Source organism: Ailuropoda melanoleuca, chromosome 11 (genome assembly GCF_002007445.2).
Source record: "Ailuropoda melanoleuca isolate Jingjing chromosome 11, ASM200744v2, whole genome shotgun sequence".
Lineage (NCBI taxonomy): Eukaryota > Metazoa > Chordata > Mammalia > Carnivora > Ursidae > Ailuropoda > Ailuropoda melanoleuca.
This window is the reverse complement of record NC_048228.1, coordinates 88,109,400-88,181,488: the sequence shown is the minus strand read 5'-3', so window position 1 is coordinate 88,181,488 and position 72,089 is coordinate 88,109,400.

Sequence of the window (72,089 nt, the reverse complement as noted above, 5' to 3'; positions counted from 1 at the left end):
TCGACCTGCTAAGTGTTGAAGCACCCAATGTAAGATCTGGAAAGGACAACCTGCTTCACAAGAAGCATGGCTTCCCAGAGACATTTGGAAGTTTATTGATTTCAAGAGAATTGAAATCTTGAACGTGTGTGCTGTTTTCTCGGAGGGGTTTATTAGAACACTATGACCTTTCTGGGCTCCGTGTGGCTGCTTTTGGTAATAAGAGAGAGTCATTGTCACAGTTTAAAGATTGTGCTAGGACAAAAAATATCACAGAGGAGTTTTAAGAAGATTGAAGGCTCAATACTTGGAATTCAGGGTAGCCAGAACCCTAGACTTGGGATATGCCTCGGGATAAAATTTGTTTGGTACTTAGTATGTCTTTACTTTGTTGCTGTTTTCTATGTGTCTGTGTGGATAGTCACTGGTTTGTTTTATTTTAATGATCCCGGGGCTGAAATTGCTAGAGCCTGTTGCTAGTTTACTGAGTGTGGGGGCAACTCTGTCCTTAAATTTAAAACAAACACACACCCAGTTTACTCCCAGACTCCAAAAGGTTGTTTTTGAAATTATTATGTGACCAGAAGTAGAGAGGCATGATTGCTGTTTTGAGGGCAGCTAAAGAATTTGATGCATATTAAGACAAAGTAATATAGATGCATTTTTTTTGCTTTTTTTTTTCATTTTTGTTGTCTAAATGTTTCTAATATTTTTCTTTTCTTTTTTTCCCTCCACTTTAGGTTATTATGATTTTACTATATATATATACATATATATATATGTGTATATATATATTATTTACATACACTCACACATATATACATAAACTCATACAACTGGAAAACACTGTTTTTTTTTAAGATTTTATTTATGTATTTGAGAGAGGGAGAGTGACAGCAGATTGAGGGGGAAAGGGAGAAGCACACTCCCTGCTGAGCAGGGAACAGAGTCCAGGGCTGGGCTTGATCCCAGGATGCCGAGAATGTGACCTGATCAGGAAGGCAGACACTTAACAGGCTGAGCCATCCAAGTGCCCCTGGAAAACACTATTTAATATCATATCCTCCCTATCTATTTAATATCATATCCTCCCTCCCTATCTATAGAAAGGAGGGGGAGACTCAGGAATATATAGAGTGATCTAGCTAGGCAGAAATATGTCAAATATTAAATTCCCGCAGAACACCACAAAGCTAATATTATATGTCATATAAAGAAGCCAGAACATAAAATAGGAGCTGGAATTTGTTTTGATCTCATTTGTTTTGCCACTGATTTGTAATACGTGGCATCTGACTGGCTCTCTCAGACCTTTGCACTTCCAGTCATTCATTAAAACCTATGATTTGAAATAGAACCTTTTTAGACAATATTTCAATTTTGAAAATGTAGATTTTTTTAAAGATACTTCCTAATGAAAAAGGAAATACATTGTGTAGATTTTGTTATTTTTTATTCAATCNACCTATGATTTGAAATAGAACCTTTTTAGACAATATTTCAATTTTGAAAATGTAGATTTTTTTAAAGATACTTCCTAATGAAAAAGGAAATACATTGTGTAGATTTTGTTATTTTTTATTCAATCTAATTTAGAGCTTCAAGTCATTCAGCTATTAGCTTGAAGAACATTTATAAGATTTCTTTTCTAAATGTTCAAGTGAATCAATCTGTGACTTTAATTTTCTCACTTTTTTTTCTTTTACAATGGATTTTGAATCTTTGGATCCCCATTTTTATATTATATATATGTGTGTGTTATGTGTGTGATAATTACATATAAATATATACTACATGTATATAATTTGGTTATATATAATACCAAAATGGGACTTAAAGATTGAATATACAATATATTTTATATATTTATTATACATATGTATCTATCTCTCTATATTGTATCTAACAAAATGCACACATATACATCCATTATTCAGCTGTTCAACTCTTTCAATAACTTCTTTCTTTTTGCTACTTATGGATTGTTGATGACAGGAAGATAGCTTTCTACTGATTTATCTAGAATATTGCTTCATCTTTTGAGAAAAAAAAAATGGCTCTATCAGAAGTATGTCTATTTCCATGCTGCTTTCTTGGCAACTCAACTAAGTTTTCAGCAGTTGCAAGGCATAGCTTTCTCTTAGTCTCCTGGGAGCTGGAGAATGAATTGTTTTTCTAAAACCCAACGAACAAATATATAAATGTCATTTGAGCTAATCAAAAATTAATTCATCCTTTCGGTTTTTTACTTGTTCCTTCATTTATTCTGTTTTACATCTTCATTTTTAATGGCTGTAAAATATCCTGCTATGTGGTGCAAATCATCTTTTATTTTCTACTTCTAGATATGGAGGGAAATGATCTATACAATAATCTTTGCTGATATCCACTAGTTCTTTATGATAATTTATAATATGTAAAATTGATTGATTTCACCTAAAACAAGAACATATTCTCTAAGATCATTCTTTGTTACTTGAGGCTATAATGCCTCTTTTTTTTAAAGTCACACTTTTACTTTTTATTACAACTTTCTTAGATTTGTTATATAAATTTTGGGTTTTTAAATTTTTTTTATTTTAATAGACTTTTAGTTTTAGTCACAGCAAAACTGAGGAGAAAATAAGGTTCCCATATGTACCTTGCCCTCCACGTCCACAGTCTCTCCCACTATCAGCATCTTGTGACAGAGCGATACATTTGTTACAATTGATGAACCTACATTCCCATATCATTATCACTCAAAGTTCAAATTTTCTATTTGGCTCATTGCTTGTGTTGTACATTCTGCAGATTTTGATAAATGTATAATGATATGTATGTAGTATCATAGCATCAGACAGAATAGAATCACTGTCCTAAAAATACTGTTTTCTGCTATTCATCGCCCCTCTCCCCAGTCCCTGGCAACCACTGATCCTTTAACTTTCTCAATAGTTTTGTCTTTTCCAGAAAGTCATAGAGTTGGAGTCATACAGTATGTACCCTTTCTAGACTGGCTTCTATCACTTAGTGGTATGCTTTCAAGTTTCTTCCATGTCTTTTCATGACTTAGCTTATTTCTTTTAAGTGATGAATAGTATTCCATCATCTGGATGTACCACACGTTATCCATTAACCTTCTGAAATACACCTTGGTAATTCTAAGTTCAGAAATTATGAATAAAGCTGGTATAAACATTTGTTGGCAGATTTTTGTGTAGACATAAATTTTCAGCTTATCTGAGTAAATATCAAAGAACACAATTGCTAAATTATATCGTAAGACTATAGAGTTTTATAAAAATGTGCCAAACCATCCTTCAAAGTGGCTGTACCAAGTTGTATTCCCACCAGCAACAAATGAGAGTTCCTGTTGCTCCACATCCTCACCAGCATTTGCAGTTGTCAGGTTACTGGATTTTTGTCATTATGATAGATGTGCAGTGGTTGATTTTCTTTTAAGAAAACTTTTAACACCTGATTTCTTGTTTTATTTTTGAAATCTCAATTATGTCTCTCTTATGTCAATGTTCCCATTATTAATAGTAGCAAATTCATGCTGGTAATTATCGCTTTTATCCCATTTTTTCTCTATTTCTTACAGCCCCTGAAAATATCTAATTCATACTTATATCCCTGTCCTAATAGAACCTGCGTATAGTAGGCTCTCAATAAGGAAAGAAAATTGTTCTCCCAAATCCACATAGTTCCTGAAGTATTACAATAAGAAGCACCAAATGCCAATTTAACAATTGACTTAAAATCAACTTTTGAAACTTTATTTTTTCATTTGTTTTTTTTTTAATTACTGTCAAGCCCATATGATGTGTCTAGAACTCTAGATTCCTTTCAGAAGCTTTCCTTAAAGAAACATTTTTACATTCAGTCTATCTTAAAACACTCCTGCCAGTCTTCTTTTTATTATTTTTAAAGTGCGGACATGAAGCGCCCAATACTTTTTTTTTTTTTTCACATTGACTAATAGAATTCAAACTGGGCAAACTGGAGACTAAGATTAGGGTTTTTCCCAAAGTACTGCATCTGCCTCATTTTTTTTTCAATTATTTAATCTTAAAGACCAATAAACAAACATACCAAAGCAAGAATTTCATTGCTTGGAAAATAAAAACAATAAAATTCTATATATTTAAAGTAAGAGAAAAGATTTGTATGGCTAAAACAAAAGATGGCAGAAACGAGGGACTTAACCTAGTTTGACACCAAGTTTTACAGAATTTTGCAATGTGTGACTCATTCTAAAACTGGACCAGGTAGATGGCAGAAAATGTAGTGCAAAATGGCCTCAAAGATTTGCTACCATAGGAAAATATTTTGTGTGCTCTTGTGTGCTAATACTAAGTTTAAAGGTATCAGGGCAAATTCTGATTTAGAGTAAGAAATAGGTGTTTGTTTATTTGCTTAGTTGAATCAAACTTTCTTGACCACCTTAACTTAGGAAGAGATGTTTCAAATATTTTAAATAAGAATGTCTCAAGTTTAAATTTCATATTTTATGAATTTTTGTTAATTTGAATCTGGTGAGTAATTGGTTACATTTTTAACATGCGTTTTTATAGGCATTTCTAGAAATCATAATAATATTTTGGCAAAACTTAATAACCCAAGTTACCACTTGCACAGTCTGGAGGGCTATTTATTAATATATTTACCAATTAAAAATTTCTTTTAGGTGTCAATATGACTGAAGTTAGAAAGCTGTGCTTTATTTTCACAGAGAGCATGCGGCTGCAATGTTTCTTCAACTGCTGTTTGTGGTACCCACTGAGTCAATCTTGGCAAAGTTTCTCTAAACTCTGCCCACAATAGGCAATGGGATAGAATGGAATAGGTTAAGATAGGATGGATTAAAATGATAGGATAGGATAAGATGATAAGATAGAGTAGGATAGGATAGGATAGAATATATAGGACAGGTAGACTAGAACAGGATAGGATGAAATAAAACAGAATAATGATATAGTAAAAGGTATCAGAGATAATGGAGATTAGTATTATTTTGTGAAACATTCTTATATGTTGTGTATCTATATCTTACACAGCAGGAGGAAATCCCCTGAAAGCAGAATCTGGAACGAGTTTAGTGTAAGGGAGGTTTGTAAGTGAATGCCCTTGCAGGGCATGAAGGAGACACGTCATAAGAGAGGAGAAGAGAAGGACAGGAGAAAGAAGAACTGCATTAGGCAGAGGGAGATGTCCACATGCAGTGCAATCTCGGTGGAAACGTGAACTGATCTGCATAGAGCAAGGAGGCATGATGTCCCTTGAGAACTATAATGAATGGGGGGACAGAAGGTTGTGTCTTTATCCCCTTCCCCCATCAATCAGTCATTGGATGCAAGCTGCTCAGAGAATCTTGGGCGAGGTAGCCCTTTTCAGCTGAGCTAATTCCCAAAAAGGATTATGGATGTTTGAGGGTATCCTGCCAAGCAGCACCCCCAGTGGGTTCTTCACTCAAGAAAGATCTTAGTGGGCTATCCCAGCATCCATCCAATCTTGTCACAACTCTAAAATGCTCATCTTTTGCAATAATGCATGTAATGTGTTTAGTAGTATCCCTCCAGAATTCATGTCTACCTGCAACCATAGAATATACTCTTATTTAGAGATAGGGTCCTTGCAGATATAAAAAGGGTAAGGATTGAGACAAAATCATACTGGCCTGGGGTGGGCCCTAAATCCAACGTAAATGAGCTTCTAAGAGAAAAGGATGCACAAGAGACACCAGGAGGAAGGTCATGTGAAGACAGAGCCAAAGATTGGTATTATGCTGACGCAAACCAAGGAGTGCCAGAGAAACTGAAAAAGGTAAGGGAGTTTTCTTATCTACAGCCTTTGGAAGGAGTGTGGCTCTGTTGAAAACTGGATCTCAGTCCTCTGGCTTCCTGACTTTTGCAAGCTAAACAAATATTCATCGTTTTAAACCACCAAGGTTTTGATAATTTGTTACTGAAGCCCTAGGAAATGAATATAATGCATTTATATTATTTTTTAGATTTCCCTGTCCTATACAAAGGGCACCAATTATCCCTAACCCCAAGGACAAAAACATTTGTGTAAAATGTTGAATCAGATCATAAAAAGTGAAATGAGTTTGTTTTTCATTTAAACTTATTGGGTTACATAAGTAATTATTATTAATTAACATATTTTAATATTTTAAAAGTATATTTTAGCAAGAAAATACAATCAAGCTGGCAGCTATAAATCAATATGTTGGTTCTTGACCTTGAGGCAAATGAATTAAATTTTGCACAAAGAAGAAAACCATTGAGTACAAATTCTTGGTGTAGATAAAACTTCATTGCTCATACTGTAAGTCATGAAAAACAAGAACAAAGGCATAATAAATAAGTTCTAGATTCTTTTGCATAAGCTGCTACATAAGTGTTTGAAGGAAAGAAGCAAGGGAGGGAGGAAGAAAAGAAGTTAAGAAAAGAAGGAAAGAAAAATAAAAGGGAAAAAGGAAGGAGATGTTTTATAATCTATAAAAATACCAGTATATCCCCCCACTGTAAGAAAACCTTGCTGACAGCTGGGTGTAGAAAGGATACAAAAGAAAAGTTATGGAAAGATTCTGCAGATCAACATAGCCCTTTTACTGATGCTTTACCTTTTTAATTCTTTGCATTTTCCTAGTGGGCCACAAGAAGATTTCAGGGAAAGTAATCAATCTTTTTGTTGTTGCTGTTCCTGGAGCCCCAATGACCATGGTAGAGGAGGATTTCTGAAAGAGAAAGAATATATATTTCAGATGGAAGTTCACATATAATAACATATGACATATGATGACGATGATGATGATACCTTTATACAGTGGTTTACAATATCCTTAATGCCTTCCTAGGCACACGCACATGTAATAACCTATAAAAAGAGTTAGCGAAATCTGTGTGCTCAGGTGGCCCCTACTCAGTCCCCTTCATTGTCTCCTTCATGTCAATTCATTTCTTCCTTTTGGAAGACGCTTCGGTGTGCTTTTCCGCCTTTGCACTGGACTGCACTGCACTAACAGACATGCCTTCCACGTGACAGAAGTCCCAGCAAGAAGAGCTCTGTCACTAACACAGATCTGTGTTTGCATGCAAGAAATTTGCTCCTCTGGGAAGAAATCACAGATGCACAAATGTTCAAAGTGCACCAACTTCTCCCAGGAGGGCTGGCTTACATTTCCAGAAGACATTCCCGGAGTTGAAGCACTTTTTAAAATAATGCTTTTAAGCTTTGCTTTTGTTCACAGCGCTGCTTTAAGCTCCAGCTTTTTTCTGCCAACTGTAGAGGCTACTGAACTGCCCACTGGCAGGTAAGCAATACTCCTATTGGTGGTAGTGTAATTCTAAATCTTATTTAGAAACAGAGGTAATAGTATAGATCAAACTATTGTTGTAATTGTGTAAATAGACTATTGTCTTGGGTGGGCAACTAGAAAATCAGTATTACCCAGTAGTCAGACGCCTACCCACTATATTATGTCATCCTTTTTTCCTGAGTTGGGGCCGCTACGTCAACTCCTTGCTTTAGCCGTGTGCTGACGTCGATAAAGAGTGTGTGATATGGGTGCCTGCATGAGGGACAATCACATGTAGGATATGGATGCTCTGTGTTTTTGCACAGAGAAAGAGGATGCAGAAACCACCAAATGCCTGTCATCAGAAACTGGAGAAAGGTGGTTGGGCTTTGTGTGTTAAACCATAACTATGATTGGAATACGAAAAATCCAGCACTGTGATCGCCAGTGGGACTAAAAGACATGCCAGCTTTCTCCTGCCAAGTGGGTCAGATACTTGGAACATTCCTCTGAAGTTGTTCCTAAATCACTTCACCAAGGCTAAGAATCTTCTCAGTTGACTAAGACACTTTGCTCCACACACCAGAGTAAGAACCTTGCATGGCTATGCCGCCATTTCGTCCCATCAGCTGTGGTAATATGTTTCCTTGTGTTACAGTTGAAGCTCTGGTGGTCCTCTGCAGAAAGCCACTGGAGTACTGCAAGGATATCATCTGCGTGAGGACATATAAGTGGTCTATTTTGTTTGCTGCTGCATTTCCAGAGCTGAGAACAACACTTGCCGTAAAATTGGAAGTTAATACATGTATGTTAAATGGATAACTTCTGTCAGGCCGGGTGTACTTACACAATGTCCGCCACACATTTTGGATCATTGATACTAATCCTAAAATATATACTTGATTTGCCCTTCAGAACAGATTCTAACATGGGGTGCCCGAGTGGCTCAGTTAATTAAGCATCTGACTTTTGATTCTGGCTCAGGTCATGATCTCAGGGCTGTGAGATCAAGCCCCACGTAGGGTGCTGCACTGGGCTTCGACCCTGCTTAAGACAAGATTCTCTCTCTTCCTATCCCTCTGTCCCTCCCCACCTCCTGCTCTTAAAAAAAAAAAAAAAAGAAAAGAAAAGAAAAGAAAAAAGAAAGGAAAAAAAGAAAAAAAAAGATGCTAACAACATTCACAATACAATTTGGATAAAGGAGGTGCTACAATTTGAATTATTTTATCTATAATTCAAAAAATAGGTACTTTCTTCATACTTTGTATTTGCTGCATACTCTGTATGGTGCTGTGATGACTACAACAGAAACTTTAAACTTGGTTCCTACAGTCTGTAGCTTATATTCTAACTAGGATTACAAGAATTAAATTTGTAATGTAATGGCAGAAATAAAGACTACTTTTTTAAAAAAGACTTTATTTGTCTATTTGAGAAAGACAGCAAGCACAAGCCAGGGGGAGCAGCAGAGGGAGAGGGAGAAGCAGGCTCTCCCCTGAGCAGGGAGTCCTAAGTGGGGCTCGATCCCAGGACCCTGGGATTACAACCTGGGCTGAAGGCAGACACTTAACGGACTGAGCCACCCAGGTGCCCCTAAAGACTATTTCTTAAATAAGTGCCTAACATAAGGTGGAAATCAGTGTGGTAGACTCAGGAAGGAGCCGTCCAGATTTTCCCTCCAGGAAGGACTTATCCCCACTGCCAGGAATGTGGTCAGCAGACAGCCCCCAGCAACTGGCCTCATCAGTGTGACCACAGGTTTGCCGAACTACGGAGGAGACACCTCATGGGGAGTTACTCCATTGCTTTGGCAGCCCATATCTGGTGCCTGGGTGAGTCAGCCATATAAATATCCTGCATTTTGGCCCAACGTGGGCCAACACTGATAGGCAATATTCACTCCAGATTCCCCCAGGCCATTGACCAAAACTTTGTTGGGCCTGTATTACAATTCAATTTCTTCTTCTCTCCCCTCCCTTCCACTAGTATTGATCCCAAATGAATATGCATCTCCATTTTAGTGTCTCATATTGGGAAACATAAACTGTAACCTTTAGAATAGCTAGAGGATACAATAAAAGGCCAATGGATTTGGCAATGAGGGCATTGCTGAAGAAGAGATTGTTAATAAAATAATGATAAAAGCCATACTTTGAACACCGACTCTGTACCTTGTCCTATGCTAAAAGATCTATACAGTTTATACATATCACTTCATTTAATATCCAAGCAGATATCCAACTTAATAAGTTAGCCATTAACATCCATGTTTTATGGATTAGGAAAGTTATGGGTAGAGAAGACAGATGGTTTTCCTCTGCTTGTTGAGTGGCAGAGTTTGTAAACCTAGTTTGATGAACCAAGACTCAATTCTTGTAACTAGTGTTAGCTTCAAGTTGGACCAGATAATTTACTGGGTAACAGTTATTTGTAGGATGTATAAGAAAAGAGATTTAATGAAACAGTCTCAGATATGGGCTTCTCATTTTTCATATCCTCATCTCTCATCTCCTTATAGTATAGGGTCATGGGTTAGTATTTTTCTGGATACTTTATTTCTGCTTCTAAATTGCATCCTGCAAAAACTTCTTGAAAATAACATCTCCTAGTTATATTGATTCCATCCCCTCCTTGCCCCATTTTACTCATACCTTCCACACCTGGATCATAGACAAGTTTCAACCTTTTGCTTTAATGCTTGGCAACATTAAGATCTTCAAAAAGAGACCATTTGAAGGCGTGGTTTTCCTTAGCCTTCCTGCTTCAACCACCTACTGTTCTTTTCTACTTAAACAATCTATTCTTAGCATAACATCCCAAACTATCTCACTGTCAGAGATGTAACATCTTTCATGTGTTAAAACCTGATTTTCCTCTGGCCAATTCTTAGTAACTACTCCTCCAAATTCTCCAAGCTTCTCCCACTGAAGTTGGTGTTCAGCTTAACATTACCAAAATGACTCTTTACTGTCCAGTTTTCCAACGTTCTAGAATTTCACCTGACTCATTTTCCTTCCAATTTAACCTCAAAAATTTGCTGAGTCATTTCAATGATATTCTCACTAACATCTTCCATTCTCATCTTCTTCGGATTGTGCCATGTACTATATTGACCAACCACATTTTTTGTTTTCTGTTATGCAAAGAGCAGGCCTCTTTGAAACTTTGTTGCTCACTGGAGGTTTACAGGAATAGNGGATTGTGCCATGTACTATATTGACCAACCACATTTTTGTTTTCTGTTATGCAAAGAGCAGGCCTCTTTGAAACTTTGTTGCTCACTGGAGGTTTACAGGAATAGTGAGCTATCAGGACTCCTGCAGGCAAAAGAGCTGCACCAGGCTAGAATTTCCATGGGGTCAGTGTCTTTCTCCCCACCATGGGTGAAAGGATCACAACTTCTCACAGANAGGATCACAACTTATCACAGACCCCTGACCCTACATGCTGGACGCTTGGCTCTCAGACAACTCCTGGAAATAGCTGCATTCAAAAGCAGATTGCTTGTCCTCACAATGATAATTTTATTTTCAAGCTTGAACTGCAAATAGAAAAGGCAATAGCATATGGGTACAATGTGATGAGTTTCTCAGATCTGTATTTATTCCTATTATTTTAAAAGTAGACCCAAGATTTCTGGGAGAGGCAGAGATTATTATTGTTATAGCAATAACCACATTGATTCATCTTAGGCCCAATTCTCCTCTCTTTCGGGGCAATGTGATGAGAGTCAGATGTTATCCTACACATACTTGGGGTCTGCATTATAGGACAGGAACCCCGAAAATATGAATCTGGTACCTACGCACCTTCTTGCCTTCACCTCTTGAGAGGAGAGAAATTTAATCTCTCTAACATAAACACATTTTCCTGGGGAAGAGAAGGGTAAAGGCTGTGCTCTTGCCCTCTGGAACACCAACCAATGTCTCCAGAAGGAAAATAATGTTAAGTATGCATGTTTATGACTCTTAGAATTTCCCTATGGTTCCTGGGGAGAGATTACTTTTATTATCTCTTGGATTGGAGTAGATGGTTCTAGATCTAACGTGCTTGAAAAGTGAAGAGCAAGTATGTCTGAGGTAAAGGAGACGTTCTCTAACATGTCAACTCACTTTGCTCAAGAAGCCAGAAATGCAAGAAAGCATTTTCAAAAGATCTCTAGCATTCCATGGTGTTTGGGAACAAAAGTACATTCTGAGGATCTGAGCGCACCTGGCCCCACTCCTTTCATCGTGGGGATGATGAGAGAAAAGCTGATTCATAACCTCTCTCGTTCATCTTAAATTTTCGAGAATCTCCAATAAAATGTGTTTCTTATCTCATTCCAGGTGATACAGTGGACGTTGTCCAGAGCCCATGCCCTCTATGTGGTGACTATGAAGAATCAATTTTGCACACCCTTCTTTTTCCTGGGCTTCCTAATGCTACATATCTGGTATTTTTCACCAGCTACTCTCTCAACATTGCTCAGCAAATATTTTGTCCAGCTTTATCAGCTACATTTCTGATTCTTCACAAGTTTAAAATTCTCTAAATTTCAGCACCATTTCGGGCTTAAATCCCTTACTGTTTATGTCTCTCTCTCTCTCTCTCTCTCTCTCTCTCTCACACACACACACACACACACACACACACACACATCAATTCTCTTCTTCATGCCTTCATCATTATTCAGCTTCAACACAAAGCCCTCCCCATCCCCTTGCTCCTAACAGCATCCACCTACTCCATGAGAATTGCAATAAAGTCCATGGTTTTTTGCTTTAACAAAATTGGATTTAAATATCCTTTCCACAAAGTATAAGCTATGTGAACTGGGCCATGTAATAATTGTTTCAGTTTCCTCTTTGGAAAACTGAAGGTATGAATAACTCCTCCAGAGGAAGATAGGAAGTAGAAAATGTAAACCACTTAACTTAGTACCTAGTACTCAAATTGTGGTTATTGCTGTTATTGTGTGACTATTTCAGAATTGTTCCATCTTTTGCTTTGGTACTTCAAGTATATGCCCTTTACCTGCCTTAACCTCAGCAAAAAAAGAAAGTCTTCTATTCTTAATAGATAATTCTCTGACCCACACTACTCTCCAATTATGCAATTCCTTCCTTTCTGTTTTTGTTGCTTTGCTAAACCCCTGAAACCTAGTATTTATTTGCTCACTGCCCTCACGGTGCTCATGGCCTCATCTCCAGTTGTCTCCTCACTTTCCCAATGTTTTGTGCTTAGTCCCAGGTTCCTAATGCTTGAATTCACAGGGCCGAGTTCCAGATCACATCCCACTTGGCCCTCCTGCAACAACTGCAAGCATTGGGCCTTAAAATCATCCTTTGCCAAGTTTCCTGAGAGTGTTTTCTAATTCTTCATTTACCTCTCTGAGCAATCTTTGTCATTCTTTTCTGTTGGATACTTGCCTTGTAGGTGCATGTCCCCTGGAAACATCATCTTCCTGGTTTTCCCTTGCTGCAGTCTCTGTGAGCCGATCGCTAAGGACAAGGCTTCCCTTTCTCTGACTTGAAAATGTCTTCCCACATACTTCTCGTATTTGCTTGTTTTGCCCATCTGGTAAGCCGCTGGCATCGCCATCGTTCTCAACCCTTAACTGGGCAACCCAAAATCATATGTATAACCTAAGAAGTAAAACTCTTTCATCAAAGGATTTCCTGTAGAACTCAATAGAATAAAGAAATATAAAAGGGAGAAAAAAAGAAAAAAAAAAAGCAGTAACGCAGACAACAAGCTTAAACGTATGGTCTGTGCTCTCAATGTTCTGAATTGCTGTGTGTGCGTGTTTGTTTGTAAAATTGCAGGAGAAAGAAGTGGTACTCTTCATGGTGTTCAGGATGTCCTAGACCTTGTATCTTCGCAAACTCTCCTGGAAGGCCTCTGTGAGTTCTTGAAGTGTTAAGATAAGACTCCACCATCCACTATAAGAGCAAAATAAGTATAAAGGGGAAAAAGTTCTTGATTTGACTGTCCTGAAAAAAATTCTCTAAGATGTCACAAGCACATAAATTCATCCCCCTGACTTTGTAGAGGTCTCATTCATAGTTCCCATGCTTTGCATCTGTTTTACTAGTTTTATGAATCCTTAATGAAGCCTTTGTTCACAGAAAAGCAACTTTTAGTGAATCTAGTTATTTATTGACTTGCTATGACTTAAGAAAAATGTTGCCTCTGTTTTCTTTCTCCTACTTTTCTTCATACCTGAGCTTCTGTCTTCGTGTAACACAGTCAATATGCCTAAAAGCTTCCTCTTCTCCTAGAGCTGCCTTTTCCCACATCGGTGCCTGGTGCCTCACTTTCGGCCGCTCTGCATTCATCCGGGGCTCTGCTCCCTGGCCCTTCTGCGGCGTTAGCCTGCCTCTACAACAGCTTCAGTTGAATTGCTCACAGCTTTTCTCCCTACTCCCACACACAGTTACCTTCTGGCACAATCTTCCTTCCAGTCCCCAGAGCTGCTGCTTAGAAACAGGAACTAATGCAAGTGAATGAAAACTACACTGCAAATTCTCTAGCCATGAGCTATAGGACAAATCAATATTCATATGCAATAGTATTCTGTTTTTTAAAGGTCTTCAGTGTCAGTTAGACTTGTATCTTTAGCTGGTGAAAATCAGATAAAGGGAGATATCACATAGGAGCCGGCTTTGCTACAGCTCTTTTCTCTGCCTGGGATGAGTTTTCCTGAGATTATCTATTTGGCTCATTGCTTCATCTCCCTCATATGTTTGCTCAGATCTAGCCTTCTCAATGAGGTCTATTCTGACAGCCCTGTTTCATCCTTCAACCTGTTCCAACTGTTCCCTCTGGCATTCTGGATCATCTCTACTTTACTCAACTTTTACTTACTTTCCCCATAGGACTTAAATCTGATAATATATTACAAAATCCATCTACTGCATTTTCTACTTTTATTTTTAATTCTTAATTACACAACCTAGCATCAGCAGGGCAGAGACTTTTGTTTTGCCAGATCCCAAACACCAAGATCCTGTCCATAATAAGCATATAAAAAATACTCTAAGAATGAAAAAAAAAAGGAAGAAAGGAAGGAAGGAAAGAAAGAGGAAGGAATGAAGGAAGAGAAAGATGGAAGCAAGGAATGAAGGAAGGAGAGCAATCATAAGCCAAATNTGTGCTTAGTCCCAGGTTCCTAATGCTTGAATTCACAGGGCCGAGTTCCAGATCACATCCCACTTGGCCCTCCTGCAACAACTGCAAGCATTGGGCCTTAAAATCATCCTTTGCCAAGTTTCCTGAGAGTGTTTTCTAATTCTTCATTTACCTCTCTGAGCAATCTTTGTCATTCTTTTCTGTTGGATACTTGCCTTGTAGGTGCATGTCCCCTGGAAACATCATCTTCCTGGTTTTCCCTTGCTGCAGTCTCTGTGAGCCGATCGCTAAGGACAAGGCTTCCCTTTCTCTGACTTGAAAATGTCTTCCCACATACTTCTCGTATTTGCTTGTTTTGCCCATCTGGTAAGCCGCTGGCATCGCCATCGTTCTCAACCCTTAACTGGGCAACCCAAAATCATATGTATAACCTAAGAAGTAAAACTCTTTCATCAAAGGATTTCCTGTAGAACTCAATAGAATAAAGAAATATAAAAGGGAGAAAAAAAGAAAAAAAAAAAGCAGTAACGCAGACAACAAGCTTAAACGTATGGTCTGTGCTCTCAATGTTCTGAATTGCTGTGTGTGCGTGTTTGTTTGTAAAATTGCAGGAGAAAGAAGTGGTACTCTTCATGGTGTTCAGGATGTCCTAGACCTTGTATCTTCGCAAACTCTCCTGGAAGGCCTCTGTGAGTTCTTAAAGTGTTAAGATAAGACTCCACCATCCACTATAAGAGCAAAATAAGTATAAAGGGGAAAAAGTTCTTGATTTGACTGTCCTGAAAAAAATTCTCTAAGATGTCACAAGCACATAAATTCATCCCCCTGACTTTGTAGAGGTCTCATTCATAGTTCCCATGCTTTGCATCTGTTTTACTAGTTTTATGAATCCTTAATGAAGCCTTTGTTCACAGAAAAGCAACTTTTAGTGAATCTAGTTATTTATTGACTTGCCATGACTTAAGAAAAATGTTGCCTCTGTTTTCTTTCTCCTACTTTTCTTCATACCTGAGCTTCTGTCTTCGTGTAACACAGTCAATATGCCTAAAAGCTTCCTCTTCTCCTAGAGCTGCCTTTTCCCACATCGGTGCCTGGTGCCTCACTTTCGGCCGCTCTGCATTCATCCGGGGCTCTGCTCCCTGGCCCTTCTGTGGCGTTAGCCTGCCTCTACAACAGCTTCAGTTGAATTGCTCACAGCTTTTCTCCCTACTCCCACACACAGTTACCTTCTGGCACAATCTTCCTTCCAGTCCCCAGAGCTGCTGCTTAGAAACAGGAACTAATGCAAGTGAATGAAAACTACACTGCAAATTCTCTAGCCATGAGCTATAGGACAAATCAATATTCATATGCAATAGTATTCTGTTTTTTAAAGGTCTTCAGTGTCAGTTAGACTTGTATCTTTAGCTGGTGAAAATCAGATAAAGGGAGATATCACATAGGAGCCGGCTTTGCTACAGCTCTTTTCTCTGCCTGGGATGAGTTTTCCTGAGATTATCTATTTGGCTCATTGCTTCATCTCCCTCATATGTTTGCTCAGATCTAGCCTTCTCAATGAGGTCTATTCTGACAGCCCTGTTTCATCCTTCAACCTGTTCCAACTGTTCCCTCTGGCATTCTGGATCATCTCTACTTTACTCAACTTTTACTTACTTTCCCCATAGGACTTAAATCTGATAATATATTACAAAATCCATCTACTGCATTTTCTACTTTTATTTTTAATTCTTAATTACACAACCTAGCAACAGCAGGGCAGAGACTTTTGTTTTGCCAGATCCCAAACACCAAGATCCTGTCCATAATAAGCATATAAAAAATACTCTAAGAATGAAAAAAAAAAGGAAGAAAGGAAGGAAGGAAAGAAAGAGGAAGGAATGAAGGAAGAGAAAGATGGAAGCAAGGAATGAAGGAAGGAGAGCAATCATAAGCCAATTAATTAATCTCTCTGCGAAGTTAATGCATATTTATTTCAGGTCAGTTCAACCACTGTTTTCTAAATAACACTATACTATAGATATTACTCAGTGTTACAATACATAGATAAAGATATTCACCCTTTGTTAAAGGAGACTGCAATAATTTGGGAATACAACCATCTCTTTCTGATGTAGTGAAGTATTGTAGATGTTGGAATACTGCGTAATGAAAGAGCTATGACAGATTTGCACCTTACCTCATCCTAATTGCTCCTAGGTAATACAGTGCCTGAGAGGGGGGTGCTGTGGGAAGGGCAACTGTAGAAACAGGGACACCAGTTAGGCGGCTCCTGTTCTTCAGATAAAACAACATGTGTACGTGTGTGACTGAGAGCAGTGGTCATAATAACAGGATGGCAGGGATGGATTTCTGAAGTACTTAGGAGATAATATCAGAGAAACAGGGTAAATGATCAAGCATGAGAGATTTGCTTGTAATTAAGGCATGGATTTAAAAATAAGCAAACCAAATCTACTCATCATTGTGGTGACCATTACATCATACTGTTCCAAGAGAGTCAAAGGGATAAATGCAATTCAGTGATCAGAGCAAAAGCATCAGGAGGACATGAGACAAAGAAATTCCAGTTTGGAATGTTTCTAGTGTTTCCAGCCATTGAAAGTGAACTGATACTACCAAACCCAGGCATTGGGAAGGAGGGGAGAGAAGTGTCACTTCAAACACCAGCAATTATTCATTTTTGTTTTTCATGGTTACTTATTAATTTATTCTAAGACAAATCAGTAATATTGTAAAAATTCCAAGAATGATAAGAAAAGAATATGCCAATTTAGCCCATTTTTCATGGTACCAAAGACCTAAGGAAATTAATTGGAAAAAAAATGCATATTAAGTGTTGTACTTATTTAAGACAAGAACATCATTAAGAAGTTCAATTATTATATGATTTAATAAATACCTATTAGTCACATGTTGCATAATTAATCACTCCATGAGGGTAGGCACATTCTCTTGTTTGCCTGTCTCCTGCAGCTCAGGACTTCATAAACCTTTTGACGGCTGAAGAAATTAATGAATAGGCCTATTATTAATCACATGGGATTTGGAATCAGAGAGAAATGTTTTAAATCCTAGATCTGCCACCTACTAGCTGAGAAAGCTGCTTTACTTTCTGAGCTTCCGTGTCTTCACATGCAAAATGAAAAGAACAACAGCTCTACCTCACAGCGTAGTGCCNTGCAAAATGAAAAGAACAATAGCTCTACCTCACAGCGTTGCTGTAGCATGTAGTGTGTGTTCAATAAATGTTAATAATTACTATAATATTCCAGTGTATGCCAGGTAGATCTTAAACCACAAGTAAATTTGAATATTTAAGGCAGCCGTACAAAACCAGTGACCACTGCGTACTTAGTAAGCCAGAGGGCAAATCCCTTTCAGGGAGTCTCAGTGAGAGACATATTTTCAACACTTTTTCCTATAAATCCTCGGTTCATTATTTCACCATGTTTTCTCTTTTCTTTGTTCTTCATCAGAGATAAGAAATGTGTCAAATAACCAAATGCTTAAAATGAAACTCTCTGCTTTATACTGGGAAGTACTGAGTAAAAACTAGTCATTTTTTGAAAAATATTTTATCCTTTTAGAGAATACTGTTGAATTATATTTATGCAAGAAGCATATTCAATGGCTTCTACAAACTTGTGAAGTAAGTGTCTCAGAAGAGTAACAAAAGTTTCACTATACTCCCTAGGAATTGAAGGGATCCTATAAAACAAATAGCTTTAATATTCTTTAAGAATATCCCAGAATCACAGTGGGCCTAGAACACGTTTTAACTGTTAATGAAATGGGTAAAAGCTGCTTGATTAAACTACGCTCCTTCCTCCCCCCAATCTTTTTTTTTTTTAATTGAAGTATAGTGGATACAAAATGTTACACTAGTTTCAGGTGTCCAACATAGAGATTAGACAACTCTATATTTGCTCACCACAAGCATAGCTACCCTCTGTCACCATATAATGTTATTATGATACCATGGAATATATTCCCAAAGATGAACCTTTTGTTCCTGTGACTTATTCATTCCACAACTGGAAACCTGTACCTCCCAATCCCCTTCACCCGCTTAACACATGCTCCCGTTCCCCTCCCCTCTGGCAAAAACAAATTCAGTTTCTGCATTATGGATTTGTTACTATTTTGTTAAGTGATAGTGGGGGTTGGTTGGTTGGCACGGTCTGTTTTCTTAGATTCTACATATAAGTGAAATCATATGTTATTTGCCTTTCTCTGTCTGACTTATTTTACTTAGCAAAATACCCTTCAGGTCCATCCAAGCTGTACAAATGATGAGAGTTCATTCTCTTTTAAGGCTGAGTAATATTCTATTTTATAAATATACCATATCTTCTTTACCCATTCTAATTTGAAAAGGTACATGCACCCTTGTGTTTATTGCTGCATTATTTACAATAGCCATGGTCTGGAAGAAATCTGTGCCCATCAATAGGTACCATCTTCCTTTTAGAAATCCGTATCATTTATTAACAAGCTACTCTAGAGGAAAGCGTAAGAGAAACTGTAGTGTTAGATTCACTGACCACATGAGAGCTCAAATATAAAATTTAGACTAAGAAATATAGAAAGCATTAAGGACCTCTGGTAAAGGAAATAAAACCTAGTAACTGAAATGGATTCATAAGGGCAACTTCTGTTTGTTTTATTCATTCCTCCATTCAGGCAATTACTTATTTGATTAGTTATGCATTCCACTAATTAAATGCTAAGTAAGTCCCAGAACTTTTCCTAGCTGCTCTTACTGATAGCTAATGGTGAAAAGGTCTTCCATCCAACTAACAAATTAATCAGTCATCTCCCTAACTTGACTCTTCTGTGAAATGATGAATAATATAGCTACCTGCCTGCTAGTGTTACCTCCATGACTAAATTCTGATGAGGAATCCTTACTTTTGTTTTTGGCAAAATCAAACCAAAAAAAATATATGATATGCTGGGAATGGATGCTCAAGATACATAAAGGATTCCCTCGGAAAGTTGTAGAGGATATTCTAAAAACAAACAAACAACCTAAATAGAGTTGGAAAATGATTTCTGTTTAGACAGTGTTGCCCAAAGGCAAGACAACTTTCCTGAAAGAAAAGGTTCCTTAGAATTCCTTTTGCTACTCTGAATTACTGATTTATAAAACTTGACATTAACACCATTTGTAGCATATTTTTTGTGGGGTGTTTTACCAAGAATTCTAAGCAAGATTACTAAGGCCACTCATGCATATGGAAATAGTTTGATAATTAATAATTCCACTCTGGCTCCCACTGCACATTGGAAAACATGTTCACCTCCCAGGTGGTTATCATACTCTGCCTTTCTGGACACCAGCTTCAGGATTACAATCTATCTCAAAAAGCAAATTTGATGTTGACTTGGAGTTCTTTATGTATTTTGGATAATAACCCCTAATGAAATATATCATTTGCAAATGTCTTCTTCCATTCAGTAGGTTGCCCTTTCATTTTGTTGATGGTTTCTTTTACTATGCAAAAGCTTTCTAGTTTGATGCAGTTCTAATTTTTTATTATCGCTTTTGTTGCCTTCCCTGAGGAGACAGATCCAAAAATATTGCTAAGACCAATGTCTAAGAGTTTAATGCCTGTTTTCTTTTAGGAGTTTTATGGATTCAGGTCTTTAATCAATTTTAAGTTTATTTTTGTATATGATGTAAGAAAGTGATCCAGTTTCATTCTTTTGCAATGCAAAATGTTTACAGTTTTTATGTAATCTGTGAGTCCATGATTATTTGAAGAAAATATGAAAGTGAGTCAGATAATATATACAAATTCTTTTGCCCTTCTTGATGTTTGATAGATATAATGTAAAGCTTGTAATTAACTCTTCTAAGCACTGTTTTCCACCTAACAAACCTTTTAATGTTAAAATGTATTTACTTCAATAAAATATGATTTTCCAAATGAAAATCAAATACCAATTTGATACCATAGATCAAATACCAATTTTCTGTGGTTAATATTCAGTATTTTCCAAGTTAAATTTTGATAAATTGAGTAGACAATAATCAGAAAACAAATGTATTGCATAACTTAATCTTGAAACCAAGGAAATTGTAGAAATTCAAGGGAAAAATATTTTTAAAGTCTAACTTAGAAGTGGTTACATTTCATAAAAAGGAGGGGAGGTGGCACACATGTAGTCCATTACCCACCCAGTCAATTGCATATTTGATATATATTCTGTCAGCGTTTGCCAGACTAGAGGCTAGAAATTGTCTTAATCAATTCCAACTTTGTAAAAATGCTGATTTCTAGTCTCCCATGGACTAAGCCAGCCTGAGTAGGTAGAGATTGGCAGTGTCCATGTAGATATTATTTACTGAAATAGGTCAGAGATTTAGTAGAAACCTACCAAATTAGACCATTTATTAAAGGTTAGAATTCTAGCCATCACTATAGCAATTCTGGCTGAATAAGTCTGAGATGAGGCCCTGAAATATGTATTTTTAACAAATATAACCAGAAACACTTGAGAAATATTCTAGCCTGTGAGCTCCAAAGTAGGGTAGATGAAAGCATTCATTGGAGAGTAACAAAAAAAAATCTGTTTTTATTCATTTTTCATCTCACCTTTTTAAAATGTCTTTTTGGGGTAGATGAACTCTCAACATCTATTTGAGTAACCTGGGAGAAGCTCCTTACGGGCCATGGTTCTCAGTTAATTTATCTATAAAATGAGGGTGTTGGATTAAAAATGATTTTCAAACATCTCTCAACACTTAGGTGGGTTTGAGAACAATTTTGCCACAAAACTGTTTAAAAATAAGGTAGAATAGAATAGAAGAGAAAATATCACAGGGCATCACACACATAAAAGGTAAATGCTACATTACAAAGTTTTATTTTGGTTGTGTGTATATAAATATACTGGGATGTGATGTAAAATATTGGTTTTTTACAATGAATTGTGGCCAAAAATTTGAAAAATACTTCACTAGATGACTTCTAAAATTCTTTTAATTTGAAAATGTTTAAAATGCAATATTTCTTCCCCAGGGCTAGAAACTTTAAGTGCCATATCATCAAAGTATTTAGAGAGTAAAATCGATCTGTATATCATTATTTCCATATGGGATATGAATTAAAATAAATCCAGTAGAAACCTACAAAAATTAGTATCATTTAATAAAACTGCCTGATTCAAGATCAATATATTTCTGTGTGCTAGAAATAACAAATAAGAAAAATCTAGGGAATATATAGTATATTTTAATGATAAAGGAAGTACAAAACACTCACAAGTATATGAGACATTATATATAATTATATATGTATAATAAAATAAATATGTATATTTAATGTATGAATGTATAATGTATAAGTATGTAAATTTAAATATTACATGTATACATATTACTACAAATATATAATTATGTATATCTATGTAATTTACATTAAAATAACTTTGGTGGTTTAAAAAGGCAAATAAATACAAGAATATAAAGATACTTAAGAAAAATTAAAATGTCTAGTTCTAAACTGCATTAGCAGATAAATAAATTAGCAATAATTCAAATGTTGTAATATCAGAAAACAAATCAGTGGAGCAGAATTCAAGAAATAAACACATAATACAGACCCAAATACCTGCATACTCACATATAGGATGTAACAAAAGCTGTGGTGATCAGCCTCAGCTGCACATCGCAATCACTTGGGGAGCTTTCCAAAGTGCTAATGTCTTGATGGATGTCAACCCCAGAGATTCAAATTTAATTGCTCTTGGGTGTGGCCTGGGTGCTGGGATTTTGAAAAGCTCTCGAACTAATTATAATATTCTACCAAAGTTGAGAATTATTGCTTAAGGGAATTAACTCCTTTATTTACAATCACACGCCAAAATTTAAATCTTAACAACCTACCTTCCAGTGCATAAAATGAACTGGATCCCATATTGATTCTTCTCGATTGCCATCTTCAGGAGTTTTTCTCTCCTCTGTTGCTATTGCAACTTCTATATAATCAGTTATGATTTCTAAGCATAGGTGAGATAGATCAGAGTTTAAAAACAGCACCAACAAAACAACAACATTTTGTAAGTTTGGTATATAATAAAAAGAACAAAGGAAACCATATGGTATACTTCAAAGGGAATGTTTTGAATTACCTGTTTATCTTGTACCAAAGCCTTGGGCTTCGTCCTGCTTGGTCTTATTTTATCCTCTATTCCCCATATTTCCTTGATACTTGACACCTTTAAATCAAAGCCAAGGGAATATACGTGTTTGCCCACTTTGAGTCTTTTCTTTCTTCTCTATTTTTTTTTAAGTTCTTCTAATACTCATGTTTCTTCTGAAGTGGATTAAACATATCAGTGGAGATACCCTTATACATAAAGTATATTCACTTTCATGATGGGATCAGTAATATAATACCACGTCCATAAAATTCTTACAAATATACACATATGAATTTGTTTTTTAAAAAAGCAGAAAAATAGTTTATAATGTTTTAATAAGGACAGAGGTTAAGGAAAACTATATTTCTATAAAAATCATAAAATATTTTAAGAAAATGAAGGGTAATAATCATTAGTATTGGTTATTGGTGATCAGTTGGGAGGAAAGCCAGGTATAATTTCTATTCTGCAACAAAATAAAATCCAGTGAAATTAAAATTCAATGAAAACATCAAGTAACTATAAATCAGAAAAATAAATGCCAAATATCTAACTTTTTTAAAGAGACTTAAGATAATCCTCAAGCAGAGTCCTCATTGAGCACAGAGCCCGACATGGGGCTCTATCCCAGGACCGAGATCACAACCTAAGTGGAAATCAAGAGTCGGCCACTTAACCACCTGAGCCACCCAGGCTCCCCTCTAACTTTAAGTTTTAAGGCATGTCTATTTAAAATTAGAACCAAACTAATTTTAGTAAAGTTTTGCTCATCAAACAAATATTTATTGAATACCTACCACATTGTAAACACTAGTCTAGGGATGGAAAACAGAGAAGTGAACTTTGTATAAGAAATTTTATTTTTTTTAAAGATATTGTCTCTCTAATAGATACCAACCTACAACTGATACAGTAGTCTTAAGAGTTAAATGAAAAAGCACATAAAAATCTTAGTACAGTGTCTGATATACAGTAAAAAGTAAGTAAATTCAAGTTGTGGTGGTGGTGTCTGTTATTAAGAATGCAATATTAGAAAAAAATATTGTGTAGCCAGAACAAACTTATCTCTGGAACAAGTCCTACCTGTAGACCCTCTGTTTTTATTTTTATATTTTTGCTTTTGTTGTTGTTTTGTTTTGTGTGTGGATATTTTAAACATTGAGATATAAGACTTGGTACTGTGAAATAAAGATCATTGAACACTTTACTTAAGATGCAATTTTGTTTTCCTAAGCAAACAAATGATATGGTAACTTCCAACCAAGATATGTCTAACTATTTCATAAGCACCTACCAAGTATTTCAATGAGAGTCTCTGTTTCCCTAATCTGGGGCCATTTCCCTAATCTCAGGCCACAGTGCCACCCAATCCACATTATTCATCAAGCAGCATCTTACTGTCTTTTCCTTGCTCTGTCTTGTTCTGAATTGAGTTCAACTTGATGGCATCAATTCTGATTTTGACTTCTAACTCCCAATTTTCAAAGGAAATTGAAACCTACCATGAAAACATTTCCTGACCTACCCAAGAGCTAAGAAGTTACCTGCATTCATCTGCATTTTTTTTTTCTGACCTACCACCACTAGAGTTAGAGAAGTCTTCCTCCTGATGTTCAGGTTAACAACACTTCCACCCAAACTCTGCACAGCTCTTCACAATTCTTAAGCTGTCAGGTGTGTGTGTGTGTGTGTGTGTGTGTGTGTGTGTGTGTGTGTGTGTGTGTATTTCTTTCCTTAGGCAATTTTATTCACTCCAAACTTTCAAATTATGTTTATATATTAATGAATTTTAAGTTGTGTCCCCAGAATGTGTCATTTGTCTTGACCAGTAAAGCCAAATATGCTCTCTCCACTTAAATATTTGCATTCACTTGATGTCTCATGGACTTTACAGACTCATTAAATTCCATGTGAAGGGCAGGTCTTTCTTCAAATTTTTTTCTGATGTGTTTGTTGTCTCAAAGAGTGCAACCACCATCCACACAGATTCCAAACCAGAACATGGCTTTATTTTTGATATCTCATGTCCAACTACTCTATTTCAGGTATCATGATATTTCCTTTATATCAATTTAGCAGTTTCAGCTGCTCTCCTTGCTTCATTTTGGTAGGCAGAATTCAAAAGATATCTGTACGTTGGTAACTTAATTAAATACTAAACTAAGGGACATTGCAGATGGATTAAAGTTTACTAATCACCTGATCTTAAGACAAGGAGAGTAAACTGGATTATACACACGAGCCAATGTAGTCACACGAGCCCTTAAAAGCAGAAGAGAATGGTAGCAGAGATGTGTAAGAGAGATGTGGCAGAAATCTAAGCATGAGGGGTAACTGACCAGCTGTTGCTGGCTTTGAAGGGGGCCATAAGCCAGGGGATATGAGCAGTGCTCTAGAAGCTGACAATAATCCCTAGAGGACAGTTAGAATGGAAACAGGAACCTCAGTCTTATCACATGGAACTGAATTTTGCCAAAAACTATAATGAGCCTGCAAATAGATGATCTCCTAGAACCTCAAGAAAGCCCTGCCAACACTTTGATTTCAGCTTTGTGAACTCAAAGGATAAAGCCAATGGAGCCACACTTTACACAGACTTCTGACCCCATAAACTGTGAGAAAATGCAGTGGTGTTGTTTTATGTTGCTAAGTTTGTATAATTTGCTAGGGCAGCAGTAGAAAAGTAATACAGAGACTCTACACCAAAGTTATCGGTAACTTAAGTACATTCGATGGCCATCTTCGGTACCCAGGAGGAAGACTAAGTCCCTTCAAATGGATTATAAAGTACTTTATGATCTGGTCCTTGCTTATCTCTTCAGTTTATTCTTGTTTAATCCCACCCACAAATTCCTAATATTTTTATACTCCATATGACTTATAATTCTTCTTCTATTTTGTTTTTTTTTTCCAAACCCCAACCTTCTGACTTTGGGTAGCCAACTCTACTAATCTTGTGCACATTAATTTATACATTTTGTGGAAACTTAGAGACTGGGTTAGGCTTAACATTTTTATTAGTGATTGTATAGCTTGCACTTATATCATCATAGTACTTTTATCACCCAAATTATAAATGTTTGTTTACTTATTTATAGTTTCAGTAGACCTATCCCTAATTCCTATAAACTAAAAACTTATGAATTTATTTTCCCATTTATACTGTGAAAGAAATAAACATGGTACTCCAGATGATAATATTCTGGGAAGTAAGGAGCTAGAAATGTGCAGTTACCTGAGATTATCTTTCTATGAAAATAATATTTGAGAGACCTAAAATACTAGAAAGGACCAGTCATTGGACTCACTGGACAAATGAGAACAGGCTCAAAGTATGCTACTTTATGTAGGTCGGGAGGCAAAAATACCTGCATTAAATCTCGTCTTTGTTGATCACTAGAACAGAGTTTACATTTTATTTTAATTTCTTGTAAGTGGGTTCAAAGCTGTGATAGGCTATATAGAGAATAGTTTGGAAAAGACATGAGAGGAGAGTTTGAATATATTTTCAAAGTCTCTGACAGGATATTGGTGGACCAATCTAAGACGTTGACCATGGACCAAATAATAATAATAATAATAATAATAATTTGTATTAAATCAAAGGAATTTACTGATAATCCAAATGAGCTCATTATGGAGAAGACTAAATCATTGAGGATTGATGCTCACCGTTATTTACCCAACAAATAATATAATATCCTTTACATAATAGACAACATTACATAATGTCCATTGAGTGAATGAATAAGGGAAAGGATAAAAAAATGCTTGCAAGACAAAAAGTGATTTCTCTGAGGAAAAGAAATGCATGTCATCCATAATGGCATAAATTATATAATGCAAATTCCCTGTCACATATTTGGTGCCCAATAAATGTCTATGACAGGAATGAGTGCATTTTCTGCAGAGTTAAATGATACCCCAATTCCAACTATTTCTTCTCACTTTCTATTTTTATGTTTATGTTTTGTATCAAACTTGATTCATAAAATGAAAATACATATATTAGCATACATTATCCAGTTTCTTTGACACAGTAGGTACTTAATAAAAAAAAAATCCAAAATAGAATAAGTTTGATGCAGTTCTATTTTCTTTTTGATATTGGTTATATTGATTAATTTTCTCAGTTGCTCAGACTTCTTTTAAAGTGTGAAAGCTGAAAACCAATGTACTTTGTAATCATAATTCTTACTCTGTTTCTAACTTTTGAGGTCAACAAGAATTCTAAATAAATACTTGAGAGACATTTGAATATTGCAATGACTCAAAAATATTTATAATTAAAGTCTAACCTATCTAATTTATTACTCTGAGAATAATAACATTTCCAAAGAGGTTGAGAAACATTTTTTCATTAATTTAATTAAAATAAAAATCTAGCTTTATACTTAAATGTCGGACTTAAATACTTCTTCTTTCTCTAAGCTTTAAACAAAGATTAAATTTTAAACAATGACTAATTTTGCTTTTCAGGTAAATGTTCACAATTTTTAGCAATCAGTAGGCTGTAAGTTCTCACTAGTCAATATAAAATATCTAGCAATGTTATCAATTTGATGCCTTTGGAATTATTTTATATGCCCTTTCTTTTTTATTACTTACTATATATATAAAACTGTTTTTGTCCTGACAGTATTAATATTATTTGATTTTGAGAAGCATATTCCATAATTTCCTTGGAGTCATATAAAAGATGTTTTGCATACAATATTAAAATATGAAGTGTCATATGAAATCAAGCATGTGAAGCTGATTTAGAAATAAGTCTTTCGTTACAGAATATTTTATGTTTTTGTTTAGGAAAAAACAAGAGACTAGATAAAGCTACATTTAGGTTAAGCTTTATTTCTGTGGCTAAATAGGTACACTTTCTTATCCTCAGTGTAAATCCTCAACTTCGAGCATTTATAAGGTAGAAGGATTAATCTGAGCCCTTCTCAGTACATTAACTTTACTAGGTTGTTCCAAGTTAGTCCTCAGACATGGTGGGAGTAGATCACATAATAATTATTTTAGAATGGGTCAATGAGATTCTCTCTCTATTGTTAAACCCCAAGCCCCAAATAGAGTTACTTATGGAAGAACAAATCACCAAACCGAGGCTTAATACCCAACCTAATTGCAGATTCAACGTCCCCCAGAAATGTAGTCTTAACTGGTCAGTTAGGCATTTTCTGGTCAGCACCAATGAAGCAATCTGTCACATGGGCCCTTTCCATTCCCCAAAGGAAGATGTAGTAATCTATCTAATAAGATCCCCTGCTCTTCCCCTAAAGGGAAAGTGAACTTGCCTGAAATAATCTTTTATTCTATTTTGCTAGTTGTCTCTCCTGTTTCTGCCTATGAAATTTTTCCATGTTGTAGAGCTTCCATAGAATCTCTCTGCTTGCTAGATGGGATGTTGCCCAATTCATGAACTGCTTAATAAAGCCAATTAAATCTTCAAATTTACTCAGTTGAAATTTTGTTTTTTAACACTACCCATTCCTTATTTCCATTTAATTTACTTGCTTAACATATTTATGGAGTGCCAGTGGTGTTCTAGACACTTGGGTTTATACTTCTGGAAATTGTATATATGGTATGTGTTCTCATGAACTTATTTATCATCTAGTCTGGAGCATAGACCAAAATATGTGAACACACATTATAATAGGAGCCACAAAAACTAAAGTTAATAAATTAATTTTTCAGCTTCAATTTCTTTACCTTTTATTTTATACCTACTACTAACATACAGTAAAAATTTAATAAATGATGTACCTAGGCATTAGGAAACCATCGAAGGGTTAAATAGTACCACTCCCACACCCCACTCCCAAAATAGGTCCACCAAGAACCTGTAATTGTGACTTTATTTAGAAAGGGGGTCTTTGTGAACATTATTAATTAAAGATCTCCAGTTAAGGACATTCTAGAATTAAAATGGTCCCTAAAGCTAACAGACGTCTTCATAAGAATGGGCAAAGGAGAAATTGAGACCAAATGCACAAAGGAGAACGCCAAGTGAAGGTGAAGACAGAGTTTGCAGGTACATGGCCACAAGTCAACTAAACTCTGGATTCAACCAGAAGCTGAGACAGGTGAGGGAATGTTCTCCCCTAGAATTTTCAAAGGGAGTGCAGCCCTGTCAACACCTTGATTTAGGGCTTCTGTCCACTAGAACTGTGAGAAAATAAATTTCTGTTTTAAGCTACCAATTTTGTAGTAATTTGTTATGAAAGCCCTAGGAAACTAATACAGAATGATGTGGCCTGACTTTTATTTGCATTTTTAAAAGATTATGGGAAGATAATTATGACAGTGCGAAGTCCACATGGTCGCTATTTCCATTACCTAGTTCAGGAGTGGTTATGGCCTAAACTAACACTTGAGTTGAGATGGAACCATTAGAGGCCAGGCAGCCAGAGTGCAAGGGAGGGACAAGATCCGTACGACTTTCAAAGTGTGTGTCGGAGCAGTTGAGTAGATGGTGATGCTGTTTGCTTAGGTGTCAAAGACAGAAGAGTAGAGGAGAGAGTAGTTTTTATTTCAATATAAAATGGATAGAAGATGAAAGGAGAAAATTTCCTACTGAATTTCAGTTAGAAACACACACACACACACACACACACACACACACACACACACACCTGTGTTCTGAGCCTCTATTTAACCTATATTATTGGTGTGGATTACAGTTCTAAATATTAGAAAACCCTTCCTTTAATGGATAAAAACCATTAAAGCAAAAAATTTCCTTCCTTAAAGGACTCCCCAATTGTTTGGGGAGGGAAGCAGCAATCAGCATATGGAAGAGATTCCACAGGGTGCTGATAATGCAGAGATGAGGGAGTTCTCATCTTCCATATGGTGGGGTGGTCAGTAGATCAGTAAGGTTCAAGATTTAAGTCATAAGTATGGATAGGAATAAGTCATGTCACCAAGGGAGTGGAGAATGCTTCCTAATAGAGCAGGCATCATATGCAAAACCAGTGATGTAGGAAAGAACATGCTTTGTTGAAAGTAATGAATACATACTAGCAGATGTCCAGAGGAGAGCATATGAAGAAAGCGGTGGCCTAGATGGAGACAAGATGGTCCTAATATGCCTTACAAAACATTCTGGCTTATATCTTTGAGATTTGGGAAGCTGCTGAAAAATTCTAAAAGGTGGGGTTCAGGATATGAACAGATTTTCAGAGATATTATCCTGATGATAAGAGATAGCTCAGAGAAGCTACTTTCCGTGTCTGCACAGACGGTGTTACTCCCAAGAAGAATCTATAAGTACGTAAATGTCAGTTTCAATTAGCACAAAGGGATTGTTATTGCTCTATTTGTTTGAGACAAATATATGTACGATAACGGAGGGTAATAGCAGTGCCCTATGACTCTCTTCCGAGGATAACAGCAGTGTTCTGTGATACTCTTCCATTTCCATACTCCAAAATAATGAACGTGGATAAAGGTAGAAGAACCAAAACATCTTTTAGGATTACATCAGGAGGAGGAGAGGGCTTTAAAACTTGAAAGAAACACCATCAGTAAGATCATCTAAATCCAAGCTTTAAAATCCAGGGTTCCACCCCCCACCTCTCTCTCTTTCTCTCCCTCTGTTAATTTGAATTGGTGAGTTGTGTCACAGGTATAGGAGGACAATCTTCTATAATGTTTTTAAAATGTTATTTTACCCTCAAATCAAAAAAAAAAACTGTTTTGTGCTGTTTGGGCTATACAGCATTATTTAATTAAATAAGGCTTCATTGAGTTCCTACTAGGTATAAATAGTCTTCTAAATTGTGAGTCCCAAAGATGATGAAGATTGTACTTAGTTTTCAGTAGTTCAAATCTAATGAGTGGAAAAAATACAGCTCTTAATTCTCAGACTATAATAGAGCATATGGAAGAAATTCAAATAATTAATACAATATATTGGCGGGGAAAAGATGGTGCTAATTATGACCAGTGGGATCTTGGGAGACTCCAAAGAGGAGGAAGAATTAGTGGGAAATCTTTGGGACTGTGTGGAATTGGGGGAGGGGACACAGCATCTTTTAGATCAAGGGATCTCTGAATGCCAAGGTGATTGTGCTGAGAATCCAAGAGATTTTTTTGAACATGCTAGTGGCATCAACATTTCTCTTTCCATAACATGTGCTCTTGGTAGTGCTTACACTATGTGCGAGTGGAGATGCTGGAATAAATCATATTGACTCACAATCCCCTTTACATTTGCTAGCCCTTCCCTTCACCTATTGTTTTCTTTTTTGCCTTTTTCTATGTCTTGTTTGTAATGCACTCATTTACCCTTCGTTGGATTGAAGGGTTTTGTTGCAAGTTATCAGTACTACATATTTAAATAACTTAAAGAGAATTTATTGGATTATAGTACTAAAACATTCAGAGGAATGGGAGGATTCAGGCTATGTTTTACCTTCTTATTCAAATTATACCAATTTCTTTTTATGTTTCTTAGCTCATCCTCCTTGATACGGTTGCTAATCCTCTATAACTTTCTCTTCATGGTCTAAAATTGTTCCCTTAGGTCTCAGCTCTAGACACTTCCACATTCAATGGATGCTTCCAGAGTTATATTTCACATTATGATAGAGCTTCATTTCTCCTGACATCAAAGAAAACTTCCAACCTTTTGTCTGAATAGATCAGTTTAGATGAGGTGCTCTTCCCTGAACCAATTCCTGGGGTTAGAAAGATGAGATTAGATAAGGGTTTTCAACATCTATGCTGTTGGCACTTTGGCCAGATAATTCTTTGATGGGGAGAGGGATGATTCTCTGGATTATAGATGTGTGGTAACATCTACATATTAGATGCCAGTAACGACCCACACTACCACCTGTCCCCTCACAAAAATGTCCTAGATGTTGCTGAATACCTGGGGCAAAATGTTCCTGGTCAAGAACCACTAGATTAGGCTGATAGGGTTGGGTCTGAACCCTAAATCAGGGGGAGAACAAGAGTGCCCTGAAGCCAGATCCTGGGAAGAAAATGGTATGGTTAGATTGTAATTTTTATTTGAGGATAAGTAAGAGAAAGAAACAAAGATACTAGTAGTCAAATAAATAATCAACTAACCTTTTTCTCATTTAGTCATTGAACATATATGAATTGCAAATCTATTATATGTGTGATAATATGATAGGAAGCGTGAAGAGTGGGATAAGTCTGGAGGCTATGCCTCGATGGCACATACCAGTCAAATCACATTCTACTACTCAAGTTATAACCCTTCTGGGATTTTAAAATAACACTTGTTCCTGTAGCTTCTGTGCATAATTCTGGCATAACTCAATATACTCTTTAATCATTGATTTACTTCTCTGTTTTACCCCTAAAGACATCATAATCTCTTTGAGAGCAGATATTATTTATCCCTGCTACATACCACCAGTTCCTAGCACAAACTAGACTCTCATTAAGTGTTTTATGAAAGAAGGGGGCTCTTTTTATTCAATAATTACCATTCTCATTAATGCCAAGCATTCTTGATATAGAATCTCTGTATCTTGATAATTATTGCTTTGTTGTAAAATCTGATGATTAATAGTAGCATACCCTATCTTATATTCTTGTTTACAATTTGGTTTTACATAAGCTGTGATAAAATATGGACAAGAAAGAATTATGAGCTCCCATACAGCTGCCATAACCTGATCTAATAGATACTATGCCAAAGCTTCATCTGACATGATCATAATTTATATTAGTCAACTATCATGGCTTTTATATTACTTGTGCATAATAAGACATTTGGGTGTGTGTGTGTGTATACACAAACACACACACACAGATATTTTCTTTCACTATAACTTAGTATCTAAAATAATGTATCATATAGATGATATAAAATTCCTCTTGGTAGATGTATGAATTGATAATAGCACATGGTAGATAAGAATGAACTAGTACTAGGGAATTTGGAAAAATAGGAAAGAGACAAAGAAAATTTCTAAGACAGGGAAGGCAGTAGTTTATTCCAAGAATAACAGGTAGAATCAGAGAGAAGTGGCATATCTTGGATGCAACTAAACTAGCAGTACAAAGCCTAGAAATCAATACCGATAATGCTGACCCTATTCCAATGTCTTAAAATTTGGACTAGCCCCTACCTAACAAGCTACTAGCATCCAATAAATACAGTCTGTAAGTTATAAATATTAAACTTGGTCCCCAACAACAAAATCTGAAAGCCTCATTGCACATATCAGTCTTGTTTCTTATCTAAGTTATTTGGCTCTGCGTGTCTGACTTTATTTCCTGATTTGGTCTCCATGCTTGTCCCTCCATGATGTCCCATCATTTTCGTTACCAAGCATCAAGAGTTATATGCTACCAAAGATGCTCAACTCATACTTAAGATTATTACCCTTAATCCTCACAACACTTTGAGCTTGTTACTCATTTCTCATGTGGTAGGCAGAATGCTAACATAGCCTTCACCATTTCCTGCTCCTTGTGTAAATGTCTTGCATAACACCTGGAACTGTGAAAATGATGCATTTTATTTCTGTGACCAGGTTGTATTATGTGGGCTTTCATGTAACTTTAAGAAAGGGAGATTATCCAAGTAAGCCTGATTTAATCTCATGATCACTTAAGAGCAAAGGGATTTCTCCTACTGGTCAAGAAGTCAGAAATAGCTGACTGATGGCCTGGAGGAAAGCAAATATCCATGTTGCAAACTCCCCGGGGAAGAGATAGTAGCTAAGAGTAGTGCCCGGATGAGAGTTCTGGGGAGAAATCAGGACTTCAGTCTTCTAATTGAAAGAAACTGATGTCTACCAACCATAAGAATGAGCTTGGAAGCAGATTTGTTTTTTGCTCTGAGCCTCTAAGTGAAAAACCAGCCCAGCTGACACCTTATTTTCATTCTTGAGCAGAAAAACCAGCCTGTTCAGGACTTCTGACCTACAAAACTATGAGCCAATAAATGGATGTTGTTTCCAGCCATTAAAATTAATGGTATTTTATTACACATAGTGGTCAACCAGTACTTTTCATATGAACTTCACATAGGTATCAACTAGGTGAGAAATACAGTGATTGCTAAAGCATAATCAGAAGGAGTGTGAGCTTCGGATTTGAAAGCCCTGGGTTTGAATTCTAACTCTGCCATTTGCTAGCAATGTGACTTTGGGAGAACTGTGTAATCACTCTAAAACTCCAATTCCTAAAGCTTCTAATTCCATTCCAGTCTTATTTACATGTTCAATATATATAGTAGGTGCCTCTTGTAGGGAGTAGGGGGAATATGTTGCAAGACCCCCAGTGTCCTAAAATTGTAGATAGTATCAAAATTTAATATATACTGTTTTTCCTATATATGTATACCTATGATAAAGTTGAATTTTATTTATTTTTTAAAGATTTATTTATTTATTTGTGAGAGAGAGTGTGCAAGTAGTAGGGAGGTGGGGCAGAGGAAGTGGGAAAGCAGACGCCCAGCTTNAGTGTGCGAGTAGTAGGGAGGTGGGGCAGAGGAAGTGGGAAAGCAGACGCTCAGCTGAGCATGGAGCCCAACTCAGGGCTTGATCTCAAGACTCTGAGATCATGACCTGAGCTGAAACCAAGAGTCAATGTTTAACTGACTGAGCTGCCCAGGCATCCAATAAAGTTTAATTTTAAATTAGGCACATTAAGTGATTTATTATTAACTAATAATAAAATGGAACAATTCTAACTAAAACTGTAATACAAGTTATGTCAATGTAATCTTTCTCTCTCTCAAAATATCTTTTTGTATTCACCCTTCTTGTTGGACTGTACTCACCCCTTCTTGCAATGATGTGAGATGATAAAATGCCTATGTGATGAGAAGTGTGGTGAATGACGTAGGATGATGAGGGTTAGGCTGCTACTGGCCTTTTTTTTTTTTTTAATTTATTTATTTATTTGACAGAGATAGAGACAGCCAGCAAGAGAGGGAACACAAGCAGGGGGAGTGGGAGAGGAAGAAGCTGGAGGAGCCTGATATGAGGCTCGATCCCATTACGTTGGGATCACGCCCTGAGCCGAAGGCAGACGCTTAACCGCTGTGCCACCCAGGCGCCCCATGCTACTGACCTTCTAACAATACTTCAGAGGGAGGATCATCTGCTTCCAGACAGGAAACTGAAACGCATGATGTCAAACTGATTAAGGGTGAGGGAGGAGCGGGGGGCTGCTGTACTAGCTAACCTTTTTACCACAATGTCATAAATCCAACATTCAGGGATTGGAGAAAAAAGACATTTAGCCAAAGTTGCAAACTTACTAAGTCATAAATCAGGTTTTCCACTCAAACCTTGTGATTCTCTAATCTCTGTACTTAGCCCTACCGAATTAGTCCACTGTCCTTCAACACTACCCTTGCAAGAGAGTCATGTCTGTCTGTCCTCAGGCTGTATTGGCTTCTCACTCCTGTAGAAACTAACCTTTCCAATAGTGGAGAGGACATCTCACAAATCTAGAGGAGACCTAGATCGAAAAACATTGTAAATCCAGGTCCTTTACATTATTCATCATGTTTTTAGAACCTTAGATCTCTAAGAGAACAAATATTGCTTTCAAACATCCTCTGAAAAATGCAATGGGAATCTCCTGTTTTCTACATTTTTTTGGCTAGGACTCTGGGGAAAAGTGTGGTTATGTGTTTCTGAACTTTTCTCCTTCCCTTACTTGCTAACCTTTATCTGCCTTCAGGAAGTATTAGCAATTAGAACCTCCCCCTCCCCCAACCAGGTATCAGCAGCTCCTTCCTGCAGCAGAATTCTGGGAGCCTAAGAGACCAGCTCTAGGTGAACAGATCACTAAGAAGTAGCTCAATCCTGTAACTTGCCCCCACCTGCAGTAATTCGGGGGAGGTTATATTTACTCATCTAAAACTCTTTAAAACCCTTCTCCATGGCTAATGAAGCCTGAGAAGGGTGGCGGAATCATTATTACACCTCACATTATTACTCATCATTGCACATCACTGATAATAACTGAATAAGAAAAGAATGAACATTACTAAAGAAGTCAGGTTTTCACAATTTCATAAACTAAAAAGTAACTCTACAATGGAAATTTGGCCACTACGAGGTCTCCAAACAGGCAGATTTCTCTCCCCAGCTTACAGACTGTGCAGTGAGGAAAATATGGACAAATCGATTGGGTTAGAAAGATAATCGTCTGGTACAAAAGTAATTGCTAAAAGTTAACAAATTTAGAGCGCTCTAGTGAAGGAGAAATAGCCACAGGCTATAACAACTGGCTTCTGCAAGTTCTATTTCACACCAATAATTATTTCAAGAAACAAATGAAGTCTTATTTATTGGCAGTAGGACATGGATCCTTGGTGATCACTGGTGAAAGGGAAACTGTGAAATTAATTTGTACTAAGCAAAACTGCACTCGGTCCAGCAAAACTGTCCTTTGAATTTCAGTTGGTGTTTTAGCAAGTGATGATCTCCTCAGGTCATTTGAACACTGAAGCTAGTGCTTGGTTAGTTTCCACAGCAGTCTACTAGTTGGGTATTTCATGTTTACCATGCATTGATCTATAACATATGACAAGCGTTATTATCTGTGATGTTTAATGACGAGACTATCAGCTAAGGGGAAAACGCTTAAAAATCACTTAACCTCCATCAAAATTATCACCTTAATAAAATTATCTGACATCTTAATAAGAAAACCATTCATTAGGAGCTTTGAATTATTTATTGCTTTTTTTTTTCCTGGAGATTCCTAGATACAAGTAAAGAAGACAATCACTCTGAAACTATCATCAGCATGCGAAACATGACTTCACAGATATGAGAAAAATATATAAAATGTTAAGCTGTCCTAGCCTAAAGACATAAAAATATTTTCCTTTTCTCTTCAACTACTTTATTTTAGAATGGTACACAGTAGTATAAAAACATCACCATATAAACATTTGAAAAAATGATTCTAGGTGTTGCGGTAAAGGAAAGTCTCTATTTGTGATATCTGTGTATTTCTTTGGTGTAAATGTCCCCACCATGGCCAATATCAAGTTATTAACATGCCATCGCTGAAAAAAAGAGTTGGAAAGAGATGCCCACAATCTGCAGGGCTGAGCTTCAGGGGTGGAAGCACACCACTGGTTTTATAGTTTTGTATCGCAAGATCTCAAGAGCAAATGCCCTGAGAAAAATGACTCCAACATTGCCTGTAGCACATTTGCATTACATTTCCTTTGATTTTCTGTATATTGGTATTATGATTACTTTCATTGACTTGTCTGCATTTTTCTTTGAATGAAAGATTTTTCTCTTGGTTTATTCATATCCATAGTAGCAGAATTCCTAGATAAAAGGGTTCAACAAACATTTTTAAAAGAATTTTCCTGAATTACCTCCTCTCACTGGACCCCAAGACTCCCAGACAGGAGCATAATGAAAACATATTTTCAAGTGCCCAGAGTTTGTCAATGCTTTAAGGAAAATCTCAACCTGCAGTAGATACCTCTCTCCTTTAATTGCCAAACTGCCCTTATATTTTCTTGGCTATTGAACACAAGACAGTTATTCTCAAGGATATGTAGGAGCATGCCAAAGCCCATAACCATATTTTCCATGTCTATTTGGAGATACTTTATCACTTTTCATCTAAAAGCAACTCAAAGAGTCACATATCCTTTCACAAACAAACAAAAAAGGAACTCTTTTCCCAAGGATACAGAGTTAGTCAACAGTGGACCTGGGAGTGAGATGCACAGTTTGGTGTATATTACACATTTCAAAGACATGAATTAAATTTAAAATCTGAATACTATCTTTATTTTTATTTTTATATATTTTTTTAATCTATCTCACTCCCTCTGTCCTCTCTCTATTCCTGTCTCTTCCTACATAAGCTATCTTCCTCCAAAAATGTGTTCCTCATTTTTTTTGCATTTATTATAACACATAAAAGAAAAAAAAAAGTTTTCAAAAGAGTTTAAAGACTGGGGGTCATCACACCCTCAGGACGGGAGCTGTTCCTTATGATCATCTGGCTGCCCAGTATTTGTTGTCTCTGCTTTTGGGGAACAGTCATCCTCCAATGTGTGGCTCTGTGATGGTCTGTAAGTCAGAGGGAAACACACGGGGTGGTCAGATTACCAAAGCATGACTGATCAGGCTTTGTCCCATGGGAACTATAGAGAAATAGGATTGGAAGCAGTAAGACACTCACAGCAAAACAGTATTTAGCTAAGCCATGAACAGCAGCCACAGCAGACACCATCTCAGACATCCGAACCTACTCATTTCTGATAATCCCTGTAAATCAAGGCAAGGCAACTGGCCCTACACTTCTGATTTCCTCCCATGCAACAGGAGACATCTGCCTTGATTAGTCTGCATCCCACATTATGCAAATATCCAACGGGCAGCTGCCCTTGAACCACATGTCTCCGTCCTTCTCACTCTACTTCTTGCTGGTGGGGAGTCCCTTGACCTGGAAGCTCTTGTCATTTAGAAACTTCCATATTCCTGAGCAATAAAACACTAAATTATTTGTGACCCTGTCACTGGTATGTTGTTTTCTGACATTGACACCTGTAAAGTGGGGCGAATGTCTCTGGTAAGCAGAGGTAGGACAGTAACGAGAACCTTGAATCTTGAGGGAAAGCATGAGAGGAGCAGTCGAAGTTTATTCAATTTGGCGGAAGAATCCAAAGGATACTCTTGAATAGTCTCTATTACCATGACTGCTGGGTTTCTCACTTCTCTGGGTCGGGTTCCTCACCCTTCCATTTGATCATCCTGTGCACTCCCCCAAACTTCTGATAAATTTTCATTATAGATAGTCAAAATTAGACTGTGTTGCAACCAAAGAATTATAAATGATATAAAAATTTAATGAATCTAGTCTTTTATTTGGAAAAGAAAAAGACAAAATGCAAAATGAAGCTCTCTGAACTCCCCTAACACACACACACAATACAGGTACACTCACTTAGGCTCACACACCTATACACCATCTTAACAGATGGCCCAAGCAAAAGATGTCTCTAGTAATGCATGAAGATCTATGCAGTTCACTCATTGCCTTTGCAGCACTTGTTTTTGTTTTTTTACCCTATGTTTATTCAAAGAGACATTTTCTCCCTCCCTAGCTCCCATGGTTCTGATCACAATTCTGTATTTGGACTCTGCTTTAAGGATAATGGTAAAAATAACTAGCATTTATCGAATGCTGACTGTGTGCCAGACACTGTTCTAAGAACTTCATGTTGATGCTCCTGTTTCTTCCCAGAGCAGGCATTACTTTCATCATTCCATTATGCAAACGAGACTACCAAGTTCAAAGTAAGTAAACTTGCTCAGGGTTTCACAGTTAGTATGGCAAAAACAGAACTTGAGTCAGTGTCACTCATTTTATCATTCCTTATATTTCTTAAACTTGTATCTTCATACTTTACTTATGGGATGATTGTTACCAGGTGGTAGAGTGTAAAACTCCTTGGTTCTTGTGTAAGAATTCAGTGGAAAGACTGGATAGAGAGTTAAAGCAGCAAAGGTAATATTTAGCAAAGCGAAAAGACACTCCAGTGCCATCGGAGCCGGTTGACTGGAGGCAACGTAGCAGCCTGTAGAGTTTTTCATTGTGTTTTTTTATGGAGGTCTATTTGGTCTCCTCCTTCCCATGTTTTCAGTATCCCATCATCCTCTGGATCTGCCCTGGTTTCTTACCCCCCAAACTTTTCCACTTGCTTGTATCCTCCATCTTCCCGTGAGCTCCTGCCTAAGCAAAACCCGTGGGCGGGGGCGGGGGTGAGTGCAATGCAAATGATGTTATAATAGGGGTTACTAGTGGACCGTGTTTTCCTTAAGTGCATACGCTTCAAAGCTGGGAAGGTCCCTGTGACCCTTATCTCTTGCTTATCAGACTGTGCTAAACTACAAAAGGGATTGGTCTAAGGGAGAAGGGGAGGTCTCTGGGTGGAGACTGGGTGATTCCCGGCAATCTCCCATCTGCCATCCTCCCTTCTCACCTCTTGCTTACCTAGCTGCCAACTCTAGCATTGTCCTCAAGCTGTCTGCCCTGGAACCAGGGAGTGGGTATTAGACATTAGTGCCTGCAGAGTGCTTATCATATTTAAATGTAAATGCCTGTTAAATAATTTCTTATAGAGTTCAAAAGAGTTAACTTGAATTTTTCACTTTTCAATAAACTATTTTGACATAATTTCAACATAGACTGTTTCATTCAATGCAGGCAAAAATCTTAATCATCAATTGCCAAGGAAGATTCTGGAAAAAAAAGCAGCAGCTCTGACAAGCACTCAGTGAATACATTACATAAACCTATAAATGAAGGAGCTTAAATATCCGCATGAAAGAGAAAACGGCAAAGGGATTTGAAGATTATCAGCTGATAATCAGAGACAGGAAAGCTCTAGAGAGGGTATTATTGAAAAATATCAATCACCAACAAAATATGCCCCAAAGTGCATGTATACGACAGAGTTAATGGTCACATTTCTATCAGCAACTAAGGAAATGTGATCTTGTATTTTCAATTCAACCCTCCAGACTTCATATACTTCTGGGAAAGTTAAAGTCCCATTGCCTAATATAGCATGACACTATGGAGATTTTTCTTAAAAAATAAATTGTATCTCAATGGTAGGGAAAAAATGTCGATGGTAAAATAGACCCGTTATCTAAGAAAAGCAAAATGTCCCTCTAGGTACAACACTGCACCATGTGCTCCAGGAGACAAGGTGATATAAACAGGCAGAGACTGGAAAATGCGATAGGCAGGGCTGGCTTTAGGCACTTGCATTGCTGAGAGAGCCCAGACCGCAGTGAACTCCCCGAGCATCATTTCAGCCACTCATTTAACGTAACCTGGGCTCCGAGTGTGATGGGTATCAATAAAATTCCAGCAATGTACCCATGGAAAAGTGCTCATTTCTCTCTCACCCGAAGCAGTTGAGCCCCATGAGCTCACACGGGGTCCTCCTAAAGCCAAAAAGAAGTAATGAAGTTAGTAATGGAGGTAATTAAGAAGTGATAATGTGACTTACATCTGTCACAGTCCAGATATCAGGAACTATTTATATTTAAATATCTAGACACAGATTTCAGTCCCTTACCTATGGATAATGAGACTTCATGCTCTCCAGCCATTTCCACTCTTCAGAATGATGTGCATTCCAGGCTTTTTGGTGTTGTGGTAGATTTACAATGCTAAATATACTGCAGGGTATGGAGGCCAGCTTATGACTGCAGAGTGAGAAAGGAAGTGTAATGCCCAGAGTAAGTAAAATTATTAAATCTGAAAATAAATCAATAAAAGTTAGATTCAGAGGAAATATGCTTCATGTACATAAATGTATAAGAAGTGAAAATATGCTAAATTAACCTCCCACCTATAACAAGTAGCTCATGGATATACAGATGGGTCTAAATGATCTTGATAGCCAGGCTATAACAGCACAGCAGTTCCCACTGCACCCCCCCCCCCCCCCCAAAAAAAAAAAAAAAAAAAAATCCTCTCCTTTTCTGATATCCAGGTCAGAGCTCTCTGTTCAGATTTGTCTTTTCTGTAATCAAATTCAAGTGACAGAGCAGATGCTGACCTTCATCCCACAGGCATTTAACAGGACAGATTCTGACTTGCTCATGAATATATTCTTATTCTTTGCAACTGGCACGTGGCCACTGAGTGGTGAGACAGGAGATACAACCTATGCAGATTAGTTTTTGTGGGGTTTAGGGTGTTCTTCGGTTGTGGGAGTACAGCAGACCCCCATAAGGACACCCCTATTGTTTCATTTCAGTTCCACCATAGGTGAGCAGTAGGGCTTCCATCTTCTCCCTCAATTCTTTTTTTTTTTAAGATTTTATTTATTTATTTGAGAGAGAGACAGTGATAGCAAGAGAGAGAGCATGAGCAGGGAGGAGAGGGAGAAGCAGGCTCCTGCTGAGCAGGGAGCCTGACATGGGGCTCCTTCCCAGGACCCTGGGATCATGATCTGAGCTGAAGGCAGATGCTTAACCAACTGAGCCACCCGGGTGCTCCCCATTCCTCAATCCTTAAACGTGCTTGCAGTAACCTAAGTAGAGCTACATGAGAGAAATACACTTGTGTATTCCGGTTTCTTTAGCTACCATCATTTTGAATCTCGGTCGCAGCATCTTCTGGGTCACCTTCGATAAAAACAGTGGTTAGTAGAAGCAGTGGTCAAGATAAATAAGTTACCATATTTTCAGAAATGGAAGACAAGATAGTCCCTTTATGTGGTCACTCCCTATCAGGGAATCTAGGTCTTCTAACTTTTCTTTTTTTTAATGTGTTTTTGTGTTTGTTTGGTGTGTGGGGTGAGGGTAGGGGTTACATGCAGGGCAGAGCAGGCAGGGGAGTCCTCGCTCTGAGGCAGATCATTCCCCGAGGACATTTGCTCTGTGTCTTGTTCTGCAACAGAGGGACCCAGCTCTCTCCTGATCCCAGATCATTCTCTCGCTTCATCTAATTTTAGTTAGCAATTGACCTTCTCAGTCCCCTTCTCTTTAAGACCCAGTTTTGTTATTCTCCCTAAAGGAAAAGCCAGGACTGCAATCAATTAATATATTGAAGAGAATAACTCTGTTTCCTGCCAGTTTGAAGTATCCCATCTTAATTATACATAGTGGAACTGTGGTGAACTGTGTGTGTGTGGGTGGGTGGGTGGGTGTGAAACTGCTCATTGTTTTGATGGCTAATGCTGTATAAAGAGCAGAGTTTACTTTGCATTTGCTTAATGAGTGAGCTGCCTGGTCTTGGGATTGGTAGCCTGGCTCTCCAGGATCAACTTGAAAGCTTGAAAGCATGCTTGAAATTCAAGTTGAGTCAAACACCAAAAAAACAGTGAAGAGAACTGTGAAACAGGAAGCACTACACAAAATCCAGGAAAAATAAATTAAGAATTCGGGAAGTTTTATATAAGAGGCTTAACACAGCAAAATTTATTTGAAGTGTAGATTATCAGCAATCTACAGAGAGTCAGAGATATCCATCCCATGGTGGATGAGTGTGGGCATTCTATTTTGTTCTGTTTTGTATGCTGTTGATACACATTCCATATCAGGTACAAATCTAGGCCACAATTTCAGACAAGCATAAGTGTGATTTTAACACTGTACAACAAAACCATTTCTATTTTAAACTTCACTCTGATGGATGGTGGGGGAAAAAAAATGTCAGCCACGTTGGAGTTTCTCTCTATCATTTGCTTGGTTTTCTCTGAAGTTGAGGGAGTGGTGATGGTGGTGTTGCATAAATATTGGCCCAGGATTGTGGAGGGGAACATCTGACATGGTATCGACTAAAGTATGCCTGGGCCCGCCTCATCCTTTGTCACATGGAGGTTTCAGCTGTGTTGTCTTTTCTTCCTAAACATGAGGCATCTCTGAATCCAGATCCAGCAAAGCTCTTTCGTGACTCCTTGGGAGCAACTCTGCTGTGTCTAGTAACTTCAGTGGGGCTCAGACATTTACTTTCTAAAGGCATCGGTTATGGGGCGCCTGGGTGGCACAGCGATTAAGCGTCTGCCTTCGGCTCAGGGCGTGATCCCGGCATTGTGGGATCGAGCCCCACATCAGGCTCCTCTGCTATGAGCCTGCTTCTTCCTCTCCCACTCCCCCTGTTTGTGTTCCCTCTCTCGCTGGCTGTCTCTATCTCTGTCAAATAAACAAAAAAATCTTTAAAAAAATAAAAATAAAAAAAAATAAAGGCATCGGTCTTAATTTCCAAAATTCCTTCTCTTCGCTTTCCTGGGCACAGAATTTTAATTTCCCAGAAAAACGCTATTAAAGTGAAGAATTAGAACCGTGTACTTTCATATTCCCCCAAAACTATCCAAAGTTTCTCTTATCCTTCTATTTTCTTGAGTTCGGATGAGATGGTGCGTTGCTTGTCAGAAGAACCCCAGCATATGGACCTTCTCCTTCCCCTTTCACTCCTGGCTCCAAGTGGGAACTGGATTTCCTACTCCAGGGAGTGGGGGAAACAACTTAGCTTCATCACGTATTTTTCTAAAACTTTATAATCTTATGTCTGGTCCTCAACTTTTAAAACCAAATGAACGTGTATCAATATAAAGGAAATATCAAGTAAAACATATGCCAAATAGTATATCAAACTAGTTTCCTGCTATATATTCCTTGTATTCACACTGCACATTGTTATTTTATGTTTAATTTTCTCTATATGGTCATGGGAAATATTAACTCAATTTTAGAAATAAGGTAATAATAATTATAATATTTAGATATATCAGGTTGTCACCCAAAATAAGAACCAGACTCAAACTCAAGTCTAGTGACAGGTCAGGACTACCACATGCATTGTAGAAAGAATATTTCAAATTATCTTTACATTTCCTCTACTTGACAACACTAACCAAAACTGTAAAAAACCCGATTTGTTCAATTGCTAACAAATGGTCAAAAACACCTATATTGGCATTAGAAAACATGTTATATGCTCAGCCCTTAAGATAAGCATCGTGTCACAGCATATGAAGAATACATAGGATCTGGAGGAAACCTCATATTTATCTGAAGTATCTTGAGGTCGGTGGGTCCTCCCACAATTATTTATTGTATCCATTCTTGATGCTGAGGCATGGGTGATATTTATTACCATAACATGCTTACAAATTCCAACTTTACAAATTCAAATAACATGATAGTCAACTCTATCAAAATACATCTGATTTTGGGGCACCTGGGTGGCACAGCGGTTGGGCGTCTGCCTTCGGCTCAGGGCGTGATCCCGGCATTATGGGATCGAGCCCCACATCAGGCTCCTCTGCTATGAGCCTGCTTCTTCCTCTCCCACTCCCCCTGCTTGTGTTCCCTCTCTCGCTGGCTGTCTCTATCTCTGTCGAATAAATAAAAATAAAAATCTTTAAAAAAAAATACATCTGATTTTACTCTCTATACTATACCCTTACACCAGTAGTTTTCCAACTTTTCCTTTATGTTAAAATTACCTATGGAGTTTTATATTTCCAGAAATTCTGATTTAATTGGTCTGGGTTGGGACCCAGGAATGGATTATTATAAATTAGCTGTTTTACATCATTCTAAAGTGCAGTCAGGGCTGAAAACCACTGCCTTAAAAAATTCTCTCTGTATTGTTCATAATCTGCCTATGCTGTCCATAAACTTTCACGGGGGCAGGAAAACCCAGATCATTGGCATTGAAGGGGCCTCCCTGATTCCTGATAAATCACTCTCTCTCCCCTACCCTCTGTGCTCTGTGACTGTGTGTGTATGTCTCTGTCTTTGTCTCTGCCTTTGTCTGTCTCTCCTCCTCCCTCCCTTCCTCTGTCAGTTTCTTCTAGTATGGAAGCAATGTGGGAAGGGTGACTTAACCCCACCAAGAATTAAAATATTCCCAGTGCTTGAGTCTTCATTCCCCTGCCACATGATGAGTATCGCTGTCATTCTGACCCCTTTTTCATAGGGGGCACCTGTAAGGAATGAGTAAGATGAAGGCTGTTGTAAAATAAAATAAACATCTTCCCAACTTTATTTTCCTTTAAGAATTCAGCATGTCCTGGGGATGTACTGTATGGTGACTAATATAACAAAATAAAAATCATTTAAAAAAAAAGAAAAGAATTCAGCATGTCCTGTCCATGCTACAAACCAGGGGACCTACACCTGAGTGACCAACACCCTGAGTGATGATATTTCCATGTTTGTTGGAAGTGGTCCAGGTGAACAGGTGGCAATATTGACTTTAGTGAGAGTGTATTTCTAAGCCTATGGTTTGAATCATTCTATAGAATCAGCTTTGCACTGGCTTCATTGTCAACCCTCCAAGAGCCCAGTAACTTGTGACAGCTGAGTTATTGTGCTCTCTGTGAAGGCTGCTTCCACCATAGGCCCTTATTGCTGTTTTTCTTTGCACCAGCTCTCCTCATAGTAATTTATCATCTTGTCTACTGAAACTGCTATACCTTTCGTATCATTTCATTTATATGTTCCTTATGCAGCAGCCTCTAATGACCATTTAATAATATTGAAGAAGAGGCAGACATGTACTCTGAGCAAAACTATTTTCTAAGGAATCATCGAACTTTGCATCAGAAACCAGGGATGTACTGTATGGTGACTAACATAATATAATAAAAAAATAAAATAAAATAAAAAAAAATAAAAGCCAGTGTCTTTGAGGGAAAAAAAAAAGCTATTTTCTAAATAATAAAAAAGCCTCTGTAAAATTAGAAAAGAATTGAACATTTTAGCTCTAGCAGTCAGAAAAGATCTCTTACTCAACTGAAGTGACCATGTGGCTCTTAGGATGTACATTCCTCTGCTGCAGGTACTCGTGTCTTGCTTTGCCTCCACAGTTAAATAATCCGCACGCATACAGCAGAAGTTTTGTCCTTATGCATTTGTTCTTTGTTGTAGCTACCTAGGCAGAGCTAAACCTTTCGTATACATAATCTCTGTTTTATATTTTAAACCACTGGCATATTAGGATTATACACAACAATACTCTAACAATACTGAGTATTGGCCTTAAAAAAAAATCATTACTTATCAAATATGCAAAGATGAAAGTGGTAAATCAAGTAACATGCTTATTTTAATTATTTGTGATTAATAAATTTTGCCNTCATTACTCATCTAATATGCAAAGATGAAAGTGGTAAATCAAGTAACATGCTTATTTTAATTATTTGTGATTAATAAATTTTGCCTTTTTGACTAATAACCCAAAGGCACATTACACAGTAAATGCTTATTGATCAAATCATTCAAGCAAATATGTGAGAATATGTTTATTTTCTCTCAGTTCTCGTTGTCATCAGGATGTAAATATCATCTCTCCCATGTCAAGAACACATTGAAGAAATGTACCTGATGTGCTTGGAAGACTGTGCATTTTTTTCTTTTGGACTTCTGAGGCTAAAAACTCAAAAATTTGGATATTAACCCCTTACCAGATATATGATTTGCAAATATCTTCTCCCATTCAGTAGCTTGCCTTTTTATTCTGCTCGTGATTTCCTTCACTGTCCAGAAGCTTTTTAGTTTGGGAGAGTCCCATTTGTTTATTTTTGCTTTCATTGCCATTGCTTTTAAGATAAATTGACACAGCCTCTATGGAAAACTGTTTGGAGGGTCCTCACATAATTAAAAATAGAATGACTGATGACCCAGCAATTGTATTTCTCAGTATTTAATTGAAGAAAACAAAAACACTAACTGGAAAAGATATAGGCACCCCTATGTTCTTTGCAGCGTTATTTACAATAGCCAAGATATGGAAGCAACCTAAGTGTCTGCTGATAGACGAATGCATAAAGATTCATACATACACATACAATGGAATACTACGTAGTTATAAAAAAAGAATGAAATCTTGCCATTTGTGATCATATAGGTAGACGTTGAAGGTATTATGCTAAGTGAAATAAGTCAAATAAAGAAAGACAAATGCCATGTGATTTCACTTATACATGGAATCTAAAAACCAAAACAGCTGAACAACAAAAAAAAACATAACTCGTAGATACAGAGAGTAGATTGGTGGTTGCTAGAGGGGAGGAAGGTTAGAGTGAAGAGGATCAAAGGGTACAAACTTCCAGTCATAAAGTGAATATGTCATATTCATTTGGTACAGCATGTGTCTATACTCACGGTGTCTATACAGCACGGTGTCAGGTACGGCATGGTGACTGGAGTCAATAAGACTATATTACAAATCTGAAAGTCATTAAGGAAATACATCTTAAAAGTTTTCATCACAAGGAAAACAAATTTGTAACTTTGTGTGGTGACAGATGGTGACGAGTTGTACTGTGATCCTTGCAAAGTGGGTGCAAATGCTGAATCATGAGGTTGTACACCTGAAACCAATAAAATACCGAATGTCGGTTATACTCCAATTAAAAAAGAACTCAGAATTTGCTTCTGTGAGAAAGTGCTTGAGATTTAACATCAAAGTGGAGGACAAATTCAAAAGACAAGAAGATCAGATGGCTCGTGGGTAGTGTTTAAGCTGGGCATGTTTTTAAATAATAGCATTTTGACTTTCTGTGAACTAGACAGACAAGGATGATGTCGACACTGTCTCTTGCCACATAGCCTTCAACAAATATGGTCTGAGTCTTAAAAAATAAACTCTCATTTCATGATTTTGAGTTCTGAGAACTGTTACATATGGAATGAATGGAAACAATTTAATTTTCTACTAACAAACTAAGTATACTTCTAACTAATATTGTTTATGTACACCTTTCTCCCTTCAAGCATATTCAAAAAGGAGCCATTTGTAGCTTCTGGATACCATAAAGTTACATCAACGTACTCTGGTTAACACACATACACACACACACACACACACACACATACATGCACACACACACACACAGTACTATGCCATATAAAAGGTAAAATAATTCTTCAATGACAACATATGATTATCTCTCACATGGTAATTTTTTGTTGTTTGCTATTATTTATCCATCCTCCATAAAAAGCATCTCAAAGTCCACAGGATTTGGCAAAATAGCCAAAAAGTATAAACACTTCATTAATATTGAGTGAGTACACATAGAATAGGCCTAATTATAGCTAAATGAATGGATAGATGAACAAATCAATTAATGACAAAAAATATGGTAACTTTGCAGCATCCCCAATTATAAAGAATAGACTTACTCAAATCATATTATCCACATGAGTTGGTGTTTGGTCAGTCTCCATGTCAAGATCTCTTCAATGGGTTCTCACTGTCTTATAATAGAAGTACTATCTGTTTTTTCTCAATTCGATTGTTCTCTCCTTAAAGGCTGTAGCTTTACATCTTTGCTCAGTTTTTTTTTTTCTTTTGTTGGTAAGAAATAGGTTTCACTTCTTGGCCTTTTTTATTTATAGAAACCCATATTTAACTCTACCAAGAAAAGTTCCTGAGACTTCTTCAAACTCCAGTGAATTTTTGCCAGGGTCTCAATGAAAGCATTCAGGGAATTCTAATAACATGTTGGTGGCAATTTTAGATTTCCCATCCACAATCTGCATGATCAGTGATGCTAAGAAATGTATTCAAGAATACACGTGGGGTATGTCTCATGTACATGATTCTGAAACCAGTCACTCTCTAAATGCTTCATTTGGTTTGCCATTTGAATGTTACTTTGTAGTTTGAATGGTTTGTTTTTTTTTTAAAGAGTTTATTTATTTATTTGACAGAGAGAGAGAGAGGCCAGTGAGAGAGGGAACACAAGCAGGGGGAGTGGGAGAGGAAGAAGCAGGCTCCCAGCGGAAGAGCCCAACGTGGGGCTCGATCCCAGAACACCGGGATCAGGCCCTGGGCCTAAGGCAGACACTTAACGACCGAGTCACCCAGGCGCCCCTGTCCTTTGAATGTTGCCTGCATGGCTCCAGCTGGATATGTAGGACTATTTATATGTTTATTTATTTTTAAAGTCCCTCCTTAACATTAATTACTTAATATTTTAAATTGAAGTATAATTGATATACAATATTATATTAGTTTCAGTTGTATAATATAGTGATTTGGCAATTATATACATTACAAAATGTTCACCACCGCAAGTGTAATTACCATCCATCACCATATTAAGTTATTACAAAATTATTGACTGTATTTCCTGTGTTGTACTTTTGATCCCCATGACTTATTTATTTTATACTGGAGGTTTGTATCTTTAAATCCCCTTCTCCTATTTTGCTTACCCCACAACCCTCTTTCTTCTGGCAACCACCAATTTGTTTTCTGTGTTGATGAGTTTATTTCTGTTTTTAGTAGTTGTCATTTGTTTTGGTTTTTACATGCCAAATGTAAGTGAAATCATGTGGAATTAGTCATTTTCTGTCTGGCTTATTTCACTTAGCTTAATACTTTGTAGGCCCATCCTGGTCATGAATGGCAAAATTTCATTATTTTTTATGTGTGAGTAATATTCCATTGTATGTATACACAACATATTTCTGGGTTTTTTTAATCCATTCATCTATCGACAGACACGTCAGTTGTTTTTATACCTTGGCTATTGTAAATGATTCAGCCACTGTGGAAAAACTATAGAGATTTCTTCAAAATATTAAAAATAGAAATACCATACTACCCAGTGATTTCACTTTTGGGTATTTACTTGAAAAGAAGCAAAAACACAAATTCAAAATATATATCAGCCCTGTTTATTGCAGCATTATACTGGACATTTAAAATCAACTCTTTATAATGGTCTATCATTGACTGGAGAGAAATCACACCAAAGTTCATACAGTCAGAATCACTAACTTAAACCACATCTGAAAACTCATGTAGGTATCTCTTCCCCTGTGTTCGTCACGTTTCCTCCGTGTAGAGCTGCTAAATCACATATCACCTAGTACCAAGCATTTTGTTCATATGGGTATTTTCTCTTGCTCAGAATAGGGGTTAGTTATACCCACCTCTACGTATATATGAAATACATGTGTATGTATATGTATTGCTGTGATTGCTGGTAAGTGAACTCATTATCTATTTGATTCATATATGGCTTTAGCTGCTGGGATGTTGAAAAGAAAGTTTAGAAAGAGAAACCAGGCGACTTTTAATATTTTACTTCCATGCAGAGTCACCATTGTCCCTAAATTCTATGTTACAGTTTACTGATGTAGAAAATTGCTTTAGTAAAGTCGCTTATCCATAAACCAGCTTTGATTGGTTGAGTCATGTTGATAAAATTCACAAAAGTCTGTATAAGTGAGTCAAGATGTAAATTTATTAATTTTGTATTGACTCTATGATGACCAATCTTTCTGTCCATCCAAGAACCTTCTTTTAGATAGTTCTTTTGGACACTTGCTCCTCATCTGTGAAGCCTCTCTGTCCTCCTCATGTAGAGCTAGAAATCACAGCAGGTGTTCGCATGTGACACCTAAAAGAGAACCAATCATACTAATTGGCATCTATCTGTCTCTTTGTTTTCTTTTGTTTTCTCCTCTTCTCGGGGCCTTTGAAACGAGGTCCTTGACTCAGCCTCTGCTGTATAAAATCATGTACAACAGAGTGGCTGACCTATTATAGACACTCTGTAGATGACATTAGTTTTAAAATCTATGTATTTTATTGTACGTAAGGAAATGAACCACCTCTTTCTCTGTGTGTTCTCCAGAGGTTATTGTTGTTGTACCTGACTCCAACAGTACCCCTGAGATGATGAGCTTTATCTTTACCTGGGGTTGTCTCTGACAATGGGCAATTCATGTATTGGAAAGCATAAGCCCTTCCAATTAAGATTTGATATATCTCTATTGGTTGATAAAGCAGATATTAGTCCAACTTCCTTAATTATAATCAGGTTCTGCAGCATCTATTGTTGTGATCATGAATATCAGGTTTAACAAAGGAGCTCTATAATTCTAACAAATTAAAGCATAAAGCAAAGAAAAAAGAAAATAGAGAAAATTAGATCTGAATATACACAGTGATTTCATATCTACCTGTCTCAGGTGATTGTATATATAAATATGTCACTTGCAGCATTTTTCCCTGCAAAGTTATGTCACGTGGTTCATTGGTATATGTTTGTCTAAGTATTTTTGCAGCAGTAGTTAAGGCACAAGTTTGCTCTTGCTTGAATACAGCTCTTATAAACCAAAGTCATCCTATCATCCACTGGTACCTTAATTGGTGAATGAGTGATTCACCATAGATGCTGGTGAAATATGTACTGAATCTGAAAATTAAATGTAATTTGGGCATCAAAACAGAAATGAAATCATTGCTAAATAGTTAGAAGTAAAACAAAATTATTGAATGGTGTCTCCAATTTGGAAGTATTTAAAGAGCCCCGTGACTGACAAATGATATATTTGTCATATATTTGATATATTGGTCAACATATCATGGTCACAGAATCCACACTTGCCAAATAAAATGAAAGGAATAGAAAACATTGTGTGCATGAACTTTTTATTAATGCATTAAATATTAATTTGAAGGCATAGTGCAAAGAGGTTTTTGTTTTTGTTTTTTTTTTCATACAGAAACACTTTTTTATTTACCTAATAACCTTGAGTGCATGTGTTCCCAGGAAGGATGGTTAGCGCTTCTCAGAGAGCATTCAATCCACCTGGCTATCCAAGCAATAGCAAATTGAGGGTACAGATCATAGAATCTTAGTCCTGGATGGGAGCTCAGAAATAATTTAGTCTGCATAGATGAGGGCCCTTAGGTCCAGAGCTATTGAATGATTCACATAAATTCACATAATTGCCTAGTGACAGAGCTGGGATTAGAACTCTTGTCAGCTGACAAGGAATGCAGGGCCCTTTCTATGCTACCCTTCCCCACGGCAGCTAGAAAATGACTAGTAACATATCAGCATGACCTTGGTGGCTTAAAAATTCACTTCTCCAAGTATAACATGATTATTGAAATAGTAATCCAGAGGGTGCTTTAAAGTTTATTTTTGCATTGCTAGCCTTAAGGAATTTGGGGATATTTGGGGTTGCTTTTATGAACAGGAAATGCGAAGAGGCATTTGCGACTTTTGCCAAAGCCCGTAGGTGCCTGGGAAAGGAATTCTTGGGATAGACTGATGGCTTTTATGCTATAACATCCTATCCTACCATCAGCGGGAAGTATGAGAGCCACGATGAACACAGCTCAGCTGGGTGGTATCTGCTTCACAAAACAGCATGAGATATTGAGGGAACTACTGATGTATGATGCTCTCTGGTCTCCAGACCTGCTTTCTTAAGGTAACCCCAGAAGTTTGAACCTTTAAAAGATCAGTTCCTTTAAATGGTTTATAACACCAATGTTCCCCTAGAAAGCTCAGTGGGGCTACCTCATCAAGCTGTCTTCTCCAGATGTTGCTAAGAGTAAAGCTGCACTGAGTCACTGGCTGAAAGACTCAGGAGATTTATAGACTAATCAAGAGGTATGCTCAGTTGCTAAGGGGAACAACGACTGGGTTTGCCACATTGGAATCAATGCCAGCACACCAACAGGAATTTCAGATTCATCTCAGATTTTTTTCTGAAGTTTTACTTTTTATTTGCCTGGTACTCCACATTGCATTGCAGCTGTCATTGTCTACTCTGTCTGGTTAACTACTGAAAGGGAGGGGAGACTGTGATTCTGTCCATTTGCTACATTTTTTTGTAGTTCAGCTAACTTTATGCTCGGAAACTTATATATGCAATCTCATTAAATCATGTCAATGATCTTAAGAAGTGTCTATCAATCTCTCTGTTGTGAAAATGGGGAAACAGATACTCAGACACAGAAGTGACTAGCCTCAATTCTTTCTGGTAGGATACGCAGGACTGAGATTCAAAACAGGCCAGTCTCACTTTAAAGTTCAAGCTCTTTCTATTGTACTGTGTGTTCTCTCTCACTGTTGTTCTTTTATTCTGTGTCTATCTGAGAAGATAGAATTGCAATTTCACAAAATCTGTGGGGACACCAGCTCCAGTCTCTCAGACAGTATTCTCAGTTATAAGAACAAAGACACAATATTCAAGATGGGGAAATTTAAACCAAAGTACAGCTGATAATCTCCATAGCTCTCATTGTGTTTTCAAAAGCAGGAAGAATAATTAAGACTTTGAAAATAAGAACATGACATGTTTTATTTGCTGCTGGAGGTATAAATCATGGAATATCAAGTATTAGACAGGACACTTGGACAAGCCAGAATCAGGGGCATCTCGTCCTGCTCCTTTATACATGTGAGTTGCTATGGTTACAAGAGGTGCTGAGTTGATAGGGGAATGAAGAAACTACTCTAATATTTTAGTTTGTGAGATGTTAGTGAATGTTTCTCTCCCTGACAGCAGGTAGAAAAGCAAAACTTTCCAATGGCCTGGTAAACACAATTTGACTAATGAAATACCTCAAGGTCTCAAGATTAATTTTTTGGTGAAATGTCTTTTTTTTTTCTTTATTTTTTCCTTGATGTTACCCAATAATATGAAAGAGCTACAGCTGTGAATGAGGAGGAAAGGTCCTGGCATCTGTGACAGTGCTACTCTCAAGGTCGCAGAGGGTAGAGTAGAGGTCAGTGCCCTGATTACATCCATAAAGCACTTTCTCTACAGTTTGCTTCCTCTTCTCTCCCTAAATAGAACCCATAATTAACACTATATTATGTTCACTGAGGTCCACTAATTAGGTCGGAAGCTGGACTCTAGAAGTAAGCTTTTCTTGTTAAAATATGTGTATGTGAGTGTGTGTGTGTATCAATGTAGAAATATATATATGTCTACATTTATTTTTATTGTTACATTTCTATATCCCATTTGTGGTTAGACATCAGGGAGCTTTCTTTTTTTCTTCTTCCCTATACTGAAATCCTACTTCAAAGTTTTATATATAGGCAGAAAATAGCAGCTGTATCAGAGTAATTTCATTTCCTTTTAAAAATTAAAAAAAAAAATCTAGGGGTGCCTGGTTAGCACAGCAGTTAAGCGTCTGCCTTCAGCTCAGGGCGTGATCCCAGCGTTATGGGATCGAGGCCCATATCAGGCTTCTCCGCTATGAGCCTGCTTTTTCCTCTCCCACTCCCCCTGCTTGTGTTCCCTCTCTCGCTGGCTGTCTCTATCTCTGTCGAATAAATAAATAAAATCTTTAAAAAAATTTAAAAAAAATCTAATCACTTAGAATGCTGATTATGGTAGTGGAATCACAGTAACATTTGACTTATCCTTATTAACATCCTATCCAATTAAGAAGACTGATATATTTCTTGTAGACATTTAAGCATATGCCTATAAGTAGCAACATATTTATTGTTTTGAAAATGAAAGGGCTAGAAGACATATTTTCAAGAGATAAAGTCTGTTTATGAACAGTAGAGATAGGTTCGCTTCACTTAAACATTACCCTAATTTGTATTTCAAAGTAGACAAGAAGACCTTTTTGAAGAAAACATCGAACATGGTTGTAGCAAGGAAAAAAAAAAAACATTTGGGGAGAAATCTAAAATTAAGCTACTTCTGAAAAGCAAATGGGTAATTTGATGCAATCTGAAATTACCATTTTATGTATCTGTATACATTGTATCATACAATAGATGCCTACTGGGTTTTATACATGAATTTTTTTAAAAATGATAATGGAAGGAGAAGTTGATCCTTCTAACCCCTAAGAGCCCTAATAATCCCTCCTCACCCCCTTTTTAACCAAGTTAATTTGCTAGCCCTATTAAAACTGATTTCTATCGTGTGTAATCTGGGTGGACAAAATTGGATCATGTTGGGTGTAAAACACTCCTGCTGGAGAGCAAGCACATGTACTCAGAAACCCAGTGTGTCCCTCCCACTAGAGTCCCAGCACCCAGGGCATGGGCTTTTGTTTTATCTGCCTAACACCCTGTCATCTTTATTCTCCTTTAAAAGCTCTTTCTTGGTTACACAGAATGAGAAAATTAATCTAACTCATATCTCCTTGCTCCAAGGGATGGTCATATGACTTAAGCCAGACCAGCTTGACTTCTTCCCTATGATTTTAAATTCTGGAACAGGAAGAATAGGAGATGATCCTTGTAGGTAAGAAGCTGTTTGAGTAAAAGAATGAGATACCTACTGCTCTATTTTTGATGTTCAGAAAAAGTCCACATACATAAAGAGAGCATGAAGCTGATACATGAAGCAGAGAGAAGAGCTGAGTTCAAGCATGTGATCCCAGTCAACCCATCAGTACAGCTCAACCTCTTCTCATTTCATAATTTGCTTATATGATTTAAGGCTTTTCAATTATAATAGAAAGATTTCTTAACTAACTCCAATAGGAAGGTGCCTACTTCTTCCTCTATTGAGGAGATAGAAGATCCAAGAGAAATCAGCTTCCCCATGCCTCGTTTTCCTTATCTGTAAAATGTGGTCATGGCTCTAGATAATTTTCTAGTACTCAACTCATAGTCTGATTCCCTGCGGCTGTCATCAGTGTGATTGATACTGGCTAGGATGTAAGAAAATATTTCCTCTTAGTATTACCCAATTTTTTTTCAGTCAACTTTTATTCTGGTGCCTCTGTTTCTCAACTGCTTCTTTTAACATTGAGGAAGTCATTACTAAAAATTTACTTAAACACAGAGTTCAAAGCTAACCTCTGCTTTCTCCATTCTGGGACTAAGGTGGATAGTGATACATGGATGGTGATAGACTGTGAAACATCATCCAATAAGGCTAATTCCCAATATTTTTTAGGCAGCTATTCTCAAATTCTTCTACAGAAATATCCATGGTAGCAGACAAGTTAAATACATTTTCTGTGGGGCTCTGTAGAGAGGGTTCTAGAGATAAACGAATCTGAAATAGCCTACCAAGGACAAGATTTATTTGAAACTGGAGACTTGGCTTTAACACTTCTCACACAAATTGTATGTTCTATTTAATAATACAAAAGCAGTGCTGTAACTTACTTCAAATCAATTAAATCTGAATGAAGTAAGATGCATGCTTCAGACAGACATAGCATGTTTAACGTTTGATATCCTGGATTTACTAGTCCACAGGTATTTGAGAAGCACAAGATTTTAGTATCGATGGCTCCTGAGTTAAAATAAAAACATGTTTTCTGAAAGTGGAATCATATAAAGCCAGGAGTACACATTAACAGAGAGCTCAGATAACATCAGGCTTTCTTCATTCAGTTGCGAGCATGGTGGAAAACACAACAGAGAAATTGAGGAGACAGAAGAGCTCAGGAAAAGTTCAAAACATGAAGCAAATTCGAAAGGACACCTCTATCTCTAGGGAGCCACTTCAAAGCACCGAGTACCTACAGATGAAGCAGCAGGAGTGAGGAGAAGACGCTGGTGTGGTGTAGGGTTGAGCTGCACCCAACACGTGTCTGCTCCCTCCGAAGAGAAGTGCAGACAGTAGCTATGGTATAAACGTGCAGTAGCATCAGGAAAGATAGAAACTTGGAGAAACAGATAGCAGGAGGCCGAGGCAAGATGGAAGTTCCCAGGCCTATTTCAGAAAAGCCTGACTGTAGAGAAGGAGGCCTATTGCTTTCTTTCAGCGACTTGCTCGTTTTCATTTTGTGCATGGAATTAGCAGATTGTTGCCTAACTTTGGACATTTTTAACAGGAAAGGAACTTTTCTGTCAGCTCTGATATGATAATTATAAAAAAAAACCCCACATATCTTTTGATTGAACATTCATTAAATCACTTGGCCAGGAATCCAACAACAAAATGTCTATTATGCTATTCTGTGTGTAATAGAAGTTATGCAACATGTTTCTTCTCAGAGGAGAGAATAAAAAGTAAAACCACCCCCAGATGACCACTTTTAGCACTTTTATTTTACAGGGAGAGGTGAGGAACATGAATAAAATACATGTTCTTGAATTTATCTCCCTTGGGTGCAGAGAGAAAAGAGCTCATTATTCTTCTAACGGGTGAAATTTGATTTTATTGACACCCTAGCAGTATGTCAATTGCTCAGTATATCTCCCTAGGCTGTAGTTTTACAGGCTTCATTTCCTTCCTTCCTTCCTTCTTTCCTTCCTTCCTTCCTTCCTTCCCTTCTTTCTTTCCTTCCTTCCTTCTTTCTTTCTTTTTCTTTCTCAGCAATTCTATGCTATATCCCCATATATGATTCTTTACACTATGTTGCAATCCACTGCTGAAAGAATGACTATAATTTCAATGAAAACAACATATAACATGTTCTGTCAACTACATGAGTACATGAGTATGTCTACTTACTTGTAAGTAGACCACACCTTGCACATATTAGGTAATAAACATATGGATTCAGTTTAAGAACTATATTGAGGGATACATTTCTTTTTAATCTATTTTGTGTCTCCATGGACTAGCCTTGTGACTCACATCCAATAGATATAAAACAAATACTTGTTGAATAATGAATGAATATACATAAATTAATGATTGGATGAATGACTAAATAAGTAAATAGTTATATGTACTAATAAAAATGTTCGTGAACACAGAATTATAGGATTTAATTGCTTAGTGAGATCATCTATTTCTACCAACACTTGATGTAGTAGGCAGAATAATGACCCAAGGATGTTGGAAGTCCTAATTCTCCAAGCCTGTGAATATGTTACCTTACATATCAAAAGGGACTGTGTAGATGTGAGTAAGTGAAGAAGTTTGAGACAAAAAGATTATCCTAGATTATCCAGGTGGAACTAATCACAACAGCCCTTAAAAGAGGGAAACAAGAGGTCAGAATCAAAACAAGCAATATGACTAAGGAAGTTGAAAGTGAGAGAGAGATTTGAAGATGCTACCCTACCTACTAGCTTTGAAGATGGAGGAAAAGGTTAAGATTTAAGGACTGCTGAGCCTTTAGATGCTGGAGAAGACAAGAAGACACATTATTCTTCGAGCTTCCAGAAGGAACCAGCCCTGCTGACATCTTGACATTAGCCCGGCGAGACCTATTTTTGGAATCTGACTTCCAGAACTATGAGAGAGTAACTGTATGTTGTTTTAAGCTACAAAGTTTGTCATAATTTGTAACAGTAGCAAAAGGTATTGGGTAGTTCTACTCAATTCATCTGGAATAAATTCTGGAATCTGAAATTTACTAAGGACTCTCAGAATGCCTGAGGCAATAATTATCTAGCAAACCCTGACATACTGCATCACACCCACTTTGTACTTGAAAAAAGCAGTGTTAAGATCTCAAGATTTGTATAGACATAAGTATGATTTACCATGTGGGGAAAAAATGTTTGGAAAACAAGTCTGAAAAAAAAAACAACCTGAAGTATTAACACTATATTCTGTAACTATATATTGATTTTCTCCTCTTGCTTTTACAAAAAGAGCAACGGCTTTCACAGAGGGTGATTTGGATAATACCTTGCATGCATTGTTTCAAGCAGAATTCTCCATCTATCATTTCTGCTTGTATTATTTCACATCTCTCAAAGACATTCACATTTCGTTGCAGGGAGCAAAGTCACCTGCCTGTGTTACATCTCTGGCCGTGTACACAGAGCTTACTTTCCTTTCTTTTAAACAGATTATTGGTGGTTTTCTTTATCTTCTTCTGTAAAGAGTATGATAAATATGTGGTACCAGCTCTGTTTTTCTGTTTTATTCTATTAAATTATACTAGTGGCTTTATTAAATACACATAACACATTCAGAATTTCTAACAATGTTAGAGATATTCAAATAGGTAGAGTATGTTTGTACTGCTTATTTTCTGAAGATATCAAAATTAAGGATAGCATTCTAGTAGTACATTAGGAACTTAGTTCAAATTTAGGTCCCTAATAGAAAAGGGAAAAATCGTAAGCGCAAAGAAATCCTTGGAAACGAGTTCTTCCAAAATAACAGCATCTTAAAACAGGTATTGGGTAACCACAGTCTCTTTCAGATCAGCAATTGGAATTTACATCCTATGTCCCCATATCCACTCCTTTAGTACAATCAGGGCAATCATTGTAATTATTACTGCACAATCATTTTCAGTTTGACATGATTCCTATAGGTGTTCTCATATGAACATTTTTTCCAGTATATCAGCTCATGTTATGTATCTCTTTTTCTTTAAAAATAAGGTGTCTCTGTAGGGACAAATCTCAGTATGGATGCCTGACTTCCTCCTTTCAGAGTGATTATCCAAAAAGGTCAGATCTAAGATCTGTGTTTATTATTTTCATCTTGTATACAGGAAAATAAGGGAACAAGAGACTCACACTGTTGTAAGGGGCCATGACTGTCATCTCCGATACTTCCCACCGAAAGCTTGAAGCTTTTATTTTACTGAATATACTAAATATGTTGAAAATTGCAATGCCATTAATAGGATTCCAAAGGCTCTTCCTACTAGACCTGTAGTCTTATTGCTGGTATGCCATGTCACTGAGACATTAAGCCACTAGCCCTCTGGTGGGGACCAACTATACCTGTTTCACAACCTGATATAATGGATTAATAATGAAGAGAGGAAAGTTGCCTTGTTTGTGCCGGTGAGGCTCATGAACACCTGTATCTTCTCCTCACACCTGCTTTAGTGACTGCAGACAGCATCTTTCTTGGCTAATGAGCTGCAAAATGTAAAAGTTTGGGGCAGTCACTATGGAAACTTTTGAATATGGTGACCTATCAGTGTTAAATGTGTATGAGGTGACAATTCCTCCTAGAAGGCAGATTGTCACAAATGGGAGATGGTGGGACTTTATGAGAGTCACTAAAATTATCTCTGCCTCAGTTTCCATCACTGTAAAAGCATAACCATTTAATTCACAGTTACATTATCAGGATTAACGAGTAACCTAAATTACATTAAATTCTTCAGAAATAGGCATTATATAAATAGGAAGCGATCTATTAACTGGGTAAAAGTTCAAGAGACAGAAGCTAAACTTGGTATATAAAATGTGGTCTGAAATGTAAGTAATTGACCCCAAATCAGGACTTTGGGCCAATTACTGGACATCCAATCTTTGTCATTTGAGAAAAATTATACAGAATATCCTTTCTTCATTTCCAACATTTGCTTATTACATAAAGTAGATAATTTAGCACTAAATAAAGACATAGCTACATTGTCTCCATGTATCACTGCAGACTGCTAAAAAAAGAATTATTTTAAATTGGTAGCCAGAATCTGTCCCCAAATGATGATAATTGGATCTCAGATTCAAAGGACATCATTCAATCGAGGGAAAAAAAAATGGCCAGAGGAAATATAAAGGCTCTGTCCTCAGTATACAGCACTTTATATTTTTTTAAGTATTACATCAAGTTCACACCACAAAGAAATATTGACCCAAATTATATATCTGACATTTATCTTAAAAATTCCATGTGTTAATTGTTTTTATTTCTGTTACTTATGCTGTAACATCTCCTTGTGGGTGATAAGAATCCTCATTAAATTTTATTGATTGCCTGCTGAGTATACAGTGCTCTGCTGAGATATTATGATGGACTTGGGGTAGAGAAACATAGACGAAAGCTATCTGAACCCTCCAGCATAATCAGTGTGCATATTGTTAGCCTTATTTAACAATGTTTCTGTGGTTAATCACTTGTGTTTTTAACAAGTACCCCTGGGAATTTTAGAAGATGCACACATGCTATGATCCACGCAAACCTAGTATTTAAGATGGAAAAGAAGTGGACTTACACAGAATGTCTTGAAACTTTGTCACTGATGATTTTGGTAGCAAAGTTAAAGTGGATATTTGTTTTTAATATGACAAGTTGCTTAATCAGGGCATTCTTCAATGAGCTGAGAGATATAACCTGTGAAGATTGTTTTGCTAGACAAATATCAACAGGGGCTATTTGCATTTTATAAGCAAAAAGAAAGAACGTGAACATTACTTTTCTGGAGGACAGGTTGAAGATGAGTTATAACATAGTGGGATATACATAAGGCACTAAAAACAAACCAAAACATATGATCTCCAAATGAATTGAACACTCTTTGGATAGATACGATTCCAAAAAATCCTTGTCTAAATGATTCATACTGGATTTGTATGATTTCCCCAGTTCCCCTTTCATGACTACTGAGAAATCTTGGAGACAAAGGGGCATATAAATAGAGTTAAGAGGGTTCACAAATTCTATAAAGACCTACATGTTGCCCAAGATGGTTTATATTTCAACCCAGAGCAGTGCTTGGTACAGATAATTGAAGGTGAAAGAAGGAATTGAGTTAACATATTATTCAATAAAACTCCCTCATGTCTTACTGGGTAAATAAAATCTTTGGGAATATATTTATAACTAAATATTTTATAAATTCTTTTATTTGGAAATAATGTCTCTATATCAACTCTGTATATGTCCCTACACACACACACACACACACACACACACACACTGAATATTGTATGAAAATTTTTACATTATATATGTTATATATGCCGGAATTGTGTTAGCTATTTTACACATATATATTCATTTCAATTTTATACCTAGAAAGGTGTCTTAGTCTGTTTAGGCTGCCATAACAAAATACCACATGCTGGGTAGCTTATAAGCCACAGTTTCTTTCTTATAATACTGGAGGCTGGAAACTCCAAGATTATGATGCCAGCAGGGTCACATCCTGGTAAGGGCCTTCTCCTGAGCTGTAGACTAATTATTTCTTACTGGGTTCTTAACATGGAGAATGGACAGGGAAACTCTGTGGGCCTCTTTGAGCAGAACATTATATCCATTCATGAGGGCTCCACACATCACACATCATCCCCCAAAGGCCCCACCTCCTACTATCCTACTACCATCACCTTTGGTGCTTAGGATTCCCCATATGAATTCGGGGGGGGGGAGTGACACATTCAGACAATATCAAAAAGTAGGATATTGATATTCAATTTTAATAGCATTGATGAAATGTCTCTTCTTAAGTTCAGTGACAAATAATTAAGAGTCCAAGGAGGAAGAGACTAAGATAAAGAGTGTTTAGCAAAATGTTTACGTACAAAATGCTTTGAAACCCATTAACGATAAGGCAAATATCATAACTAGAAGATCTGTGAGCAATTGCACCCCACAATGGAAGCTACTAAATGATGTACATATCAAACTGCTCATTCTGTTAAATATCAAAACTGCATTTGGACCTTGGAAGTATAACTCTTCCATTTAAATGGAAACATATTATTGATTTTATTTATTGCCTCTTGAGTGAAAAAGATGTTCGATTCATCAGTGAACCATGAATTTCTAAATTCATTCTTCCATTGGCCATTTTCAGGATGCCCCTCTGTTCCACCTCATTATAGAGAAACATTTTGTTTCCTTCTGCAATGCAATGTCTTGATACAGAGAGGTCATATGTCATTCAGGTGACCTAGTGGCCGTGATATTTTGAAAACTATAGTTTTCTGACCTAATGACTATACTGTAGATTTCAGAAATAATGAAGTTAACATCTTGTATTGTGGAAATTTTGTAGATTATGTGGTAACTAAAACCAAAAGATGGAAAGGTTATAAAAATTGTTATATATGTCTAAATTTGTACATCAGCATATCAAAAATTCTATGTCCAAAATTATTAATCTTCACATTGGTTATATATAACCAAATAAACTAAGTTTTGGTGAAAAGTCCCTTTTGTTTGCCGCAGCAGCCTTATTCTTTTCTCTGGGAACTAGTGTTTTAAGAAGAATAAAAATTTTTGATTAATATCCATCTGTTTGAAAAATTACTTAAGTATATAGACATATATACTCTATTAAGTATGCAGGTATATATATCAAGTATATTTAATATATATATTTGTATGTGTATTATATTTGTGTATTTCCAAATATATTTCTAAAAACCACAAAAATGTGAAACATAACATTCCAGATGATATAATAACTCAAGAGTAATTACTTTTCACTCCAATGCCTGTCTCTTTACTTCTGATATCAAGAGGGCATAGAGAAAGCAGCTTTCGTAAACATAATCCTCTTTGACTCACAGTTTTTTGGTTATCAGCTATTTGTAGTGAAGAAAAATGTAGATTTCTTTATTTAGAATATTGACCCTTGGGGGAGGTATATTTCAGGGCAAACATTTTAAAGGCTTGGATGGTTCAACTTTTAAATATATAATTTCAAAGATCATTTCTTCCTAATTTTTTTTTCAGTTAGCGAGAATTACAGTGCAATTTCAAATTCAATTCAAGTCTTTGACCCTCATCTGCTAGAACATAAATACACACAATCCAATTACATCGGTGACCAAAGAACACTTTCTACTTCCTTGCAGATGCTTCTTTTCATTGTTCCCTGAGGATAAGGCAGACTTAGCAAGTGGAAGACCAGTTATATGGAAGAGTAACAGCTTATAGGACAGGTTTTCACCCAATTTCCATAAGAAGACATCACACTTTGATGATGATATGAAATGTGCATTTCAGGCCAGCTGTTTAATTCACTGTTCTTTTTAAATAAATTAACCTTCTAATGTAATGGGAACGCCTAGAAGTTAATAATATTTCATTATTTCTCAGGTAAATCTGTTCCAAAGTAAAGCAACTACCAGGACAGTAGTATTTCACATATTTTAATTATCTGCCAAGTGCTGAAACCCAGAGAGTTATCTTGTCACAGCAAATAAAAACATATTGAAGTTATTTTTAAAATCTTCAGTGCCCAAACTGTGGAATAGATCAGTTAAGAGAAATGGATCAGGAGGGAAATTGATAGGATTCATGGGTTTTTATTTTGTTTTGTTTTTGCATTTTCAAAATATTGACATGTGGAGATTACTTTTAAATATGATGCATTCTAGCTTACATTTCAGAGTACAGTTCCTGCAAACAGTAACGCACAATGGTAAGTGAAGTTACTAATGCAAAATGGCCATTGAATTCCAAATGAGGATTCCAGGGGAGTGAGCCCTTTGAAGAGTCTCTCCTTATGATTGAATCAAGATAATCAAAGGCATGGCAAGTTATATGTTCTGAGAAAAGATGCTCCATGCGTCCAAATGTTTTGACACACAGGGTGATTTCTTTTCCAGAAATAACAAGAGCAGCACATTCTTCTGTCATTTACTACTTATTTGACCTTGATCCAATCACCAAGCCTTATTGTGCTATAATTCTCGCCTCCAAAAAATAAAATACTAACCTATTAATAAAAAACCAGAGAGAACAAAAATAAATATTAGCAAATTAAAGTGTGTCTCATGTGCATAGCTAAATTATGAATTATCTGTTTATATATGGATATTAGGACCCTTGAACACCATTTCTAAACATATCTACAATTTCTTTTAAAAGGCATAGATTAGTGTTTTTCTCCTTGACACTGTAATCAAATAACATACAAATCATACGAGAAAATAAGTTTTCTCTGAGAATATGTATATTTTCCTCTTTATAGAGTTCTGGACTAGGTAGAAATTCCAGCTATAATTGAGCAGATTACTTATCTGGTACCTACTATACCTATTCGTTTGGAAGACAAAATCAGTAGGCTCTTGAAGTCCAACCAGATCAGTGATCATTTGTGCATGGTTTTAGTTAATTAAGATTGTTTTCAGGACAGTAAGCCTCACACTTAGCTTTCAGTGAAATTTGATTTGTAAGAATAAATCAGTGCTTTGGAAATGTCATGTTCTCATTTTAATGAGTTTATAATTAAGCAGAACACGGGTTGTTTTCTTTACTGAATCCCACCCACAAGGATTCTATTGATTTACTGTTTCATTATACGAAATAGCACGTCAGGGTGAAGGTAAAGCAGAAAACAAATTATGATCTAATCTAAGATGTAGATCTATATTGGAGTGAGATTGCTGACCTGTGAAATACATTCAAGGAGTATTTACAAAATCATTCCTATTGTCAAAATGATGAAAGGAGATCTTCTCTGGGTGTTTCAGTGGGGACTGAGAAGTCAGGAAGTTTCTGACAGTACTCATGAACTTAAAATGCTAAAATAATTTGCATATATTTGCATCAATAGGAGATTTTTTTTAATTATAGAGGAATAATTTAATCCCCTAAAGTGTATCTATGTATAGGGAAGATAGATTTGGAGAGAACAGTGTTGCATGGAGAAGAATTACTAAAATTAAATTGATGAATGTTGAAGATTCAGTTTAGCTTGTATTTAACTGTGTATTTTCAAATATCATTGTCATCACCAAAATTACTTTGAGATTATTATATTGCACGGACCTTACTTGCATGACAACTTTCCTCACACAAGGCATCTTTATTTTTATCAATGAAATAATATCTGCATATAGAAAAAACATTCATAATTGAAAAGAAAGAAATTAGTTATCATTATTCTTTCATTTCTTCAATTCTTTAACCAGAATCATTGAGTGCTTTGTATCTGGACATGGTATAATTCTTAGTAGAAATTTGAGTAAAGAAATGAACAAAACATTCCCTGTCCTACAGAAGTTCATAAAAATTAATAATTTAAATGTAACTTGGGTCATCTGGGTGGCTCATTGAGTCAAAAGGAGAGAGCAGAAGCAGGGGAAGGGGCAGAGGGAGAGGGAGAAGCAGACTCCTCACTGAGCAGGGAGCCCCATATGGGGCTCAAACCCAGAACCCTGAGATCATGACCTGAGCTGAAGGCAGATGCTTAACCAACTGAGCCACCCAGGTGCTCCTGTGTGGACAACTTCTTAAGTGAGTTCTCATTTTTGAAATAAGACCTGAGATCCACTTGCAAATATACAGTATTCCAAGAAGGTACATGTCTTTAGTTTGAATTGGAATTCTGAACAATGTAGAACACATTAATTAAAGATGCATTAAGAGAAAAAAAGAAAGAGAGGAGAAAAGAAGGGAGGGAGGGAAGCAGAAGGAAAAGAAAAGAAAGATGAAGAAAGAAGAAGAAGAAAGAGAAAGGAAAGAAGAAAGAAAGAAAGAAAGAAAGAAAGAAAGAAAGAAAGAAAGAAAGGAAGGAAGAAAGAAAGAAAGAAAAAGAAAAAGAAAAGGAGGGATGGGGAGGGAGGGAGAGAGGAAGGAAGTGAGGGAGGGAGGAAAGAAGGAAGGAAGGTAAGAAGAGGGAGGAAGGGAGGGAAGGAGGGAGGATGGCAGGCAGGCCATGAAGTTTGTGTGAACCTTAACACAATTTATGCAGCCTATAGATAGCAAAAGAGATAAAAATGTTACTTTGTGTTGTTACTGGAACTGAAGATTTGACTCACACTCAAAAATTTCATGATAAATCAAATTATAATTTTTGAGATCTTTCAGTGAGCCTTTAAGAAATTAAGGGAGATATAACTTACTTAGGATTGGGGTGGTAGAGTTCCATTAGAATTTTGTGGAAAAGTGCCTGTATCAGAATATCTCAATCTTAAATATAATTTTGAAAGTTCCCTACAGTAGATATTTCTGATAAGATATGAGAATTCCACTCGAATTTCATATCTGATAAATACAAAGAAACGTCAAGAGAAATAAATTATTATTAATTTGCCTCCTTGTGAAATGCTGACTATAGATTTAACCTCAGATAAAAACATACAGAAGGAATGTGATTAGTCTTGAGGAATCACATATTGTGGCTCAAGTATTCCTCACAGATAGTTAACATTTGTGGGTCAAATCAGCTTCATCACAGAGAAGGCTAAACATGTAAATTAGTACTTATTATAAAGGATAATAGTCAGTTAAAAACCTAATTTGAAAATCAGTTTTCTTTAAAAAATAATACATGATATTCTTTGATACATCTTTAAAATGGAAACTCGTGACATCTTCTAATTTGAAGGTAATTATTAGGATAAAGTATGTTAGTTACTAAGACCTTCTAAGTGCCAAAAATGATCATTCATTTATTCATTCATTCATTTATTCAAAAAAAAATTGAATACTTATTGTGAGCCAGTCACTATCCTAAGCAATGAATAAGACAGTCTTTAAGTCCAAGGCAATTACATTCTACTGGGAGAAAACAGATAGTAAATAAATAATAAAGGCATGTTGAATAGATCAGTGTTATAAGTATATAAAAGAATAAAACAGGGATAGAGACTGATGACAGGAAGTATGCTATTTTATACAGGGTAGTACCTTAGTTGGCTTGAAATGTTATAAAAATTTACCATAGACAGGGTGGCTTAAACGACAAACATTTCTCATGGTTCTTGAGTAGGATTTCCAAGATCAAAGTGCCCACAGATTTGGTTCTTGGTGGGGGCTTATTTTCTGGAATGGAGATGGATATCTACTATTTATGTCCACACATGGCAAAGAGAGAAGGCGTTAGCTTTCTTCCTCTTTTTTAAGGACACTAATCTCCTCATGGGAATTTCACTTTCAGGATCTAATGACCTCCCAAAGGCCCTACTTCCAATTGTCACATTAGGGCTTCAACATATGAGTTTGGGGGGACACAGTAAGTCCATAGCAGGTGTCATAAAACACCTCTCTGATGGTGACATTTGTGCAGATAAGAGGAAGACAGGAGGGAGTTAGCCCTATAGATATCGCCCTAAAGATATCTGGAGAAGATTGTTCTGGAAAAGGGTCCTGAAGTATGAGGTGTTTAACAATGTTCAAGCTAAGGTGAGAAAGCTAATGACTGAAATGAAATGAGCAAGGAGGAGTTTGATGGAGAGTAATGTAGACAGGTAGTGAGGATGTCCAAACACCTACAGTTTTACAAACCAGGGAAAGGAATTTGACAAACAGTAGTTGAATTTTGGATGCTTCTTAAACTTAGAAAAGACTATTTTAAAGGCTGAATGTAGATTGAAAGATTTGAAATAAATTATTTGTCAGTGACTTCAAGGTTTTGGCGTGAAGCCAGTAGGGAAACAGAGTTGCTATATATTGCGGTGGGAAGGATTATAGACAAAACTATGTGAGGGAATCACTGAATTCAGCTTCGGAAATGCTGTTTTGAGATGTCAATTAGATATCCAGGTGGAAATTTCAGAAGGTAGTTGGACCCTTAAGTCCATAAGTCTAGTCAATTGGACCCTTCGGTCCATAGGTCCTTAGGTCTAGTCAGTAACTAGAAAGTTATATTCATACATAAAGTCTCATGAATACTATTAATGAAAATATTCTTCCCAATGTGCATATGGAAAAAACTGAGGCCCACATAGGTGCCTCTTCTAAGGCCACATACCTTATAAATAATGGAACTGTAAGTTGATCTAGCTTTGTTTTATAGCATATACCATAATCTTTCTTTTAGCATGATTTAAGTTATAGAGATTAAATATTCAAAATCACTCAACCCCAATACAATGTCAAGAAGAAGAACTTCTCAATTATCCATCCTCCTCCTTTTGGGGGAAATCTGACATTTTCCTTAAAGTTTCCTTAAAGTTACTGAACAGACTGAGGGCTTCAGAGGGGAGGAGGGTGAGGGGATAGGTTAGTCCAGTGAAGGGTATAAAGGAGGGCACGTATTGCACGGAGCGCTGGGTGTTTTACACAAACAATGAATCATGGAACACCACATCAAAAACTAGTGATGTACTGTATGGTGACTAACATATCATAATAAAATTTTAAAAATAAATAAATAAGGTCAAAAGAACTTGAATTCATTTAGTCAATAACAGCATATATTGAAAACCATTATATGCTAAACATTCTTCTAGATACTGACAGTTCAGTGGTGAATAACAGAGATTATATCTCTGCCTTAATGAAGGCTGTCATCTGTAAATGGATAACTAATAGTGTACAATTTTAGACTAAAATAACTGCTTTTGTATCATTGAGAAAACGAGTGGAGATGAGTGATCAGGGAAAGCCTTAAGCAGATTGCCAAGTGTAAAGAAGGAATCAGCCATTTCTAGGTCTGGCGGTGGTCATGGGAGAGCACCTGAAGCTGGGTGTGAGGAAGACTTGCAGGGGGAGGGATGGGCCAGGGTAGGGTGCTGAGGAGAGAGATAGGAGGATTTATCAGGCACAAGGAAGCAAGTGAAAATTTCCTGAAATAGGAGGAGGCTTTGTCAGCTGGAATAGTCAATAGATGCAAATACACATGTATTTGCTCGTAATTATTTTTAAGTAATTCAGAACCATTCACATCTTTTTGGTCTATAGATCTTTTTCTATTAAGGTCATCTCCAATAGATTCACAAATGAATTCCCACCTTAAACCACACAGGTACACATCTAAGAAGCATTACCACAAATTGTGGTTTTCAAAAGGATAATGTTAATCTTTATTCCAGCAGTCTGAGATGGTTAGAAACTAGAATTCAAGATCGGTCTGCTGTAAGTCATGGAAATCATAAAGCTGAGAAAACTCAGCAGAAGCGGGGAACCGAAACCTGGGCTCCTGCTGTGTTACATCAGGAGAGAAAAAGTTGCCGTGACATATATAATCTTGGGTCAAACTCACTTCTTTGAAAAGATTGTGATTTGTTGGTAGAGTCCCTCTGCTAAACGAGGCAAAAAATTCATCCAGTTCTCAGCAACCAGACAGATGTTTGTCTTTTCTAGATTGTCCTAGGTGCCGAAGAATCCCACCTCGCTGGGAGGAAGGACACTGTACTAAACATGCCTTCCATTAGGATTTGGAGACCTACTGGTATTTTTCGACCTTTCAGGTATTTTGGATCCTGAATCTTTGCCTATGATCACGGTGCCAATGAAAAGCACTGTCTGTAAAAAAATAATTATGCAATAAATTGGTGGTAAAGGATGAACATATAAATATGCTCAAGAAGGCACCTGATCAATCCATGGAAAATACGTATATTCTGGGTCACAAAGAAAAAAAAATGACAGAGGAAGACATCCATTATTTCAGAGATCCCTGTAAATAAAGACACCCAAGAGGCGGTTTAATTTCCCCACCACGTATGCTGTTCATATTGTCAATAACTTAAAAATGAAATATACACGTTTCCCCTTAGGTCAGAATATAATTAAATGTATCAAATCTCACACGGAGAAGAGTAGATGTAAGCATCAAAAACCCAAATACAATCGACATTTACGTGAAGTCTTCTGGTTTCCAAAGCATGCGCTCACGTTTTGCATCATTTAAATTTCACAACAATACTGGTAGATTTATTAGTTCCAATTTGAGAGTCAGAAGGTGTAAGCGAGCTTCCAGATTTCAGAATATAATAAATGATCGACTCAAGGTGCTGAATTAGATCCTAATATAGAAAAACTTCAATTTTCACAATTCCTCCCAAATGGGAGAAATGTATTCATTAATTGCCACTTACCATACACCTTTTCCGTGCTCTCTCTTCCTTTGTGTGTTACAATATGTGGGTAAAAGGAAAAGAGACATCATAATGTTTATAGTCATCTGTTACTTCCAGGATTTTGCCTGTGATTTATAGAAATTACAGTATTCTAACTCTGATAAACTTTCTCATCTATATTACACAATGACGTTCAATGTCTTCAGGATTTAGGTCATATCTAGATAATTTTTTTTCAATTAAACGTAAAAATAACAACATAATGTATAGTGTTTTTCTTGAAGAATCTACTCATGTATCCACATTAAGAATGCCATGGCCTTGCTCAAACATTCTGACATTTCAAAGTCAAATGAATCTCGGCACTTAAAGAAAAGGCTATTCCCTCAGAAAAATACCTGCAATTGTACCAAAAAGCCTACACAGGCTAATAAAGAAACCAATTACAACCTAAATTTATATTGGAATTTATAAGCTTTTCCATGGGTGGGAAAAACTTGTAAAAGAAGAATAGGTCCTAGAAAATGATTAATTTCTAATGGGAAAGAACCCTCAATAAGGATTTTATTCTAGGCACATGCAGGGAGTTGCAATTATACTCTATCCTGAGTTTGCCAGGAGAAAAGGAAAACAAAACAAGTTCTCCTTTGTAGAAAGAGGAAATAAAAGAGGAAAGCTGATTGCACTGCCTGGAAAGGTGGTGTACCAGTTTTCTAATAGAACTGGCAAAAGTCAATTGCTTTTCTAGATTAGAGTAGGTGGAATAGAAATTCTGCATAACAAAAGCACTTCAAATTCAAGCAGAATTTCCAGTAAAATTTGAGGAGGGATAAAGGTTTATTAGTAATTGGGTACCTATGGGCATGATTCGTATATAAATTCATTGTATTAATTTTTTCTGTAAATTTACCAAAAGCGTAAATTCTTTTGAACTTTGTTCTACTTATAAATGTATAAGTTAATTACTTCTTTCTCTATGACACCAAGACGGTTCATAACTACTTTTAACTTTGCATTTCCTTTCTGCACTGGGTTGCCAAATATTTCTGGACTAGTTCATCCAAACCTTTCCATTCCAACTTGTAATTTTGCATTGTGATTTCTTTTCTATCAAACCACTTAAAATTCAAGAAAATAATAATGACATAGACCAGGTATCCAAGCCCCTGTCTCCCCTGGTTGCAAACAAGATATTCTTATGATCCAGACCTTTTTTTTTTTTTTTTTTTCCTTCAGGAGTCATGTGAGTGATTGCCAGCGAGGTGTTAGTGAGTTCTCCTAAGCTAAGCTAAGGCACATGAATCCCCACTTTCTCATCTTGAGAAAGCCAGAAAAGAATGGCCTGGATATTATCTGAAAAAATTAAGCCAAAAAAAGTTTCTGGAAGCTCCCACCTTGCTTTAGCTTTCAAAACAGATCCAGCTCCTGACCTGCCCATCTCCCTGTTAAACTGTAATAGAAGACGCAGAGGTTCCTGGATAATTATTTTAAATCCTTGTAAAACTAAGTGAGAGGAGCGGGTGTCTAATTACTCTCTAAGCTCAATTGCTGTATTTTTCTGATTGAGGCAAAAGATAACTAATACAAATAAGAAAGTGACTCAATCTGTATAAAGTTATCTTAAAATCTTTTATCTCTTTTTTTTTCTTAAAAATAAGATACTCAGTAGACCCCAATTATACTATGAATGTTATTTCCTCTTAACATAAGTGGAAGTAAATACAATAAAAATACGTGGACAATTGTCTATAAAAACTCACATTTGAATTTTTTTTTTTCCCTCTTCCCTCCTCAAGATGAGGGAAACACAGACATCACATAGAACAGAACTTGTCAATCTACCTGTGGTAACAGACTACTTTTTGTATGTCTGTTTGCTTGTTTTAATTCCCTGTTGATTACAGACCAGACCAGTATTTTTGTAAGTATACATGCACAAAAAGGTTGGCTTTTGTACTTATGCCAAATCACTGTAGA